The following is a 72089-nucleotide window of genomic DNA, read 5'->3' as shown; positions in this document are numbered from 1 at the left end:
TTCCAATGAGTAATACTGACGTTAACAAAGTAAATATATCTTTGCTCCTAGCAAATACACAGGCTTTCAAATAATGTATTTATATTGAATTTTATTTCCTATAGTGAAAGTAAATATGTTTGGCAGAATAGCAGTGTTGGGCTGTTTTCCTAGTCACAGGTTCAACTCATGACCCTTCTAAAGTCACTTCTCTGAATGCCTCCTTCTTTGTGAGTTTGTGTCAATAACTCAAATTGGTCCACTCTGAAGTCTAGCACTACTAAGGAGCAAATCATGGAATGACAGATGTCATTCATCAACTTGATATTCCTACTCAACCATATTTACTGAAGAAAGGCAGTTCTGAAAACTTCTTGTAAATGGAGAGCTTTCCTTAGGTAAAAACAATAGAGGTGATCCTTGAGAATTCTAGGACTACATTTTTTTATGTAAGGCCATATCACATTTTTTCTTATTTATTTTTATCTTATTCTTATTTCACTCTTTTTGAGGAAGTTTATGAGGACAGATATATCCACAGGCATTCAATGAGTTGTCACTTCTCAGATGCCTGGCTAGCAGGCTGAGAACCAAAATCCCTAAGTGACTGGCAAGTTCCATGGTTGTGTTGATGTCTTGTGATACCTCTCTAGATGTTGTCGCCTTGAATCCATATAGTACTAGTAAATATAAGAACTGGACTGGCAAATTTTTTTCCAAAGTCTTTCCTCTAAGTGCATTAATACTGGAAGTATTCTATACCTCTACAAAATATATGTTGACTAATAGGTACAAAATAGAATGAATAGCAACCACATTAAAATAAATTTCACCAAAATTTTTGAAAAATATTGAGAAATATAATACTGTGTATATTCTGTATTTATTTAAAAAAAAACACCTAATCCTATCTCAAGTGCTGAAAATGAGGAATTATCCATGGGAGTGAGTTATGACTTCAAAAAGGCAAGAGGGAAACAGGTAATATTTTCTTTTCTCGATCTAGGCATTGATTTCTTTAAGTAAATACCATTGGAAAGTTAAGTTTTACAATTAGGTTCAGAGTAGGGAGTTACTAAACAATTCATCATGCAATTAGGTATTTTGGGTACCTAATTTTTTCTTGTCACCAAGATGACATTTATTAAATATGTAATTCAGCAATGCTTATTTTTAGCAAGAAATATCATTTGCAAAGTTTTCAAATTCTTTTTAAGTTTTCAAATTCTTAAGCGTCAAGTAACTAATTTAGGTACAACAAGTTTCAGCAACTTAATTTTGTACAAAGATGGTGTATTGGGGGTTAATGCAAATGCTGTGGTACAAGATAGAGTATACAAGTCAGGAAATATCAAACAAAGAAAAGCAATCAGGTTTCCATTGTAGTCACTCATATTTGAGAGACTGTTACTTGCCAAAACCTTCTCTTAGTTTTCATTACTTCAGTTGTCCTAATGATTTCTATTCAGCAGTTGAATAGTTAGGTTCTTAATGCGAAAATTATAAACATAGGATTTCATGTTTGAAAAGAAACAAGAGTAAATTACTAAGTTACATCAATTACAATTAATTCCAGATTTATAAAAGAAAAACTAGAATTCTAGGAGGCCATGGTTTTTATAAGTAATGAATAAGAATGATTTTTGTGTATTTAGCTACATTTTTCCTATTATAAAAAATGTCACGCAAGGCATTTTTAATGCTCCCTATTTAACACACTGTAATAGAGATGCATTTAACATCAATTTTCTATTCTTTACCATAGATGTCATTTCAAAAGTATATGACAGATTATTTCTCATACATAAAAAAGTAAATGATCATTTACTCTTAGTAGAAAGCCAGTAGATTTTTTTAAAGACATTACTGCAGAAATGATGGAGTCTTAGCAAAGCCAACCTATATTTGCTCCACCTCTCTTAGGAAAAGGAGCTTTGCAATTTTATTTGCTCAAGCCAATGGTATTGAGCATATACAGCTTTTTATTTCTCCATGCCTTTCTCAGGAAAATGAAATCACTGAATATTAAAGTACACTGCTGGAATCTTCATCAGAATCTTGTCCTGTGCTCTATTTTGTAGGATTGCTTAGCTTTTGATTCTTCATTCCCAAGCTTTTATTCAGAAACTTTGATATCTTTCTGCTTCACCAACTGGGGTCCCTCCCTGTTTCCCACCGGATACAAAATGTCCAGAACTTGACTTTATACCAGAAAACAGGTAGTAAACACGTTCAATCTGCTTAAGACACTCCACACCAGGATCTCCTCTCTAGAATTGTGGTATGAGGATCTTCCTGGACATTCTCCCCAGTGAGACAATAATAGCAAAATTTATAATACGTACACATTTGAAATCTGAAAAGTATTAGGGCATACGGTGAATGGAGAAACATTTATTTAAGAAAATCTACTAAATTTTGGTAAGAATAGCAAAGAGGCATAGCATTTCAGCCATGACCCACCCATCTTGACCCATGTTCACTCTCCCTGAGCAGTCCTGGATTTTAACTTTTATAACTCATTTTTATATCTTATCAGACAAAAGTAAAAGGATATTATAGGTATAATTTATGTGTCATCTGGGATTATAGACAATGATCGTATCTTAAAATTGATTCAAATTGCCTGATGCTCATTCATCAGAAATCTTGCTTGAAGGAATACTCCATTTGGTTGGCACCTACCACGAGTTAGAGAAAAAAAAAATAACAAGAAATCTTATCTCTAAGAGATGTGGAGATTGAAATAAAGAAAATAAGAAGTACACAGTTACATAACCGTATGCATCCATTATATTTGAGCAAATCAAAAATTGCTGGAATAGAAATTATAGGTTCCAACATGTTTCCACTGTTTTTTCATTCATTCACAAATAACTATATAAGATCCATGAGGTTCTAAGAACTAAAAGAACATTTTTAATTGCCAAGGTATATCCAACATTAAGCAAAATATTTATCTAAGAGACTGTACACAATTAGCATTGAGGACTTTGAAAACTGCATCACCTAACCAAATCATATACTTCTAAGAGTGAATCTCAGTGTGACAATGGGAAATTTATCAAAGACAAAGTGATTTCTATTATACCTGCAATTTTAAATACGTAATATTCCAGGGTTTTAATCTCAGTTTTTAGTCATAAGTATACACTGTGCATAGAGCTAGTCATCCCCATGTCAGAGACCATTTTCTTCTACAGAAGGAATAATTAGCTGTATTTATTATTTGTCTTAAAAAATATTCAATTTAGGTTACTGATACCTCTGTATTCTATGACAAAACAAAGTTCTCTTGTCAAAACAAGCAGGTGGCAAAACAGATTGCAGATAAATTAATACAAACTCTAACTATGAAAATAAAACATGATAAAAATTCTGTATTAAGTCAATAAAACTGAAGAGAGCAGTACAAATATTTTTCTATGAAACCTCATTACAGCTCTAACAACTTACTTGTTTTCAGAGTTTCTTTGCTATATCCATCCCACAGCATTGGGTCCAGGGAATTTTATTTGTGTGTCTGGAATTTTAACATTAATGATTAAACTAACTTAAATCAAGTTATCTCCTCAATGCATTGGAAAATTATGAGTTTAAGGTGTGTTCTCACAAAAAATAAATCAGGATAAATACTGTTAATTCCCTAAAATATTGACTGAATAATTTCTGAGTTTGGAATGAAATCAAGAGCGATAGTTGTGGGATCAGAAGCCCTGCAATGTAATAGATTCTAAAAATAAACTATTTGGGAAATGAATTAAATGCAAAGTTAAGTAAGCTACTGTATGAAAATGCTAGGGTGAGCTATTTACATGGGTTCTATGTGAATTACCAATAGCCAGGCTTATTCCTTTATTCTTCTTCTAAATCACCACTCCTTTGTGCTAATGAAGAAATTATTTTCCCATTTTGTGGCTTTCTTATCTACAGTGTTAAAGCCAATCCATTCTCACTTATCCCTACAGCACCCATGTATAAAGGGACCAAAGTCACTTTCTATTTAATCTAGCCTGCTGTAAATATAAACCCTTGCTTGACAAGCAACCTAGACTCTGCTATCTCTTGCAAACACTATAAACGCCCCCCTTCTTAGAAGCTTGCAAAAATCAGAAGAGAAACATGTGACAAATTGCATGTTTGCAGGAAGACAAGGTTCAATTGTAATACATGTAAAACCTACCACACCTAACAGCCTACTGGCAGGAAACCCAGACTAGAGGGAACGCTGCCTTGGGTGCCAGGTTTAGCAGGTCATAAAAATATTAAGTTATGAAAATAACAAAAACATTTTTTTGAATTAAGGTTTTACAATACTATCAGGATGTTCAGTACTTGTTTTAATTCTACAGGAAGGAATCACTTGCCCTGATTTCTACAAATATTAATAAAATTTAACACCAATTGCTTACAATCCCATTTTATGTAGTTTAATGGTAAGTAATCCTTTTGGTAGAGGTAATGTACACATCCAAACAGTAAAATGGTTGAACTTTGAAGTGGCATATATTTTCTTTTATATTTATACCTTAGTAAGCAAGGCTAGCCCATGTCTGGTGAGTTGCTTTCCCTTCAATATGTTTTACCTCATAAAGAAAGGAGTAAGGGGGAGGGTAAGAAATAGAACTCTTAAGAGCAAAGCTTCAACTCAGGCACAAACTACTAAGACTCTGGTTGCAAAACACATACAAAGTAATTATTCTTCTCAGTAACTCCAAAGCACAGCTTCAGAGGTTCTAGATAAAAATTCATCATCCATGATAGGATCTTAAAGTAAAATATATGTGTGATCTTTGTTTCCTACATGAATTTAAGTTTTTCACTTTTCAGATTAAATTCTTATATTCATTATTAACATATCTAAAAACATCCCAGTTGAACTCAGCTACTTTATAATAAAAGGGCTATTGAAAAAATTATACTTAAAAAAAAAAGAAAAAAATATACTTAATATGCCTTCTGAATAGCTTTGTATAGGTTTTATATTTAATGTTAACTATAGAAGTATAATATAGATTGAAATTTTGAATTTCCTATTGTGATCCTTCTCATTGCTTTAGAAGAAAAAAATAAATTGGGGATGCTGTGATAGAACAACTATTGTGTGGAATTTAATATGGCATATGGATCCCTTAAGATGGGAACTAGCAATAGTCTTATTTCAACAATTTAAGGAGCATGGATTTTCCCTAATTCTTGAGGCTTATGATTTATCTTAAAATTAACTCTTATTTATGAAAATAGTTCCATCTTCCTGTTTCGAGAACTGTAAAAATTAATTATATCCTACACACATGTATGTGCTTGTGTGTAAAGAGAGGTAGGAGAAACACTGTATCACTCATTACACTGTTTTCAATTATCTTTTTTTTAAGATTTATTATTTATTTATTTATTTATTTATTTATTTATTTATTTATTTATTTATTAGAGAGAGAGAGAGAGATGCAGAGACACAGGAGGAGGGAGAAGCAGGCTCCACACCAGGAGCCCGACATGGAATTCGATCCCGGGACTCCAGGATCACGCCCCGGGCCAAAGGCAGGCGCTAAACTGCTGAGGCACCCAGGGATCCCCTATTTTCAATTATCTTAAAGAGAATTCTTCCTTCTATAACTGGTGCTAAATAGGTGTTTGATGTATTGTGTCTACCATCATTTCACACCCAGATATATAACATGCATATGATACACAGGAGTTCACTCAACTAACACTGGACTACCGACCACTGGACTCCATGATAGTTCCTAAATGCAGCAGACATGCTTCCCCAGGGCTGTTGAACTTGCTTGGCCATTCTTAGATGCTTTTCACCAGGTACCTTGCTTTTTACTTTTATCTCTGATGATTACCTCTGGATGAAATGTCATCAGTGAGACTGTGTTAAACATTTTAGCACCCCTCATCAATCCCCTCATTTGCTTCTTTCTCTGTTTTATCTTTCTCCAAAGCACTTCCATCACAGGTTTAATTTTGCATTTATTTTTAATTTATTCACTTCTGTCCACCTTCTACTAGAATACTAGTGTGTAAGCTTCATGAAGGCAAAAAAATTTTTTAATAAAATACTGATCTTCCTCAACTTACAATGGGATTACATCTGGATAAGTCCATCATAAGTTAAAAATATTGTTAAGTTGATAATGCTTTTAATATACCTACTGAATATCGTAGCTTGGCCTAGCCTATCTCAAACATTGTCAAGACCATTACACTAGCCTATACTTATTCATCTAACACTAAACCTATTTTATATTAAAGTGTTGAATATCTCATGTAATTGACTGAATACTGAAAGTGAAAAAGCTAAATGGGCATAAGTGTATCTGTTGTTTACCGTGTGATATTGGGGCTGATTGGGAGCTGCAACTCTCTGCCACTGTCCACCATAGTGAGAATGGAACCATGTATTACTAACCTGGAAAAAGATCAACATTCAAAGCATGATTTCTATGAATGCATATTACTTTCACATCATCATAAAATTGAAATGCTATATGTCAAACAATCAATCAGGGACCACCTGTATCTTCAGAGCTGACATTAGAGTTTGACACGTTCTATAACTATGCTTGAATAAATTATATTCATCTCAATCAGTATTATTTTATACTCAGCTGATAATGTGAAGAACTGTAACTCTCCCAACAGTCCTTACATTTGACACAAATCTTTGTTTATACTTTTAAATCATTTACTCTTTATCCCAACTATAGCTAATCCCCTTCTTTGTTAACTTATTTCAACAGTAATACTTTCCACTGAGCATTTTCGCCTTTGTATTATGTAATGTCCCACCTGCAATCATCTGCAATCATTTCTATCATGTTTTTCTTCAATGCTGTCCTTTTCAACATAAAAAATTCATACTCTATTGTTGTCACAGATAATTTGCTACTTTTCTTCCTGACATTTTAGCTATATATCAACTTTTCTGCTAATTTTCATTTGCATCTCTTTTTTTGTAATCATATATAGTTGCGGTGTGAGAAGAAAAAGTGACAACTACACAGCTCAAGTGAAATCTTAGGAAAGCAGCAACTTGAATTTACATTACCATTTGACTATATGTATATCACACTAGAGAACATTGGTTTCTCAAATTTTCATTTGTATCTCAATGATACAATCAATTTGGTTTGTAAGGAGCCAGTCTGGAAAGCTACATGTGTATTTATTTCTTAATGTTTAAGTGTATTGTGTTCAAAGTCAAGCTGAGCAAAACTCAATGAATTCATTGATCTTTTCCAATTCCTTTCTGTCCTATTACAATCTGATCAATAAACCCTTTTCTTATTTTAACTCTGAAATCCCCTCAAAAGAGCAGCACATAATTTTTGGAATAGTTTCAATCAGGTCTTACAGACCTTTTGAATTCTTCAATTTTATTTTCCTTAGCTTCTGGGGTTTAGGTATAAGTTTGAATGACATTGAGGAAGACTGACAAGCTGGGCCACTTTCCATTAGATATATACACTGTTTTAGAAAGAGTTATTCTGATGCCATGGTCTTTTTTATTCTAAATTTCTCTATTATTCACATCTATGTAATTATTTGTCAAAAGTTATTGAGTTAGAACCAAGAGTCTACAGATTTGCTGAAAGAGCAATATACCAGTAGCTTTCTTTCCTATACCATCAAACAGTGGCCTTTAGCTTTGTGGATGCTAATTCCAAATATTACCACATATCCAAGATTATTCTAGTTGAATTACCCTCTCATCTACAAAAAGCAGTAACTCATTCTGGACCATATTTGTTACAATCACTTCTTGTGCTATCTTAATTTTAATCCTCCAACTTTTGAAAGAGAATCACTCTGACTCTTAGAGATTTGTTTTATGACTAAAAAAATTATGACTATGGTTATTTGTTCACCTCCCTTGCAAGTATTTCAAGGACTTCATGAAGGTAAAGTAATATGCTATAGGCTGTAGGGATATAGATAACTATAATACAGAATCTGTGCTTACAAAGAGCTTATGGAATAGACAGGAAGACAATTTATAAAGTAAAAAGGCAACAATGAAAGGTAGGGTATGCAAATGTCTAATAACTGGTACTATTAAATGCTTTAGGAGTTCATAGAGAGGTATCACTACATGATTGAGTTGCTTAAAATAATTTTTTAAAAAAATTTTTGAGTTACCCAAGAGGCCAAAGTTAGAAGAACATCCACATGAGAGAGGATAGCCAGGCATTAGTGTAAGAACCATGGTAAGGAAATGGTTCTTGAAGAATTACTTTGGAATAGGCAGAAAGGAAATACATGAACATTATAGGAGGAATGGGGAAAGCATGGTAAGAATATTATTCATACTTAATGTAGAGTGTAAGAGAGAGACTACTTTAGCCAGAATTTCTATTGAGATATCTTGGGAAATAAAATTGGGAAGATAGATATACCAACCTGTTTCTAGATTCTCATAGATCCCATTCTTTTATACTATCTGCAGTTTCCCTAAAACACAAATTAAGCCCTTTGTGACAATCAATCATAAGTCCACACTTAGAGTACTTTCTCAAAATACTTTTCTCAAAATGGTATTCATGGTCATCTATGAAACACTCAAGGAGGACATATGTGTGAAGGAGCAGCCAGGCAAATCAAAGCCCACTACGGTAAGGAAGGCATCCACATCAAAGATCAGACATCGGATGTAAGAGCTTAGGTCAGGTGAAGAGGACGTCCAGACAGGAGAGCAGCCCAGGAGAGGGTGTTACAGCATGAAGTGGGGTTGGTAACCATGATAGAAGATTGGTTATATGGATAGGAATTCAAACAAGTAAATATATTAAGATAAGTGGAAAATTCACATTGCCAGAGAAGGGAGTTACAATTACTGAAATAGAGAAACAAATGCAATATTTGCTATTACTATTGGTGGGAACTCATGGTTTTCCATCAATTGATATAAATACAGATGTAAAGGATAGATGTGTATAATATATGAACATAAATATATTCACTACTTATGTCCATTAAGAGGACCTGGAAGGTGTTATGGCAAATATGCAGATATTGGTATCTATATATTATTTTCTACCTCTTTCCATTTCTGAAGAAGTGGCTGATTCCATGACTGGGTAGCATAAGATACAAAAGAAGAGCTTGCATCTCATTTAGTCAGAAAGCAAGGAAGTGCTTGAAAGCCTAAAAATTGATGACAATGTGCCAAAAGTTTTGGAGCTAGCTTAAAGGGGCTTCCCTTGTCCAAATCTGGGACAATTTAATAATCTATATAAAGAATGGTAGGATATCATAATCTACTGAATATAATAGGAAACCAAGTATCCACAGTATAATTAAAATAATGTAAAGGAATACTTATAGAGCTTCAAATAAAATGACAAAATTAATAAGTTGACAGAGGAGAAGCCTGGTACATAACATCTTGATCAATCAATTCAAACGGACATCATCAATAATGGACCAAGTCAAAATTAGGTGCCACCTGGTCAGAAGCAATAACATCATGAAGCCCTTTCTGTGATATTCCCATCAAGTATGCATAACCTGGATCTAATTTTGAGGAACATCAAATAAACCCAAATCAAAAGACATGTTGTAAAATATCAGGCCTATAATCTTTAGAAGTATTAAAATCATGAGAATCAAGAAAACACTGAATAACTGTTCAAGAAAGAAGGAACTTAAAGACATGTGGCAAGTAAAGTCAATACAGGATTATGAACTAGGTCCTTTCCTTACAAAGAATGCTTTTGGAGAATCTGGGGAAACTTCAAATGGAATAGGAGTATCATCCTTAGGTGGTAGTTACATGTCTTTATTAATTTCCTTACTTTCATGCTTTGTATTGTGATTATGTAGGATAATATCTGTGTGTATAGAGTACATAATAATGTATTTGAGGGTGACAGGGTATCATATGGGAACATGACTCTAAGATGGCTCAGGTAAAATAAATCTTTTTTTTTTAATTAGAGTTCAATTTGCCAACATATAGCATATCACCCAGTGCTCATCCTGTCAAGTGCCTCCCTCAGTGCCATCACCCAGTCACACAAAACCCCCGACCACCTCCCTTTCCACTACCCCTTGTTCGTTTCCCAGAGTTAGGAGTCTCTCATGTTCTGTCTCCCTCACTGATATTTTCACTCATCCTCTCTCCTTTCCCCTTTATTTCCTTTCACTATTTTTTATATTCCTCAAATGAATGAGACCATATAACGTTTGTCCTTCTCTGCTTGACTTATTTCACTCAGCATAATACCCTCCAGGTCCATCCACGTCGAAGCAAATGGTGGGTATTTGTCGTTTCTAATGGCTGAGTAATATTCCATTGTATACATAAACCACATCTTCTTTATCCATTCATCTTTCGATGGACACCGAGGCTCCTTCCACAGTTTGGCTATCGTGGACATTGCGGCTAGAAACATCGGGGTGCAGGTGTCTCGGTCTTTCACTGTATCTGTATCTTTGGGGTAAATCCCCAGCAGTGCAATTGCTGGGTCGTAGGGCAGGTCTATTTTTAACTCTTTGAGGAACCTCCACACAGTTTTCCAGAGTGGCTGCACCAGTTCACATTCCCACCAACAGTGCAGGAGGGTTCCCCTTTCTCCACATCCTCTCCAACATTTGTGGTTTCCTGCCTTGTTAATTTTCCCCATTCTCACTGGTGTGAGGTGGTATCTCATTGTGGTTTTGATTTGTATTTCCCTGATGGCAAGTGATGCAGAGCATTTTCTCATGTGCCTGTTGGCCATGTCTGTGTCTTCCTCTGTGAAATTTCTATTCATGTCTTCTGCCCATTTCATGATTGGATTGTTTGTTTCTTTCTGTTGAGTTTAATAATTTCTTTATAGATCTTGGATACTAGCCCTTTATCTTATAGGTCATTTGCAAATATCTTCTCCCATTCTGTAGATTGTCTTTTTGTTTTGTTGACTGTTTCTTTTGCTGTGCAGAAGTTTTTTATCCTGATTAAGTCCCAATAGTTCATTTTTGCTTTTGTTTCCTTTGCCTTCATAGATGTATCTTCCAAGAAGTTGCTGTGGCTGAGTTCAAAAAGGGTGTTGCCTGTGTTCTCCTGTAGGATTTTGATGGAATCTTGTCTCACATTTAGATCTTTCATCCATTTTGAGTTTATCTTTGTGTATGGTGCAAGAGAGTGGTCTAGTTTCATTCTTCTGCATGTGGATGTCCAAGTTTCCCAGCACTATTTATTGAAGACACTGTCCCCCCACCCCCGTGGATAGTCTTTCCTGCTTTGTTGAATATTAGCTGACCATAAAGTTGAGGGACCATTTCTGGATTCTCTATTCTTTCCATTGATCTATGTGTCTGTTTTTTGTGCAAGTACCACACTGTCTTGATGATCACAGCTTTCCAATACAGCTTGAAATCTGGCATTGTGATGCCCCCAGCTATGGTGTTCTTCTTCAATATTTCGTTGGCTACTCGGGGTCTTTTCTGATTCCACACAAATCTTAAGATGATTTGTTCCAACTCCCTGAAGAAAGTCCAAGGCATTTGGATAGGGATTGCATTAAATGTGTAAATTGTCCTGGGTAGCATAGACATTTTCCCAATATTAATTCTTCCAAGCCATGAGCATGGAATATTTTTCCATCTCTTTGTGTTTTCCTCAATTTCTTTCAGAAGTGTTCTGTAGTTTTTAGGGTGTAGATCCTTTACCTCTTTGGTTAGGTTTCATCCTAGGTATCTTATGCTTTTTGGTGCAATTGTAAATGGGATTGACTCCTTAATTTCTCTTTGTTCCGTCTCATTGTTAGTGTATAGAAATGCCACTGATTTCTTGGCATTGATTTTGTATCCTGCCACACTGCCGAAATGCTGTATGAGTTCTAGCAATCTTGGGGTGGAGGCTTTTGGGTTTTCTATGTAGTGTATCATGTTATCTGCGAAGAGGGAGAGTTTGACTTCTTCAAAAGGCCAAATTTGAATGCCTTTTATTTCTTTTTGTTGCTTGATTGCTGAGGCTAGGACTTCCAATACTATGTTGAATAGCAGTGGTGAGAGTGGACATCCCTGTCTTGTTCCTGATCTTAGGGGAAAGGCTCCCAGTGCTTCCCTAGTGAGAATGATATTTGCTGTGGGCTTTTCGTAGATGGCTTTTAAGATGTCGAGAAAAGTTCCCTGTATCCCTACACTCTGAGGAGTTTTGATCAGGAATGGATGCTGTATTTTGTCAAATGCTTTCTCTGCATCTAATGAGAAGATCATATGGTTCTTGGTTTTTCTCATACCCTAAAAACTATAGGACACTTCTGAAAGAAATTGAAGAAGACACAAAGAGATGGAAAAATATTCCATGCTCATGGATTGGCACAATTACTATTGTGAAAATGTCAATGTTACCCAGGGCAATTTGCACGTTTAATGCAATCCCTATCAAAATACCATGGACTTTCTTCAGAGAGTGAGAACAAATTATTTTAAGATTTGTGTGGAATCAGAAAAGACCCCGAATAGCCAGGGGAATTTTAAAAAAGAAAACCAGAGCTGGGGGCATCACAATGCCAGATTTCAGTTTGTACTACAAAGCTGTGGTCATCAAGACAGTGTGGTACTGGCACAAAAACAGACACATAGATCAATGGAACAGAATAGAGAACCCAGAAGTGGACCCTGAACTTTATGGTCAACTAATATTTGATAAAGGAGGAAAGACTATCATTGGAAGAAAGACAGTCTCTTCAATAAATGGTGCTGGGAAAATTGGACATCCACATGCAGAAGAATGAAACTAGACCACTCTCTTGCACCATACACAAAGATAAACTCAAAATGGATGAAAGATCTAAATGTGAGACAAGATTCCATCAAAATCCTAGAGGAGAACACAGGCAACACCATTTTTGAACTCGGCCACAGTAACTTCTTGCAAGATACATCCATGAAGGCAAAAGAAACAAAAGCAAAAATGAACTATTGGGACTTCATCAAGATAAGAAGCTTTTGCACAGCAAAGGATACAGTCAACAAAACTCAAAGACAACCTACAGAATGGGAGAAGATATTTGCAAATAACATATCAGATAAAGGGCTAGTTTCCAAGATCTATAAAGAACTTATTCAACTCAACACCAAAGAAACAAACAATCCAATCATGAAATGGGCAAAAGACATGAAGAGAAATCTCACAGAGGAAGACATAGACATGGCCAACAGGCACATGAGAAAACGCTCTGCATCCCTTGCCATCAGGGAAATACAAATCAAAACCACAATGAAATACCACCTCACACCAGTGAGAATGGGGAACATTAACAAGGCAGGAAACAACAAATGTTGGAGAGGATGTGGAGAAAGGGGAACCCTCTTACACTGTTGGTGGGAATGTGAACTGGTGCAGCCACTCTGGAAAACTGTGTGGAGGTTCCTCAAAGAATTAAAAATAGACCTGCCCTACCACCCAGCAATTGCACTGTTGGGGATTTACCCCAAAGATACAGATGCAATGAAACGCCGGAACACCTGCACCCCGATGTTTCTAGCAGCAATGTCCACAATAGCCAAACTGTGGAAGGAGCCTCGGTGTCCATCGAAGATGAATGGATAAAGAAGATGTGGTCTATGTATACAATGGAATATTACTCAGCCATTAGAAACGACAAATACCCACCATTTGCTTCAACGTGGATGGAACTGGAGGGTATTATGCTGAGTGAAGTAAGTCAATCGGAGAAGGACAAACAGTGTATGTTCTCATTCATTTGGGGAATATGAATAATAGTGAACGGATTATAAGGGAAGGGAGAAGAAATGTGTGGGAAATATCAGAAAGGGAGACAGAACATAAAGACTCCTAACTCTGGGAAACGAACTAGGGGTGGTGGAGGGGGAGGAGGGCGGGGGGTGGGGGTGAATGGGTGACGGGCACTGAGGGGGACACTTGACGGGATGAGCACTGGGTGTTATTCTGTATGTTGGTAAATTGAACACCAATAAAAATTAATTTATTTTTTTTTAATATAAATATTTAATAAATTTCTTTAACCAATTTAACAGAATTACTTAAACAGAAAGACAGGTATTTCTGTTTATAGTACAGAGTAAATGACATTTTTCTGAAGAATTTTTCATGTTTTTAAATTTTTTTTTTTTATAAATTAATTTTTATTGGTGTTCAATTTACCAACATACAGAATAACACCCAGTGCTCATCCTGTCAAGTGTCCCCCTCCGTGCCCGTCACCCATTCACCCCACCCCCCGCCCTCCTCCCCTTCCACCACCCCTAGTTCATTTCCCAGAGTTAGAAGTCTTTATGTTCTGTGTCCCTTTCTGATATCTCCCACACATTTCTTCTCCCTTCCCTTATATTCCCCTTCACTATTATTCATATTCCCCAAATGAGTGAGAACATATAATGTTTGTCCTTCTCCGATTGACTTACTTCACTCAGCATAATACCCTCCAGTTCCATCCACGTTGAAGCAAATGGTGGGTATTTGTCGTTTCTAATGGCTGAGTAATATTCCATTGTATACATAAACCACATCTTCTTTATCCATTCATCTTTCGATGGGCACCGAGGCTCCTTCCACAGTTTGGCTATTGTGGACATGGCTGCTAGAAACATCTAAAAATAAAAAATAAAAAAATAAAATGTCAGGGTGTTGAATGGTTTTTATTGGTTTTAGAAGGGGATCTCTCTATCTCCTGGATCTGAAAGCCTGTTTCCCTCCCCAATTTAGGTAAGTTCTCAGCTATGATTTGTTCAAATACACTTTCTGTTCCTCTGTCCCTTTCGGCGCCCTCTGGAATCCCAATTAACCGTAGATTTTTCCTTCTGAGGCTGTCATTTATTTCCCTTAACTTTTCCTCATGATCTTTTGTTTTTTTCTCTCTTTTCCTCAGCTTCCTTCCTTGCCATCAACTTGTCTTCTATGTCACTCAGTTGTTCTTCTACCTCATTAACCCTCATTGTTAGGACCTCCAGTTTGGATGTATCTCATTTAATTGATCTTTAATTTCTGCCTGATTAGATCTAAATTCTGCAGTCATGAAGTCTCTTGGATCCTTTATGCTTTTTTCCAGAGCCATCTATAGCTTATAATTGTGCTTCTGAATTGGCTTTCTGACATCGAATTGTAATCCAAATTATGTAACTCTGTGGGAGAGAGGACTATTTCTGACTCTTTCCTTTGTGGTGAGTTTTTCTTTCTAGTCGTTTTGCTTAGTGCAGAGTGGCAAAAATAAGTTGTACTGGAAAAAGGAAGGAAAAAAAAGAGAGAGAGAAAAGGGGGTTCAAACAAAGAACCAAAACCAAAACCAAAACCAAAAACCAAACCAAACAAAACAACAACAAAAAAGGAGGGGTATCCTCTGATTCTGCATACTGTATAATCCCTGCATCCCTCGACTTCCCCTGGATCTCCCCAGTGCTGCTTTGTCAAGAACTTGCTCTTCCACTGTCCTTCCTGCTGGTCTTCTGGGGGAGGCGCCTGCTGTGCTGTTTCTCAGGTGTGTGCACCTGGGGGAGCTGCCCCGCCCCCTGTCAGGTGCACTGCTCAGTGGGAGCTGCTCATCCCATGAGGCCCCTGTTCCCTGTGGTCCCCCCCTGTCGCAGGCACACAGGTGACACCAGGAGGAACAACAGCAGTGGCGGAGGCCAGCCCTCCAGCCCTTGATTCAGCTCCCTCAGTGACTACCGCAGCTCCCAGCCTGCAGGAGCCTGGATGCTCCGGGGGCGGGGGGCGCCGATCTGCACAGCTCAGGGGACCCTGGCGGCAGGAGCGTCCTTGCTGTCCTGTGTCCTCTCCGCCTCCGCCTGTCCCCAGGGGAGCTCAGGATCTTGGGCTGCGTCCCTCGGCTCCCTGGGACCCGGGGCCTGCGCCATGGGAATCGCTCCCGGGGCCGCGCAGCTCCCTGGTGCGGAACCGCTGCCTGAGCGGTGGCCCCGGGTCAGCTCCAGCCTTTACTGAGCTCGGCCCGCTCTCCCCCGGGGGCACCTCCTCTGTTAGTGCCCCTGGAACCTGGAGGCTCCCCTGCCCCTCCTGCGATCCCGCCCGAGCTCCCTGCGGGCCCCTTTCCGCCCGGGAAGGTTGGTGCGGCTCCTGCTCCTCCAGGCGGGGCTCTCCTGTCCTGGGGGCTCTCCCCGCTAGGCCTTACCCTGGCTCCTCGCGGGGCCCCTCCCCTTGGATGCTTATTTATTTATTTTTTTCCGTCTTCCTACCTTGATAGTAGCACAAACTCTTCTCACCGTAGCATTCCAGCTGTTCTCTCTAAATCTCAGGAGGAATTCCTGGGTTTTCAGGATGATTTGAAGATTATCTAGGAAATTTGGTGGGGACAGGTGATTTGGGGACCCTACTCTTCTGCCGTCTTGCCCCGCCCTCAAAATAAATCTTTGTATGTGCAGATTTTCTGTAAATTTGATATTGTTTCAATAAGTGAATTTTGGAGAACTTTGCACTATAAAATAAAAAAGGAAATACAGCTTTCAATTTGAAAACCCTACATATAAGAAGCATTGTTTAAAAAAACAAATACCTCAGGATTTTGGAGTTGATTTCATTATAAAAAATATTCATTTTTGTAACCAAAGATTTTAATAGTTGGCACAAGAAGCAGGCAGGAGGGGAAGCAAAAGGCAATAGTAGGTAAGGAAGAAATAGTGCACATTAAAGCAGTAGACGGAAGATACCTCTCCTCTTCCAGGATGTATACATTGGTTAATCTTGAAAGTTAAGTCCCAGGATAACAGGGATTATTGTATCTAGTGATATATCTGAATAGAATCATTTAACCGTAGACCTGAAGGAACGTTTGGGTCTTTGTTTTTGTTTTGTTTTTGCACATTTACTTTAGAAAAAAACTTGGCATATTTTTGTTCTTTACAATTTGGGAGCTACATAAATAGAATTTTTATTGTTGAATTAGAATTAGTTACAACTGTTTCTTAGGCTACTTGTGAATTGCTTAGACTAGATAAATTAATAATAAGTTAATTTTTATGGATTATTTTACAGAAGTCTAATAGGATTAGATATATAGGACAATTTATATCTCATTTATTTCAGTTTATTGTAGAAGGGAAGAGGAGTTTGACTAGGAAATTATGTGCAAATCATTAATTAACATTACTTTTCTTTGATAAAATTGTAAGAAGAGTTGTGTTTCACAAAATATATGAAGTCAGATAATGAATGTTATATTGCTATTGACTATCACAAATCTAAAGTCCACTGGCTTATTGACTTACTACCTCTTCATAAATCATATTCTACTACTAATCAAGTTTGAATGAGCCTTCTCATTTAATTCACTAAGCTGTCATGGTTCTATGTGAAGGAAATCTGGAAAATACCATGCGAACCAATAAATGGAGAAACTAAAGTTCAAGAAATTAATGACTTTTTCTTGTCTTTGTAGCTTTGCTGCCAATACAGTTCAGTTGTCTGGATTTAAGTAATGATTCTCTACTGCATATAACATGACATTTCTTTCTATCCCCCATAAGCGTTTCTATTGACATACAAAAATCCATTCCTTGTATTTATTGAGTTCTTACAGTGAGCAAAATACTCTGTGATGGACTACATAATATAAAATCCATAAGACATAGATCATACTCTAAATACCTTAAGAGAAAAACAAAGCAGTTTGTGAATTTCTGCTGAGTACATTATTTTCAGATGACAGAATTTACAAAAGCCACATGGAGTATAAACTGGAACTTGAAGAAAAAATAGGATGTTAAAATGTAGAGTTGAGAGAGAATGTTATCCTAAAGTTGGAAATAAGGTTAAGAAAATTAAATTGCAAAATAAATAAATAAATAAATAAATAAATAATAATGAATGAATGAATGAATGAATGAATAAATAAATAAATTAAATAAATAAATAAATAAAAGCCACATAAGGGAACAGTTTTGTTCTTTAGTTTGTTTAGAAGGGCACATGAGGGCAGCCCCGGTGGCGCAGCGGTTTAGCACCGCCTGCAGCCCGGGGTGTGATCCTGGAGACCCGGGATTGAGTCCCACGTCGGGCTCCCTGCATGGAGCCTGCTTCTCTCTCTGCCTGTGTCTCTGCCTCTCTTTCGCTCTCTCTGAATAAATAAATAAATATTAAAAAAAAGAAGGGCACATGAGAGGGGGCTCCCTAGGTGGCTTAGTGGTTTAGCGCCTGCCTTCGGTCCAGGGTGTGATCCTGGAGTCCCGGGATCAAGTCCCACATCGGGCTTCCTGCATGGAGCCTGCATCTCCCTCTGCCTTTATCTCTGCCTCTCTCTCTCTCAGCCTGCATCTCCCTCTGCCTTTATCTCTGCCTCTCTCTCTCTCTCTCTCTCTCTCTCTGTCTCTCATAAATAAATAAAATCTTAAAAAAAAGAAAATAAAATAAAAAGAGAAGGGCACATGAGAGACTAGTAGAAACTGTACAGAAAGTTGTATTTTGATCAGAGGTTGGAGGCTGTTAATTACTAAATTAGGATGTTGGAATTTATGCTAACGACTTTGAAAACCTATTGGTGTGACACAGTTTATGTCCAATTTCAGAAGGATCAGTTAGCCCTTATAAAATACGTGGGAAAAATTAATAGTAATAGACCAAATAGATCATTGCAAACATATCCCAACTGTTCTTTTTTTTTATCCCAACTGTTCTAAGTGTGAAATACTAGGGTGATTTAAGTTATAAATATTTTTATTAAGCAGGATGGACCGACTAAAACATACCACAAAGACAGGATAAACAGGATGTGGCAACTGCTTGGATGTGGAACACAAATGTGATAGATAGGTAGGAATTTATAGAGCCTTTGTACCTGAATGACTAGGAGAATGGTGATACCATTAAAGGAAATTGTGTTTAAAGCAGAAAGGTATTAGGAGAGAAGACAGTGAATTTTGAATGTTACTTGATTTGCTAGTCCCTAGAATATGATGTTCTGATTGTCCTTATATAGCAATAATTTTGTATAGCAATCCCCCAACTCCAAATATGCAAAGGGATGAGTTTCAAGCTGATTTCCCATAAGATATGGATTGCCCTAGACCAATCAAAACCTCTCATTAAGTAAAACTCATGACAAAGATTGATAAGATGACTAGCTGAATTCATACACTCTCATTTGAGGACAGAGGAAAAAATATTTTTATCTATAAGTTACTCTAATGTATACTAGTAATGTTTTAGATATTATACAAAAAATATTTTAGAAAAAATAACTTCCTAGGGTTTAAACATTTTCTACTACCAATATTACTTTTGCATTGGACTTTCATTATCAGGAGGTTTAGAACAAAATTTTTTATATTGCCTATGATTTTTAATAATATAAAGGTCAGTATAAGTTTTACCTTTGGATCATACTTATATTTTCACCCTTAATTGGAAAATATATAAATACATATTAGTATTTTAGCATCCAATTAAAGATTATTCTGTCAACCCACCAAATGAAAAATTAAATCATTTCATTCCTTTCATTCCCAAGGCTATGTTTTCTCAGATATTGAAATTCAGTTCACTCTTACTGCTATTTTTTTCTGAAAACCACTTTTTCTCTGACCAATTATTATTTATAGAAGGAAAATCACATGCTTTCAAACAATATGAATAAAATATTTGATTCTTCTTCCAAAATCCAAATATTTTCTTGATTTAAAAGTATATTAACATATCAGAACATATTAGAACAACAAACTTTTGTGTTCACAATTTCCTTGCTACTGTAGGGTTTACAAAAAATTATGCACGGATTTGTCTCTATGCTACTACATATAAACACAATATATAACTGAAAATGTTATCCTATAGAACATTAATCATTGAAATGTAGCTTATTCAAATGATGGGTCTGCCAATTATTAGCCCCTTGGCCTCCAGAAAGTTTCCCAATATCTTCGCATTTAATTATCCCCATTCCAAAAATAAAGGTAAGAATAGTAACTCCTTTATGGATTTGTTAGATTAGATGATGTAATATATACTGTGGTGTTAGAATTATGGTAAGTATGCAATTAATGTCAATGATTATGTCTGGTTTTGTTATTATTACATGCTATGTGAATGCCTTATCCTGAGCATCTCCCTAAATTATCTTTCTATCAACATCCACAGGATATTATGACCTGAATCTTAAATAATTATCAAATGTGTCCTCTCTTCTCTCATCAGGGGTGCTAGTGCCCTTGTGTAGGCTATGATCTCCCACATGTGTTATGGTAACAGTCTTCTAACTCTGTCTTGCAATTTTCTAAACCAAAAACATAGTCTTAGGTCTCCATGCCTTTGCCCTAGAAGCATGTTGAGACATCATCATTTCAACTCCACTGTAGAGACCTATGTTGATTCTGCCCAACTCATAGAAATACAAAAATGGAAAAGACAGAACTTAATGCTCTTATACATAAAATGTTAGAATTTTCAGAGAAAACTTCAGAAATTTTTGAGTTAAAATGTGCCCTTGTGAAATTCTATTAGTGTTTTTATTTAAAGACACAATTCTAAATATTATCAGAATCACAATGTTAGAATAAAAACCTCCACTGGATCAAAATGATAATATCAAAACCATCTAAGCATATCACCTACCCCTATATTTATTTAATGCACTAGATACTTCTCCACTGGACAAACTTCTGTTTGTTCACCAAGGGTCAACTTTAATATCACTTTCTTTATAGTCCTTTTTTGCTAACCTCATATTTATATTTATATGACTATGCCCTCCCTTTTTGTCCTTGCCTCAATTTACCATAAATGTATTAAATGTCATATTTGTAACTAAGTTTTACATGTTTGAATAGAAATAATAAGCTTTTGTATTTTTTTCATTTTAGATAATACTCGGCATAGTATAGATGTTTAAGAAAATGAAAACTAATTGATAAACTAATTGATAAACAAGAAAAGATCTTTTCCCACAGTGGAAGAATCAGAGAAGGCAGATTTTAAATCCTAACAGTTTATATGTATTAGGAAACTACAGAAACTGTAAATCATAAACACAGAAATTAGAAAAAAATCTATGCATTATTTTCACGAAGAATTCTACTGATGTTCATTTGTGGATTCTGCTTTTGTGAATTAGCCTATTCACTAAATCTTATTTGTAACCTCAAAGTCAATACTCCCAACATGCACTTGAGCAGAAGAGCGAAAAATCTGGGGAACCAGCATACAAATTCTCAGCAGAGGTAAAACAAGACAATGCTCTGCCCTCTTGTTTCAAGTCTCTTAATGTAAGCAAGCATCCTTTCGCAGTTTATTTAGTGCCACATTTCACATTTTTGTAGGGATGTTTTTGTGGTTTCACTGTTTAAAATGGTCCCCATGCATAGTGCTGATGTGCACTCTAGCATTCCTAAGTACAAGAAGGTTGTGATGTGCCTCACAGAGAAAATTTATGTGTTAGCTTTCTTCAGACCTGAGTGCTATTATTGGAGTTCAGTGCTGCTGAATCAACCATATTTATATATGATACACATACAGCTAAATAATTATATACATATAATTACGTATATACATATTACATATGTATTAAATAAGATGTCTTTAAGCAGAAACACATGAAACAAGGTTAAATACTAATAATTCAATGAAAATGTTGTAACCAGAGGCTCACAGGAAATGAACTCTGTTTCCTCTAGAACCAATAGCTCAATATTCACTAATTCAATGTTCATGGTGACTTTATAGGACTGGAAACAGTGATAACTGCAATTTGGTATGGAAGCCCAAGACTTAAGGAAAGAAGAAAAAGCATTACCACAACTAAAGAACTAAATAACTCTTTTTTTAATTTTTTTTTTCATTTTTATTTATTTATGATAGTCACAGAGAGAGAGAGAGAGGCAGAGACACAGGCAGAGGGAGAAGCAGGCTCCATGGCACCGGGAACCCGATGTGGGATTCGATCCCGGATCTCCAGGATCGCGCCCTGGGCCAAAGGCAGGCGCCAAACCGCTGCGCCACCCAGGGATCCCCTAAAGAACTAAATAACTCTTCACCAACAGCTTGGTGCTTCTGATTTTGAAGGATAAGGAATGGGAAGCCTCTCTGGGTTGAAAAAATACAAAAACATAATTTTAACTCAGGAAGAAGCAAAACAATAAAGTCCCCTTTTTTTGACATTTTTAGAGCCAATCAATATACATGCTTTTTGGTCCTAAAGTGATGTGAATATTTGTTCCTTCCTACTGAAACAAATACAGTATTTTATAAAAGATGCTTTCAGACTGGCTTCACCTTCTCATGTCTACACTCCTTATGGAAAGAGGAAAAATATTACAAATGTTTTTATAATAGCTGTGCTGGATGGAAATGGCAGCACTTGGCAGTGAGAAGGAGATCTAATGATAGTTTGGAGAGCTCAAGTGTTTTTGTGCAAAGGGGAATGAGATGGATGAGGTGATATGGAGCAGAAAAAGGAAACTAAATGATAAATACATCTTTTTAAAAATCATGTATTTATTTTAACCTGCTGGGGTGTTTATTATCAGAATCTAACCCATGTGGGAAGGGGAAATACCCAACTCCAGCTGGCTTTAGCCTTCCACATTGGGAAAAAGGGAAATACTCAATCCCTCACTCAACCTCACCATGCATTCCAACCTGGAGGTGAGGGGTACCTGAGAAACACGTGTGAAGTTCATAGTTCAGAGGCACAAAGTCACTGAAAAACTAACCTAACCCTAAAAGACAATCACCCCTCCTTCCACCACCACATCACTAAAGACCTATCCACAGCAGTTCCTTTTGAGCCTGTACATTTTTGGCTAACATGAAAATATTTACAAAGCATAGTAAAAGGCAAGAGACAAGCATCAGAACCAGACACAGAAGGGTTGTTGGAACTATCAGACTGGGGAATTTTAAAAAAATATTTTATTTATTCATGCGAGACACAGAGAGAGTCAGAGACACAGGCAGAGGGAGAAGCAGGCTCCCTACAGGGAACCCGATGCAGGACTCAATCCCGGGACCCCGGGATCACAACCTGAGCCAAAGGCAGAGGCTCAGCTACTGAGCCATCCAGGTGCCCCCCAGACTGGAAATTTAAACAACTATGATTAATATGTTAGAGTAACAGGTAAATAAGCACACAAGAATAGATGGGCAATGTAAGCAGAGAGTTGGAAATCCTAAGAAAGAACCAAAAAGATATGCTAGATACCAAAACCACTAAGAATATTTTTTAAAAAAATGTCTTTAATGGGCAAATTAGTAGACTAGAAACAACTGAGGAATGTGTCTCTGAGCTAGAGGATATCTCAATAAAAAACTTAAAAACCAAAAGGCAAAGAAAAACGACTGAAAAAACAGGACTTAATATCCAAGGACTATGGAACAACTATAAAAGTTGTAACATACGCATAATGGGAATGCTAGAAAAAGAAATATTTGAATCAATAATGATTAAGAATTTCCACAAATTAATGTCAGACACCAAACCACAGATCCTGGAGGCTTAGAGAACCCCAAGCAGCATAAAAGGCAAAAAGGTACACTTAGGCAAATCACTTTCAAACTGTAGAAAATCAAAGATAAGTAAATAATCCTGAAAGAAGTCAGAAGAGAAAAAAGCCACATTATCTATAGATAAATAAAAGATTTTATCTGACTTCTCAGAAACCATGCAAGCAAGACAGTAGAGTGAAATATTTAAGGTATTGAGAGGAAAAACACCAACTTAGAATTCTGTACCCTACCAAATTATCCTTTAGCAGTGAAAGAGAAATAAAGACTTCCTCAGACAAACAAGAATTGAGGGTCTTTGTGGGTGATAGACCTGCCTTTGCAAGACTTATTAAAAGAGGTTTCTTAGAACAAAAATAATGTAGGTCAGAGACTCAGATCTAATAAAGTAGAAAAGCATATTACAGAATAGTTGAAGTTAAAAAGGGGCCCGTGGGTGGCTCAGTCAAATATCTGACTCTTCGATATCAGCTTAAATCAGAATATCAGGGATTTTGGGATTGAGCCTCAGGGTGGGCTCCATGATCAGCACAGAGCCTGTTTGTCCCTTTTCATCCCACCCTCTGCTTATCCCCTCATTTTCTCACTTTAAAAATGAAAAAAAGAATTGAAGGTAAAGTGATTTTATTTTTTTTTTTACTCTAACAGCAAGAATTCCTTATTTTGACATGTAAGTTTTTTCAACTGGATATCTTTGCCTTCAATTTGATTATTTTACAATTTCCACGTGCTTGCTAAAATTTCTCATTTCTTTCTCCATATTTTTTACCTTTATCTTAGTAATTCAAATTCATTTTAATAATAATTTCAACATCTGGGCCATCTCTAAATTTGCTTCTAATTGATGGTGTTCTCTTGAGAACAGATCATGTTTTCTTGCTTTTTCATATCCTCTGTAATCTTTGATTATATGACTGGAGATTTAATTAAATGAACAGTAGACACTGAATAACATTTACCTCTGGAAAGTAGAACTCCTCTTTTTCTGCCAAGCTGCAGATAGATTGCTGAATCAGTCTCCACAGCGTCTCTGGGCAGCTATAATTTGACTAACTTTACCGGCAGCTTCATATGTTTTGTGGGCTGGATCATTATTTTCCTTTCAGGGGAGCCTGAAATCTGAGCAATGGTGAGATTCCAGAAAGGCTCCTTTGTTTCACAGCTGAGTAACATGTTTTTGTGTGTGTGAAACAATCTCTCCAAGTTTAAGTCATGGGGAGTACTCTGCTTTCGAGTATTGCACCTTGGGAAATTTCTTTCAGCTGTTACCCTTCCCATAACTTCCACTGACTGGAAGCCACTACTCTGGCGGGAATATTGGAATGGCTAGGAATTGCTTATCTTAGCTTTCCTGCTGTGCCTTCATTTAGTCTTTGGTAGTTGAAGTTTCAGAGTGCCTGTGGGAAGGGTTTTATCTGGGCGTTTGTCCTCCCTTCACCAGAAGAGACCATGGAATAAAAAGAAAATGTAGTCTGTCTTATGGGTGTCTCTCAGTATTTCTTTTCTTCTTGTCTTGGGGAAAAAGAGCTTGCACTTAGGTCAGGCTCCACATGCCTCATGGGAGACCTTTGTCAGCTCTCTTTTCTTGGTGCCTTTTGATATACCACTCCATCCAAATTACAGGAATATCCATGAGTAAGTGTTTAGTGATTGTAGACTAGTTCTCTTGGAGGAGCTCCTGATTCTCAATCTGGGACATAAACTCACAGGAGACTAGAAGGGTTTTGTTTGCTTTAAATGTTGGCTCTTTTCTACTCCCTCTATGCCCCTCCTCTACTGGAACTAATGAATTCCTCTTCCTTTTGCAATTCTAGCAGGTTTAAGAGCCTTGTCTTTGGGACAAGTTTGCCATTTTCTAGAGTTTAATTCATATAGGACTCTTGGTCTTCAGCTCTGAGGTCTTTTAAAACCATGTGTTGTAGTTTATCAACCTTTTGTTGATTGTTAGGATGGGACAAATGGTTACATAGAAGTTTCCATTTTCAAATTTAAAATGAAAAGGAGTAAAATAAATAAAATAAAATAAAATAAAATAAAATAGAAAATAAAAAGGAGTTAAAGTTTTAAGTATCAAAATATTCACTTTTTTTAGAATGCATTATGAGATAGATTGTAACATTTTGAAAGGAGGGCTTGAAGTACTAGAGCCTTACTTCATGTAATTTCCTAAGGATCTACTCTAATAATTGTTTTTATCTGGTATTTATTTTCCCATTGCTATGGATCAGAGTTCTGCTTCTCTGTCCTAGCTCCCTCCACTGCATACTTTGAATTTCTAATGTGAAACTAGAATCATGACAGGTATAACCTCTAGGTTTCCCTCAGCTTGCTAATTTGTAGCATGTTTGTCACATGCAAGACTAATGCCTGCTCCTTGAACATTAACTCAGGCTCATAACCTTGTTGTGAAAGCTTACAATTGACTCTGAAACTTGTATCAGACAAAAATAGTGCCTGCAGGGCACTGCAGGGCCAAGACTGGAGATCATAGTGACAGTTTTTTCCTCTTCCACGTAAGGTGACCTCCAGCTGTTAGCAATGGGGTACAGGTAATGGAGAAATAATTGAATCTTAGAACCCAGCATTCTCATTTACCAATAGCCAACAACATAGATGTTTCATTATTTGGGAGCATTTACTAAAGACTCTGAGGCAGCATCCCTTTCTCCTACATATTTGGTTGTACCCAGAGACTCTAGTTTCCAGGCTTCTACTGGAGTGGGGAGAAGGAAATGAATGCCTCTCCAATTCATACATATTCTACTGCTGGATGACAACCTAAAATTTCCAGCAGCATTATGCAATGCAATATAATATCCACCTGCAATATTCAGAGTCTGACAGATGACGGGGACAGTGACCCATGATAGTACACATTGACTTATTTCTACAGAGCTATTCTGGAATTATTCTGGAAGCTACTCTAACACTCTGTAGATACCATCCTGTGAAGCATTCTAAGAAACCTATGTAATGTCCTGGCCAAATCTGAATATTCCAGCATTCTGAATTGGTTGATCTTACATTTATGATACAGTTATGGCTAGCAATTCATCTTCCAGGATTATGCATATCCCTGGAGCTGGTGGTATATATGCATCACCCAGGGATACCTAAAGGAAGAACTTCCCTTTAAATTTAATAAAACTCTTACCATAGAAACCCATTCTACAATGATAATACTCTATAATTTCTTCCTCTAAAATGCTTAATCCACTGGACACCTTTGTCCTTACTCTATGTTGAATCCTAACCATAGTCACAGAGGCATGTACTACATGTTTCAGTTAAACTTCAGGATCAGAGCATTCCCCTACACTTAAGGCAGTGATTAAATAGAGGACAATATTCTGATCCTAGTTCTTTATGACATTTTAATGTACTTTGATTAAAAGAGATCTTGCAGATATAGGCAATGATCAATGAGACCAATTGTGTTGAACTGCACAGAAAAAAAATATTAACTCAATGATGCCAAATATTTTTTTATATTTTTTTAATTTTTTATTTATTTATGATAGTCACACAGAGAGAGGGAGAGAGAGAGAGAGAGGCAGAGACATGGGCAGAGGGAGAAGCAGGCTCCATGCACTGGGAGCCCGATGCGGGATTCGATCCCGGGTCTCCAGGATCGCGCCCTGGGCCAAAAGCAGGCGCTAAACCACAGCGCCACCCAGGGATCCCCAATGATGCCAAATATCACATGTATGCACCTTTGCTTTATACTGGGATTTTTCTGGTTGTTAACCCATAACCAATCATCTCCTAAAGACCTAGGAAACTGCTCTACTTCACATTTTTATTAATCTGATTTTTTTTTGAGGTAGGCTCCACACCCAGTGTGGAACCCAACATATGGCTTGAACTCACGACCCTGAGATCAGGAGTCAGATGCTTAACTGACTGAGCTACCCAGGTACCCCTATGTTAATTTCCTGAAGGCTCCCATATCATTGGCCAGTCCTATTCCAAGAATTCTGAAGGAAATGTGATATATTTTGGAAATAATTTAAGACATAGAAGCAGGAAGATTGTACCAATTTTTCACGTGTTCAGTGCTCTTGGTTCTTGCCAAATATTCCCTTCCCTGCTAAACATGAGGATGAGGCAAGCTGCAAACAATATATTATCCCTTCTCTATCTTGCCATGTTATTTACATTGCTAACCAATGTCCCAATCGCTCTATGAGGCATATGTCTATAAAGTTAGGTCTCAACTGTAGCATGAAACTTCATCATTACAAAGGAATGTGATGACAAATATCTGGTAGTATTTAGAATCACTATTGTCTTCCAACCTGAGTAATATACTAAGTCAATATCACCAAGCCTGCCTTCATTGTACTTGAAGTGATTTTTCAGAAGCTTCTTTGTCCCTCAAGTAAATATTTTATAAGCCCAACCATACCATGATTCCAGTTTAGGCTTAAACTGGGTCTTCTATTACATGTTTATTATAAACTCCTTCATCTAATAATTATTTATGCAATTATTTTATCCTTCTTGAGGATAGGAGCCTTATGAGACATCTTCATTCATCATCATATATCAAGTTTAAAGGCAATTTGTTGTACACAGTAGATAGTAATATAAAAGTAGGAGAGAGAAAAAGTGAGCAGGAAGGAAAGAGAAAAGAAAGAAAATAGAAAACAGATGGGTAAGAGGTAAGAGACAGAACCCAAAGTTTAATAGCTTCAAAAACTTCCATCATGAGAATTAAGATAAAAACAACAACAACAACAACAACAACCTAACTGGTAATGTTTACAACACAGCTAAGAAAATAATGGAACATTTATAGCAAAGTAAAAACTTGCCACTTGTACAACTAAATGTCATCATAAGAAGAAAACAATAGAACTTAGGAATTAACGCAACAGAGAAATCTTTATTTTTTTAAGATGTTATTCATTCGAGAGAGAGAGAGAGAGAGAGACGCAGTCTCCATGCAGGGAACCTGATGTGGGACTCATCCTGGGACTCCAAGATCATGCTCTGGGCCGAAGGCAGGCACTAAACTGCTGAGCCACCCAAGGATCCCCCAACAGAGAAATCTTTAAAGAGAGAATCAATGAGACCAAAAATGCCATGGCCTATTAGATTCACAACATCCACTGAGAAATAAGTGAACAAAATCCTGACTCCCAATTCCTCATGTCATCAGTCTGTTAACATTTAATTATTTAAACCATAAAAAAATACTGTTTTATCTAACAGTTATTAAAGCTAAAAGACAGACAAATGGGAGCATTTGTATGGGTCTGTTATGCATCAACTTTAACATTTCTTAACTTTGTGCATCATTTATAAAACTGATTCCTCTAGCATGTAGATATAGAGTGAAATCAACAATTAAGGGAGAACCTGGGTGGCTCAGTCAGTTAAGCATCTGCCTTTGGTTCAGGTCATGATCCCAGCGTCCCGAGATCGAGCCCCACATCAGGTTTCCTGCTCCATGGTGAGTCTGCTTCTCCCTCTCCCTCTCCCTCTGTGATCTATCTTAAAAACAAAAACACTATATACTCTACTCCTACCCACATCCAAAATTATATTTTCCTTGGGCACATTTTATCCCTTTGGCAACAAAAATGGTTAGGGGTTATTCCTGTCAGAATACTACTTTTTCATACTTCACAAAAATGCCTCTTAGCTCTCTAGGTCAGTCTCTATATCCTTATTAAAATGTAGATTCTCTCTCCCTATTTCATATATAGTGAATAAAAATCTCTAATACTTAGAACAGGGAATCTTTATTAAAATGATTTCTGAATGATTTGAATGCAGATATTCTGGCTCTTGTCCTCAGACGGACATTTAGGATCACTCTTCAGAGCTCCATATTGCCCATGTCAGTCACGATCCAAAAAGCTGATTGCTTGGATCTCACTTCTAATGTATTTAGGCATCATCACTGTCTACCCTATTTTCAGTTCCCAGTGTGTTCACATTTTGGCTGGGCCCACCAATGCCCAAACTCCATACTCACCTGATTCCATTTTTAATTTCTAAATACAGAAATATGTTTAAGGGATATGATGTGACTAGAGACCATGTTACAATAATTAGATTTTTTTAAATTACACAGTTCTTTTGCAATATGTGAGGACTTGGTTCTTTATTCCAAGTACTCCAAATGCATAAAGTAGCAAATCTGAGGTCTATTTAATGATACCTTTGAAAGACTAATAATGAGTTGATTTGCCACAACTACTGGCAAGTGTAATTTCTCTTGTAGTTTAGCCTCAATAGATGGAATTGAGCTCCAGTATGACTCCAGTATGACTGACATACTGCTAATCCAGAAGCTGGTACTCAGACTGTACTGAACTCCCACATAGTGGAATCAGCATGGCCCGAGGAAAGTGCAAATTCAAAACAGGTCAGGATTGTATTGTCTCAACCTACCTGCAGTACTGTGTGAAATGACTTTTTCTTCTCTTAGAAGCTATTCCTAGAATATGTGCATCCAACAGTCCATTCAGGCTGGCATAATTAGAAAAGGAAGAAAGTAGATGCTTCTGTTTTATAATTATTATATGCTAAGACAATGATAATTATCACAATGAATCATTGCCAGGTTTGGTCTTCTGGCCAAAGTTTTAAGTAGTTCAGTGCATTTTGAAGAGGTCTAAAATTCTTAGGCTTGTATTATTAACTACAAAACTCAGAGCTTAATGTCTGCTGCTTTAAAGAGGAAAGACCATTCAAATTCATAAATTTTTAGTTGAAAACGAGCATTATTATTGCATTAAAAGTAAAATGTCATTAATGCATTCAAATCTTTATCAGTTAGAAAGGCCAGATAGAAGATAAATCAAAATAGGAGCTCAACATAGAAAATAAGTATTTTTTCTAAACTAGAAGTCTCAAGATATTAAAGAACTACCATAATACCATTTAGAAATAGGAGCAATATGTACAATAGTTGAGTATATCAAGTGTAGGATATTATATGATTAGAGAATGCAGAGTGAACATTCTGAATGTTCAGAGAGACTGAACAGAAAGACACACATCCAGTTTTTCAGGTAAAATCTTCTAGGTGATGTAGAAATACAATTGTTTGGTCAAGCAAGTGTTTTAAAGAAATTGCATTTAGTGTGGCACTAACTGGAGTTAACACTCTGTCATTTGAATAAGTAGATTAAAATGTAAGAAGATAGCCTGTATATAGATGAGTGTGTAAAAGGCTTCCTTTTTTGCTACAAAACATTAAGAGGTCACATAACCACAGGAAATACTGTTGTAAGGATTCAACAATGACTTTTAAATTAGAAATATATTTTTAAACAGCATGATTAGAGAATAGAATATGAAAATACAAGAACCTATTTGATGCAACCCAGTGATTTGGAACTTTGAGAATATATTAAGAAGAAATCGCTTCCAAAGCACGCACTTCAAAATCAGAGCAGTGAATACAATAAAGTTTTGTTTCACACTCACCAACAATGTAATTCATGTGAGGGCAGATGCCCTCATACACAATAATTTGGAGACCCAGGCTCCCCAATCTTACATCTTCATCCTTCATTAGGACCATGAAGTCTATGAAGTCTATTGCTCAACCAACAAATGGGGTGAGATAATCTTAGAGGTGGTGTATATGGGCTAGTCCTAGAAGAGGAGTACATCACTTTTACCCAAATTCTGTGACACACCCAAGTAATGGAAAACAGAGAAATATGTTCTAGTAATGTGATCAGGAAGAAAAAAGAATTTGAAGAAAAAATAGAAAGTTAAATTAAAAGTTTCTTTGGGGGTACCTGGGTGGCTCAGCAGTTGAGTGCCTCCCTTTGGCTCAGGACGTGATCCTGGAGTCCCAGGATCGAGTCCCACATCAGGCTCCCTGCATGGAGCCTACCTCTCTGCCTCTTTCTGTATCTCCCAGAAATAAGTAAATAAAATCTTTTTTAAAAAGCTTCTTTTTTAAGCATCTTTATGGAATTACGAGTTTTGGGAATTAATTCAACAAGTTATACATTGGAAATCACATGACCCAAATACAAATTACTTCATACATACATGATTTAGTTCCAATATGTAGTTTGCACACTGTTTTCAGATCAATGGTTTGCAAAGAATATTTTTTCCTTGAAATATTCCAATTCCAGTAATTCTTACTCTTTCAATGCATGAAAGGTTAACAAATTCTAAGAAGTCAATATAATATAGTGTCTTAATGGCATGCAAGAGTTCTGCAATGGATTTTGGGTTAAGAAAAATGTATCTTTTTGTAGTTAGCACAATTCCTTTTAAATATATAAATATGTTTAAGGGATATGATGTGACTAGAGACCATGTTACAATAAATCTACAATAATTAGATTTCGTAAACAAGTTATTCTAAGTTTCAGTTTTCTGCAATTGGTTATAATATTATATTTAGCATATTAGTAGTAGCTAACAATTGGTTACTGTGATAAAATTCAGAAGCAATCTTTTTGGATAATGTTTTAAAAATCCTTACAATAGGATTTTTTTTCCCTAATCCAAACACAGGAAAAAAAGGCAAAGTACTGTGGTAGGTCTTAGCTTTATTTAAAGATGGTTGGGTTACTATTTCTTGGACATTTTAAAGTTTGAAAAGTCAAAAAAGGAATAAGGACAAAAAACCCTGAAGTACCAGGAAGTTGGGGAAAATATAAAATGAATAATGATCTTATGGATAAGTTTGTTTTGTGGTCTTATTCCAGTTATCAGAGGAAAGGTGTTTTTGTTTCTATTAGTATTTTGTGTGACATTGAATAAAGTAGTCCACAAGAGGTCCAGGCCCATGTGTGAGTTGCTCAGGCTTAGTAACTGGGAAAATGACCTTCCTTCTGGGAGCTTCATTTTCCTTACATATAAAATACTGTAACAGCATTAAGTTCACAGGTTGAGTAGAAGAGGTTGAATATAGAACTTATAAATGGATGAACTAGTATCTAGAATCAAGTTAGAATCACGGGGCACAACAATCCTACTACATGAGAATATGTCTGTGGCTCACCTTTTCTGTTTCTTTCAAGTGAATGAAATACATTTTGCCCTATTTATTTTAGGAGCATAAGATTAAATGATTATAAGGGATTCTACAGAGGTAGGAATACTAACAACTCTAGGATGTTATTAATGGCAAAGCATCATTATATTTCCTCAGATGAAATCTAAGGGGTGATCGCATGTGGGGTTCCTGCAAGAACCCTGGTAGGTTATAGAATGAGACCCGGGTATTCTTTATGAAATCCTCTGTACCTGAACAGAATTCCTGTGCCACACTGAACACTACTTGCAACTCGTCAAGTTTCAACTAGTCTTCTCTAGTCCAGCAGGGGGTTAACCAAATTTCAATTCCAGCTTACTTCACAACATAAAGAAATGTTGTTTTAGAGATCAGATGACTTTTAGCTAGAATAAGTACAGCAGCAAAGCAATGAATGTTGTTGTCTGGGAAATAAAGAAATGCGAGAGGTAATCAATTTCTTCCAATCTGCTTTTGCTCACCCACTTGATTTGAAACCGCATATTGCTTCTCCCAGAATTAACAGTTAAGGCATCTCTTACAACTCAACAGGCATTACAGTGTACACTCAATTTTGAGTATATTGAAAACCACATCATAAAAGATCTTCCGAGGCATCTATATTTAAAATAACAGCATTTTCTAATTAAGCCAGCAAATTTAAACTCATAGAAATAAAGAAATTTCTGAAGAATTAGCTCTCTGGTATAAGCTATGGTTAACTATGTGCATATTTATTCATCTATTTTACACAATATGCTCATTTGTTTCAAAAGTAGATAGTCCAGTTTCGGTGTTCATCGTAAGCTCAATTTGGTTTTACTTCCTTACTGTGCTTTCTTGGCATCTGCTTTTATGGAAATATAGCTGGCCATTAACACAGCTTTGCATGCCTTACAACTGCATGGTTTTTCATGCAAAATAGACATTTGTAAAATAATTACAGATGGGGAAGTATGCCCCATGGAATTTTTTCTTCAATACGAAATTATCCTGTTCTGATCATTTTTACATCCACTTCATTATAAGGGGAGAACACAGGGAAAATAAAATATTTCTGTTATGATAGCAATCTTCAAAGTATTTTTTCTTACAAAGTGGGAAGTGATGGATTATATATATATATATATATATATATATATATATATATATATAAGGGATGATTTTGAAAATATCTAATAATTTATTTCCAATCCCCCTCCCTATTCTCTAGAACAACTTCTCTCAACCACATCTGAAGCTCCTGGCAAGATTCCAGATGTTATAGTCATGGTGGACTTGGAAGCTCAAATCCAGAAGAGGAAGATTTGCCATCAAGAGTTGTTTAGTCACCACTGTATCCAGCTTCCCTTCCATCTTTCAGTAAGATAACCCTGAGCTGGATATCCTTTATATAATAAATAATAATAATAATTCCAGGTCCTTTCTCATACCCTTCTCCACCTTCCCATATGCCCCAGGAAATTGATGTTTATGGGCTGCATCAACTGGAATCCCCTGCCTTCTAACTCCCTGTAAGGTCTAACCATTGGGAAGCACTAACAGATGATTTCTGAGAAGAGAGAGGTTGAGGATGTAACTGGCTGACTCCATCATTGCTAAGGCTTCAGTTGGCCATATTGGTACCCTTCTAATGAAGTCCATACCTCCTCCTATGAAGTGCTTTCCTAAAACTTTTATTCTTCACCATTTCTGGTAATTCTTCCTCTCTATCAATTCAAGCCAAATGGTGGCAATGTCTTCAAGTTGGAATTAGCTCCAGGATATCATCCTTTCTTAGTTTCCTTTGCTAATATATTATATGTAGTCCCTTCATTATATTGTCTAATCATCTTTGTTGAGAGTGCCATCTATCTCCTGAACAATACAGACCCCTACTCATACTGTGTTCTGTGGAAATAGAAGCATAAGAGGAGTGAGATTTTAGTTACAGAATGATAGACCGATACCACTGGAAAGGAGTTTCACACACATATTCATGATGAAAATAGACAAATATAAAGTATTCTGCCCAAGTCACAGAACAAATTAGCTGAGGAGATGAGACTATAGCCAAAGTCTTCCAAGTACAAGCTGTTTTTCTTTAAAAAGAAACATCTGTATTTGATCTTAACATCTGTATTTGATCATCCAGAATCCAAACATGAGATGAGTCAACAAGGTTATAAATTTTGATTTCCTTATGTTGTTTTAAATGTGTTTTTTGAGGAAGATTCATATGAACAGTGATAAAAGAAACAAGATAGAAGAAAGACTATAACATTTGAGGAATATATGGTAGGGACATTGATAATTTTAAAATTTCAATCACTAGGAATATTCATGTTAGCATCGTCAATTTTTCTCCAGTTTATGCTTAGAACAGATCCTGAGTGTGGAGTAAATTCTGTATCTAATTCACTTAATGCACAGCTGCCAATATCACATTAAAAAGGCTCATTATTTCATGAATTGGCTCAAGAGGGGCTTCAAGTCTATTGCGATGATGAAAAAAAAAACATTTATATTAGATGATTGGCCTTCCTAGGATAGACATAAAACTCCTGAAACTAAGAAAAATTTCACTTTTCTCACCTGTAACCTATTTTTTTATATCTGATAGAAGTTTCCACACATTCCAGAACTAGCTTCTAAGAACCTTTTATTACTCCTCATAATAAGATACTTCTAAAAATAGAGAATTAAGATACAATTACTTTGTGCCTTCCCATGGGGCAAGGCAGTAAGGGGAAAATGAAAATAAATTATTTCATAATCTGATCAGAGAAAGTGGTCCTTTAATTTACAACCATATTTGTGCATGCAGAACTCAGTAATTCAACAAATCCAGGAAGGACACCTTATAGAGCGTATAAAGCAATTCATTGAGTAGTCCTCAATAACTTATGTTTTACTTTCAAAGCTTTTCCTGATGGACAAAAATAGAAACAACATAACACACTGTGATATTATCATTCTAATGGAATAATTCAATTGCTAAATGTCGTTTGGTCTAAATTCCACAGGCATCTGTCATACATAGACAAATACCTAGAATTTCACTTGGAGTATCACAGAAAACATCTCTGCCCTAGAATACAAATCAGAGGATGATTAAAAAAAAGTGTTGCCTGATTTTATATTCAAAGAGGGTGCACAGTAAAATAACCAACACATACGGCAGTAATGAATAACATGAGGCCATGGGCCTCACAAAAGCTCTATAGCTTTGAATCTGGCTTTTGGTATAATTTCAAACACAGCCTACATACACAAATACATCAAAAAAAGATTAATAGGAAAAATATACAGTCAGTCCATCAGTATGAAACAGCTACCAAAGATAATAACGAGACAGGGAGGAAAGAATGACCTGGCACATTTCTTCTAACAAAATGAGGATCACTGTAATGGTCATCGGCAGTAGTTGGCCAAGTGTGATGTAGCCCTCACATGCATTAGGCTAGCCTTCAGGTTCCAGGATACCCCTGAGCATCAGGTATTGGTCCTGAAACCAGAAAGTGGTGGCAACAGACCCAAATGATGTTTTCCTAAAATTGTACGATTTGACTATTACTTCTCAGCATAGAAAAGCAATGTGGAAATATGAAAAATAGTTAAGATTATATGAGATTAGAAGTTCTTATTTATCTCTGTACTTCCAGTATCCCTAATGGTGCTATTAAATGCTGTACTTATAGTCAAGTCATTAAATGTTAGATTGCATTGACTTAACTAATTAGAGCCTATCCCTTCACTGTTAGGCATCTGTTGTACAAATTTAAACAAGTTGTTTCAACTCAGAGCTTCAGTTTCAACATCTGATGACTGAGATTTATAATAGTACCACCTCCTGGATTTTTTTTCCCCTCCAAGAACGAGATAATGTACATGAATGTACTTTTTTGACTTTAACAGATTGAAGACTGAATTCTTGTGTTTGTGTGGCTATTTTATCTTTTTTAAAAAGGTTTTATTTATTTATTTATTTATTTATTTATTTATTTGAGCAAGAGGGAGGAAGAAGGAGAGGAAGAGGGAGAAGCTGGCTCCCTGCTGAGCAGACAGCCCGATATGGGGCTCAATCCCAGGACCCTGAGATCATGACCTGAGCCAAAGGCAGATGCCTAACGAACTGAACCATCCAGGTGTCCTTCTGTGGTTCTTTTAATATTTTAGGGGTTAAAAAAGAGTGCTAATTTTGTCATTGGCATTCCTCTGATTCATATACAGTTAGATTTACGTAACAATTGCTAGGTTTTATTTTTCTCAAGAGATTCAATGGTAATTTCAATGAAAAATGACTTGCAAACCCTTTTATTTTTAACACACGTGGCCTTACTAAAGAAGATTGCTCATCAGTTTTCCAAGATGATGATGAGAGAGTTCCACAGTAAAGACACGAATGAAGCCGTGAAACTTGGCATTTCAGGACACGTCCAAATGGAAGCTATTCCCCATGAGGGAGTTCCTACTGACAGGAGAACCCATTGAACCTTAGCAATGAGAAAATGACTGAACATATTTGTTCTTACAGAAAGCTCTGAGTATCTTTGACAGCCACTCTGGGCAGAGACAAAAAGGAAGTGGTTTATATAGCACAAATCAGTGTAGTCCCAGCAGCTTAAGGGACTTAAAAAATAAAGTTCTTTCTTAATAACAAATTTCTAGAGATGCTGTAAGCAAATTTTTCCCTGTGAGAGAATGAGGGCCTTTCTCTTCACCACTGGAAAACGTTATAGCATCTTGTATTAGTGATAATAGAAATAACTATGTCAATTGGCAAACAGATGAGAAGTGAAGGCAGAGGGGACAAAAAAAAAACAACACTTGAGTACTGTTTGGTACTACTGAGACAAGAACAATGGTAAGAGTTACTTAAAATACATGTACCTTTACATTTCCAACAGATATGAATCTTTAAATCTTTGGGGTCTGGGAACAAGAAACGAGAATTTCTAAATCATATGTTATCCACAAACCACTTGTAGTATTCTTCATACTCTTTACTCGTTATGATAATAAAATGCTTAAAAAATAAAATAAAATTCTTACTTCTTTAAAAATATTATTGTACCATTTATAAAACTTTTAGCCTTATAACAAATATTCAAAAACTGCAAAATACTAGCAAATGTTATTGGACAGTTTTCCAACAACATTTGGATCTCCTATCAAGATTAGAAGTACTATTTCTAAAATGTATTACTTCTTGAAACACCGTTATAAGACTTGTATAAACTTAACCATGCGTATAAGATTATTAATATCTAGTGGCAGGAATGACTCACTATCAGCAGAACACTGGACCTCTATGAACAACTGCACAACACAGAAGCAGCTGTGATCAGACTTGACTGAGTAAGTTGTGACTCATGGTCTCCTAAGTGTTTCTGTGCTGGTTCTCTGAAATGTCAGCTTTAACCTTTGACTTGAACATCAACATTTCCTGTACTTGCTTTAAGCTTGACATAAGTGGTTGCCTTCAAATCAGGAATATCCCTAGGTTGACTATCAGGCTTTAATTATCTCTAGAGAATTACAATAATTTTTCCCATAAACCTAATTTCTCAATTTATTTTTAAGTTTTTTGATGCAGAAAAACAAACTTCTGGAGAATCACAGGGAAGACGTTTCTCCATGGAAATCCCATGCAAGACAAATAGTCTTTCCCAGGTGAATAAATGGCATGACAGGCAATATCTAAAGTTGTAATCTAAGCATAAACTCTTGATTTCTTAATTTCCCTACTCTTATACTGAGTCTTAATCTTACTTTAAATATATCCCAAACAAATCATTATCTCTCCAGCTATAAGCCTACCACTGCCACATCTCCTTGCCATGACACAATAGTCTTAGGTGGACTTCTTGCTTCCATTTCTGATTCACTAAAATCAATTCTCCACAGACTGGCAGGGTCAACAATTCAAAACATAATTTAGATCTTGTTATTTAGCATGCTTAACTATCAGTTTCCTATCACAATTGAAGTCCAAAATTCATAGCTTGCCTCCTAAATTCCTAATAGTCTAATTTTCCTATTCCATTCTATACTGTCCTCAGCCTAAATTCCAGATGCACTGGCTTGATTTCTGTACTTTAACCTTTCACTCTATTTGGTTTCTCCTTAAATGGCTTCTGCCCCCATACAATGGCATATGACTCAGGAATCAGCTCAAAAGTCATCTCTAAGTGAGTTCCACGTGCATTCCACCCATAGTAACATACCACATACTCGGAATGATGCTATCATGTTTAAATCCTCTGTATAGTATGGATCACCATGTTTTCTCTCATTGCCCTTTGCCTCTCCTTTTCTTCTTTTTTCTCCTTTCTTTCTTCTCCTTTTACTAAAACAAACTGTAATAAAGCAAATGCTCTCCATTTTTAAAGCCGTGCATGGCACATAGTAAGCTTTTGATAGACTTTCACTGGATGAATGACTGAAGGAAGAAATGAAGGGGCACCTTAGGTCATACATTTATCATGAGATTTAGGGTCATCTGGGTGGTACAGTCAGTTAAGTATCAGACTCTTGGTTTTGGCTCAAGTTGTGATCTCTGGGTTGTGAGATTGAGCCCCGCATTGGGCTCCATGCTCATTGCAGCCTCTCCTTCAGTTTCTCTTTCCCTCAGTTCCTCGCCCTGCCCCCTGTGTGCTGCCTCTAAAACAAATAAGTCTTGTTAAAAAAATAAAAAAAATAAGATGAGCTTTGGTTTGCTCATTTCTAACACAGTAATACTGCTTTTCCTCAGAGTTGTTGTGATATTATGTAGGATTAGTTCGTAAAAATACTTATATAAACCAGCATGAAAATGGAAGATTTTAAAACTATAATGAATTTTAAGAAGCTATCAACATAGTAGAGCTACATTTAAAATATAAACCAAAAATCTAAGAAAAGTAATCACATATTTTTAAAAGTTTTACTACTTTAAGGGGTAAAATATTGGGAATTGCCAGTTATTTACCCTAATTTAGAGATCTAGCCTTCAGTAAATAGAAGGAAAAGCAAGAGAATTACTTTGCATTGAGTACTTAAAGCAGACCCAAAATGATATTAAGATTTCTACATACTTTACATCACTGAGGTGGGTATTGTTATTTCAACTTATAATTAAGCCCCAGAAATGTTAGGTCTGTATGTCACCAAACCAGTGTTTTTCCTGCAACATCACTTTGCTCTCATCAGTGGCTAGGAAAATGTTCAAAACAGAAGCTAACAGTTTTGTTGGAGTTTGTATTTTTAGACACCAGTTCTGCCTATACCTTTTTCAGAGAACTCCACCTCCAACACCTGCTAAGTGGTTGTCAGATCATAAGACTCCATATCACTTCAGCACCCCTCCTCAGGTAGGCATACCTGACCTAGGAAAAATCTTCTGTGGCCTGGCTTTAAAAAAGTATGATGAGTCAATTAGATTGCTTTCTTGGGAACTAGAAATAGGAAATCAGTAGCAAGAAGCAACTGTCAGTTTTCTAGGGATTTTGAAACAAGTCCAGTCTGGGGAAAAGATAGAAAATTCATGAAACAGTCAAGAATGAGGTTGGTGCCCTAGCAAGCCAAAGCTACCCACAAGTGGAGACTATTAAAGAATAAAAATAATAAATTAGGAAAAAAGACAAAAGAGCAAGGAGCCCACATGCTGAGATTAAAGAGAACATGTAGTTCCTAAGAAATGACAAGAGAACCTTTGATTTCCTACTACTCAGTTTCAGTCCCTGCAAGACTGTCTCGTAGCTTTCGATACAATTGCCTGCTATCTTTATAGGAAAATATTTCCTCTTCTTTCTTGTGGAGCTAGCGCAGTCTTTCTTGAAACTAAAATGACCTTAAATAGAGCAGATTATTTGCCTGAAAAAGCCCATCCATGTTTGTGTGTTTATGTGTACGTTTCTAGAAAGTCTGTTTCACCTCAATGTAGGAGTTTGTTTTATTTTTAGATATGCTTTTATCTGCTACCTCTGTTGGAGAAAGGAGAATCAATCTTGCTTGTAGGAGCTCATACTTTTAGGAAAGGGAGCAGTTCAAAAATAGAAGACAATGGAAATTATCGTTTATTTACTACCTCCCCCAGTTTCAGTCTTATAACCTGAAAACTCAGCTTTACATAATGAGAGCTATATCCGACACATAGCTAAACTGAAGTTTAGTTTTGCAGGAACAAGCAATTAATACAATGATAGCAAGTGAGGATCCCTTAAATAGCTTACAGGTGGCATTTTACACCATCACAGCATTCAATTAGTGCAATTTTTTATTGCAACTACCATTGTTTCATTGACTTAAACTACGCAGTTTTTTCAAAATGAAAGCTGCGCAAATCAACATGCATTTGTAATTTATAGCCCTGATAGCTGAACTTAAGTTTGAGTAGAAAGCACTTCATGTCATAGAAACATGACAAGACTATGGCTGATATTAAACAGAAGTATATTATATCAGAAAAAGGCTGCTAACGGGACGCCCGGGTGGCTCAGTGCTTGAGTGCCTGCCTTCAGCCCAGGGCATGATCCTGGAGTCCTGGGATCAAGTCCTGCATTGGGCTCCCTGCATGGAGCTTGCCTGTGTCTCTGCCTCTCTCTGTGTGTCTCTCAAGAATAAATAAGTAAACTCTTAAGAAAAAAAAGTCTGCTAACTATATGCCAGGACTTTAAAGGAATAAGATTAATGTCCTTATATAATTTAATAAACCCAACTTAATTATGTTAGAGTCACACTACTATAACTGCAGACTGAATTGTAAAGTTATTCTAGTTTTAATAAGAAGTGAAGATAGGTTTTCTAAACGTATGGATGTTTTCAGGCATGGATATAGAGATGGCAGTTGGGGTTCTGGATATGAGTAGGAGGAATAAAGTATGCAATATAAGTGCTCAAGCAGGAGGCGAAAAAATTGTGAAACATTCGCTCAGCCACTACACAAGGGTGAAGTTATTTCAATAGGTTATTCTTCGAGACAATCAATAGTCAATCATTTGCCAAGGGTAGAACCTCAGTTCTCATTAGGACTTTCTATAAATACAGAAATGGTTATGTTCCCACTAACCATTTACTCTGGCAGTTCTACGATTCCTCTGTTCTGTTGTCACTTATCGTCCCATTAATTTATTCTTAAACCTTGATAATATCCTGCAGGTCACCATCTAGAGGCCACTGTCAACACTAATGCTAATCCCCTTTATAATCCATACTTTTTGGCTGATGGTCCCCTGAAGCAATTGCAGAAGCACTGAATTATGTTCTCTTTGTCATCACAGTCAGGATGGCCTCACCATTTGCCACTAGATCTCCTGCGTCAACTTTTCTCTTTAGTCAGGGTTAAGTATTTTCATTATTTTGTGATGTGGCAAGGGAAAGGGAAGAGTCAGCCCCTTGGGAGCTATTTCTGAGAATAATCTGCCCTACTAGCTTTTTCCTCATCATGTGTAGCAATGTTCTCTTAGGAGAGCCATTGCCTCTTCTTACACTTTGACTTTTTTTTTCATGAATCCATTAAGTTTATCTGCATATGATGATATTCCTTCTGCTGAGTAACTTCTAGATCTTTGCCCATGGGGATCTCAGATTCCATACAAATAATGGACATATGATAAAGAGACTCCTAAGAATACCAGAATTTTAAAGATGCTTCCTGCCTACAGCTAGTAAATGACATGTGGAATGGAGAGGAATATTAAAATAAGATTGAATGTTGCTTAATTACACATAATCTCCTCCCTAAGGATCAACTTTTCATGTAGGCAAGACACTAGAACCTAGGTAGAAATTTCTGGTTATAAAACACATTGGTAGTTTCATATCTCCATGTAAAATACTGCTGGCTCCTTTCCAATGGAGGTGATAAAACGCAAAGTGGAGTATATGAGGCTTTAAGGTCAAGAAAGAACTGGTTTCGTGTGGACTTGTTTATTGAGAAGTGAAGACAGGAGTTAGATTTCTTCTACCTGCATCTTTATCAGAAACTGTATTTATGCCAATCAGAATTTTCAGCTCTGGTACTGAACCTGAGTATGCAGCAGCTTAGCAAGTACTTCTACTTAGTAATTTATGGCAAAAAAAAATGTCCTTCATAATGTGGATCTTGGCATTGACTAGTTGTATGTACATAAGTTAAGAACCTACTAAGAGTATTAACTAAGTTTAGTGGTAAAATATTATCTTCTAGTATACAAAATATAGAGATATAAATTTAATATTTAACACTAGAATCTTGAATCAGTGATTTAAGATGTCTTTACTTTCCTAAAATACTGCCTTTCTTAGACTTTATAAAAATGTATTCTCTTCTTTCCTAATATATTTCCCTTTTGAGTTCCTTTATATCAATATTATCACCACTACTTCATCAACCTCAATTTTATGTATCCATGTTATATTTGAATGTGCTTCCTTTATATTCCTATTCAGTAAGGTACAAGTCATATTTAGAAGTCAATTAAAAACTGTTTAACTTTCTTTATCCCTACCCTCCTTTTAATCATAACTCATTATTTCAAATTTAGTGTGTCTGTACCATATGCTGATTCTTTCTCCTGATATGCTGTACCAGAGGCTGGTATTGCCTATAGCATATGTACAATGCTTTATATTTAGCAGATCCTCCAAGAAAATTTAGCTGTCCTTACCACCTCCATTTTTTTCTCTTCCTTTTCTCCCATAAATGTAGATTCTGTGCATTACTGTTAGACTGTGTCTACTGTGTTATAACATTCCTTACTACACAACTTTCAGTAGTTCCCTCTTGCCCATAGAGGTCACTTTCTCTGCTGTATCTTTCAGTCTTGCCAAAGTCAGGTCCTACCATACCAACTGAAATTCATTTTCTGCAGCTTCCCAGCAAAAACTGTGCATTAGCCAAGCCAGTCCTAACAATCCTTTCAAAATGGCAGGCTTATGCCAGACTCCATTCCTCTATTTTGCCAAGAAAAGCTTGCTTTCTTCAAGTTTATCACTTACGTCCAGTTTTCCAAATATCTTTTATAACAGTTCCAGTTTGCTCTTTGGGGCATTGCATGTAATCACATGCTACTTTCTAATAGTTTTATCCTTTCCTTTCTTCAATAGAAATTTCTTAAAGGCAGGGAACAGGCTGTATACTCTGTTCCAGAAACTTACGGCTGGAAACAACCCTGAAAGAGCAACTAGATTGTTCCTTCCATTAGACAACTAGTAAATCTCAGATAGTAGCTACATTTGTAGTGAGCATAACATATGAAATTATTGAGTCATGATGTTGTACACCTAGAACTAATGTATCATTGTGTCAACAATGCTTCAAGAAAAAATAAAGATAAAACGGATAAATGTGAGGCTCAATGTAGTCTAATTAACTTAAAATGCCATGGAGCCTTTAGCAACAGAGTTAATAATAATACCCAATTTAGCCTCCATAATGCTCCCCATTCAGTGGAGAGTCTGCTTGTCCCTCTGTCCCTCTCATAGTCTTAAAAAAAGGAGCATATGCCGTATATGTGTGCTGATATGTGTACCATATCCCCCAACCAACTATTCACAAATGACAAGGTATACATGTAAGCATTCATGCCCTTGAAATTTATTTCTTGACAATATTAACAAAATACCCTAGCCTAATTACACATCACCCTTCCTAATACTAGCAGTTTATGTTCATTAGGTAGGTTCCCAGTGCTTTACTTATTTCATATCATTTTAACTTCATCTCCTTGATTTGCATTTAACAGGTTCTCTGTAGACAGGAAAGGATATGTATTTTCCCAGTGAAATAGCCTTTAAAGTGGACCAATTTCAAAATATCCTGCTGTGACAAGAAACAAAAATTAAGGTGAAAGTATATAGCTTATTTACAAATAAACTGTTTTCTAAGGAGAATGGAAACTCATCTTTTCTGAGCAAAAGGATGTGCATATGGAATCGAATTTTAAAAGTGGAGAGAAAGCTATGAAGCAAAAGAGTGCAGAAAGAAGAGATTACTAAAAAGCAAGACTGTAAAACAAAAATGAAGATTTGGGGAATGGCTAAGTGCTGTGTGTTGTAATGCCCCTTCCTTCCTGAATCAATCCCCAAAATCTTTAAGAAGTTAATCTTCTAAAACATTACATTTTGAAAATGCAACAAAAAGTGCCAATGCACTGGTTCAAGATGAGTGGAGATAGAAAGACGTAGGATCTCAGACACATGTGTATTCCCCTGGAATAGCACCATTCTGAGCTACCTTTTATGTTTAAGTATTTATTGCTTTTAATATTGATAAAACCATAGTTTAATTAGGTTTACAAATGTTAAGTATTTTAAGAGCATCTTATGGAATAATCCTACATATACACCCAAGATATTTCAATGATTAAAGAAAAAAAATTTCATTTGGTTAAAATAGGAATAAAATTGACATTTTATGAATAAAACTGAACTGTTCTAAAATAAAAACTGAGTTTAACAGTGTTTTCAGAGTTTTGACAAGTCATCAGATGGTACATTCGTTGATGAGAACAATTTAGACATTGCCGAAACATTTAAAAATGTTACAGATGGAAATCTTTAGCTCAGTTAATTGCAATATATTGCTTACCTAATACGTACAAAATATGAAAACACTTATGGATTCCAAGTTTCTGCATGTTTAATTATTAATAGTTCTGAGTGGCTTATGTATAACTTTAATGAAAATGAAATCCTTACCTCTTTCCAGATCCCAGAAGTGTTTGCAGTAACATTTTCTTCAAAAAATATACATGCTTCCCTCCTGCACTGTTGGTGGGAATGTGAACTGGTGCAGCCACTCTGGAAAACTGTGTGGAGGTTCCTCAAAGAGCTAAAAATAGACCTGCCCTATGACCCAGCAATTGCACTGCTGGGGATTTACTCCAAAGATACAGATGCAGTGAAACAGCAGGACACCTGCACCCCGATGTTTCTAGCAGCAATGTCCACAATAGCCAAACTGTGGAAGGAGCCTCGGTGTCCTTCGGAAGATGAATGGATAAAGAAGATGTGGTCTATGTATACAATGGAATATTACTCAGCCATTAGAAATGACAAATACCCACCATTTGCTTCGACGTGGATGGACCTGGAGGGTATTATGCTGAGTGAAGTAAGTCAATCGGAGAAGGACAAACAGTGTATGTTCTCATTCATTTGGGGAATATAAAAAATAGTGAAATGGAATAAAGGGGAAAGGAGAAAAAATGAGTGGGAAATATCAGAAAGGGAGACAGAACATGAAAGACCCCTAATTCTGAGAAACAAACTAGGGGTGGTGGAAGGGGAGGTGGGCGGGGCCTGGGGGTGACTGGGTGACGGGCACTGAGGTGGGCACTTGACGGGATGAGCACTGGGTGTTATTCTATATGTTGGCAAATTGAACACCAATAAAAAATAAATTTATAAAAAAATAAAAAATAAATAAAAAAAAGAAAATATACATCCTTACTCTTTAAACTTATTAGTACTTACAGCCTCAGATAAACCAATGCCACAAAGTGTTTGTTCTGTAAAATATTCTTTCAATTTAGTTGATTTGGAACAATTTAGTTCTCAAAAGTCTGAATTTTCTTTAGAGTTACCAAGCCAAGTGTTAGGTTTTAATCGCTGCTTTAACCAACTGCCACAAAATTAGTGGTTTAAAGCCACTCAAATTTGTTATCTTAAAGTTTTGGAGGTCAGAAATCCAAAATGCATCTTGCTAGACTTAAAAAAAAAAATCAAGATGTCAAAGGACTGTAATCCTTTGAAGGCTCTCAGAGAATCTGTTCCGGGACTTTCTCAACTTCTAGAGTCTGCCTGCATTCCTTGATTTGTGGCCCAATTTACCATCTTCAATCTTTGACTCTTCTGCCTCCCTTGTCCACATATAAGGAAATGGTGTTTACATTGGGCCCAATAAAATAATCTGGGATGATCTCATCTCCAGATAAATCAGCCCTAATTCCACCTGCAACCTTAATTCCCCTCTGCCATGTCAGCTAACATATTTATGGATTTTAGGGGTTAAAACGTGGATATCTTTGGGGACCACCACCAGCTACTAAGAAAGTTGAATTTGCTTCATTTTATAATCTCTAGGTTTTTCAAGCTTTTGTAGTTAATTTTTAGATTAATATTGTACCATAAATTCTACCCCTAGAGTCCTATAGGACAAGTTTTGCTTGAACAGAATTGATCTATTCTTGTGTTAAAAATTCCCTGGTATCTCAAATTTGGGGATATACAAGATGATGTGCCAAATCATAAATACATTGTTTGCACTGCAACTTTGTGAAGATTGGCCAAGTCCTTACTATAAGTTTCCATGGCAAATGAATGCCCAGAAATGGAGAGATCTTTTCCTACTTCCCTGCATCACTCTTGACAACACAAATTATGCTGTAAATGTCAGAATCTGCTTTCTACAATTCAGTTTTAAAAGTTTCCCCTCCATTGTACTGAAATTTAACAACCACTGAGCCAAACAATAAATCTAAGCCTTATAGGCAAAAGTAGCTTTCAAAATAATGGAATTTTAAGATTGGCTTAATAAACCACTATATTGTAGAAAGTTTTTATGATATTTGTTATAATACCGTATTTCATATTTGGCATTTACAACTTACAACTAGAAGAACAAATTTAAGTTTCAGTCCACATTGAATTTGTATAGTTCAATTATGTTTAAAATTAGACATTATTCTCTAAGCATGTGTCTTTATAAGATTTAGAAGGAATGTAATTTGGAGTGAATTACTATTATAGAATAACTTTGTAATAAGTATATTTTAGTTGAATATTCTGAATGTTCTATAAATAGCCTTCGGGGAATAACTGGTTAAAAGTATTTTTTGTAAACACTGATTTAACTGAGGTGGGTGTACAGGGCCCTAAGGGGGATCACAAGCTTATCCCTGTGGTTTTCTAGTTAGTTTAATCCTATAGTAAGATATTATTTAACCTAAAATTTAGGAGATTTAATAGATGAAGATGCCTAAGAGGACACTAATAACAGTTGTTGATTCCTAGTATTTTGTAGACCTGGAAATATATGAACTAAATTCAGGTCTGGATTCATACTCCAAACTGTCACATCTGTTTTCTCATCTGTAACTACACTGGGGTGAACTGTACAGGTTGAATTTCATGCAAATTTGATACAGCAAATGTATTCTCTTATTTTTTTACAATAATGTAAACTAGAGAAAGTGTTAAAAAAACATAGTATGTAATAGGTGTAACATAAGAAATAGGGGTTCATCAGCTGTTATCAGCAGGGCTTCCAGTCAATAGTAGAGTTCTTTGGGAGTCAAAGGTATACATAGATTTTTCAACTATATGGGGGGTAGAGTACTCGAATCCCCTGATTGTTCAATGGTCACCTCTATCAAGAATGTGATTCATTTAAGATTCCTTGAGGATTAATGGTAAATATGGGTGCTTAGCATCACACATATATTTTACTTAACTCAATGAATGATAGCATTTTTTTCAAATAAAGAATCCCACCACTATATTCTGTTAGTCTGCAGAAAGCTAGTAACAAATAGTAACTTACAAGGATAAAGAGTATGTCTGGACTCTCATACCTATATAAGAGAGAAACTAGTCCTGAACTTGTTTTGCCCTTATAAACAAATGGGGGAGAAAAATCACATACAGTCCTGCCTGGAGTTTATTATTAATGGACTGTTGATTCAAGAATTTTTATCCATTATTTTTCAAATATTTTTTCTCCCCCCTTTATATCCCTTCTAGGTTGTTAATTACTCACTTGCTTAATCCTAGGCCAAGAACCATGGAGAAGGAGTTTATATCAATCTTTACTGTGAGGATTTGTTTTTAAAAATCATGATTCACTTTAATGTTATTAATGAATTTTAATATAACATTTCAATTAAGGGTGTGCATTTGCTTTCAATTTTCTGTGACTTAAGCTTTAAAATTCCTACTGATTTTTGTGCCTGATCACTTGAGCTTGATCAGAATTATTTCAAATAGAGCATATTTCTCAGATCCCATTGTATATTTCTCAGTTCCTATTTTATTCTTTGGGGTTTTATATCTAGGATCTTTACACCCTTAACTACAGAAACATTTTACAGCCTCTCTCTGCTAATTCCAACATCTGTGTCAATTGTCTTCTCACTTTATCCCTCTTGATTATGGATTTTCCTGCTTACACATGGTAATGTGTTATATTCTGGACCTCATAATTCTTGTTCAGATTCTGAATTTTTATTTTCCTTTGAAGGTTCAATGTTGTCCAGCAGGCAGTTAAATTATTGGTGTTTTGCTTGATCAAGTGGAGACTTTTGTATTCTGCTGAGAGGCATTTATTTTGGTTTTACATCTAGTTCTGGGAAAAATCTCTTTTCTGGAGTATGGTCTTTATTCCTGAAATGGAATCCGTCTGGGATTTTGCTGAAAGCCTGAGTGTTAAAATATACCCTCTAAATTTGACAACTTGAACATCCCAGAATGTGGAAACTTTTGAATAATCTACTCTTTTCCTTTGCCTTCCAGATGTTCTTTTTCTGTATCCTTCAGAGCCATGCAACTATTTTATTCAAGTCTTTTATCATGGCCAATATCTACAAAAAAGCCTACAGCAGCTTAATTTGCCACCACCAAAAACTGGAACTAATATGGTTACCAATAGATGAATGAATGACCACTGTATGGTACAACCACACAACAGAATATTATTCAGTAAATAAGTGAGCAATTGAGCTATGAAAATACAGGGATGAATTTTAAGTGAATATTGCTATGTGAAAGATATCCATTCATAAAGGCTGAATACTGTATGATTCCAACAATATGGAATTCTAGAAAAGGAAGAACTCAAGTTATGGTAGAAAGATCAGTAGTTTACGAGAGAGTTTGACAGGGGAAGGTGAGAGAAGATTTAATAGTTGAAATAGAGAAGATTGTGTAGGGTGGTGAAGCTGTGCTTTATGAGAGTGTAATGAAGCATATAACAATGCATAGGTCACAATCCATAGCACTTTACTGCACAGAGACTGAATCTTAAGATATGAAAACTTAGTCATTTAGGAGGTCAGGGAATCCCAGGACAGTATGCAGAATGTAATAAAATCATCAAACTGTGTTACAAATTCATAGAAGGACTTCATTGAAAAGGGCATAAGTAATGTTGGAAATGTATATAACTACAGACAAAAGCAATTGTGTGTAAGTATCATACTCTAGTTGATAAAGTGGTTTCCCACCAGGGTACAGATAAGCAATTGATACTCTATACTTGTATACTGGAACTGAACAAGTAAATGTTCAGTAGATGGCAGGTCCCAGATTTCTCAATAATGGAGAGGGAGGTTACAGATAGGCAAGGAAGAAGAACCTATAATGATCCATTTGGTAATGGATCAGAGTTGTGGACATATGAGCTCATGTTTGGTCTAATATAAGATGGTTACATATAGAAGTATTTGTAGATATATATTTGTATACATATACATTTGTACATATACATATCTACTTGTTTGTCATCTAAGGGAGCCTATAAGCAACTACATCCCTGTAACAATAAACACATTTAGGATAGGGTTCTTGGTTTCTAATATTATTCAAGTTTTAAAAACCAAGGTTCCTAGAAAAGTCCAACAAGTTCCTAAAAAAAGCTTAGAGCATTTTTTTAGTGCCAGAGAGTGAGAAAAATGCTAAAACAAAACAAAATATAAAAAGATACATAATGAGCATATGTCAAAGACACAACAGCTAATTGAAAGAGAGCTTCAAATGGTGAGAGCTAGAATCATTTGAGCAGATAGGATTATACTTCAAAGTATAAAATTAACGAGTCTTTTCATTCATCTCTCATTATGGACAAATGGAGAGAACAGAAATCTATGCAGAAAAATTCTGAATATTCTATATGTAGCATTCCATCTTCAAAGTGGTGAAGTAGAACTCCTGACTTTAGTATGAACTGCATATACTTCCTTGGAAAGAGTATGATATGGAATGAGAGGAAGGAGGTACATTTACAATGAACAAACCTGGCATACTTCAAGTCAGGTGATCAGGGTTAACAATAAGTCATACTCTCAAATGATGGGATACAAACAACATTTTATCTTTGAGGTCTTCCTCCTCCAAATCCAGAACACCAGTTTAATCATCATAGGGGAGGGATTAGAAACCAAAATGAGTAACATTTTATAAAACATTTGGCCAATAATCCTCAAAACTGGAGGTCATTAAAAAAAAAAAAGTCTTAGAAACTGTCAGAACACAGAGGTGCCAAAGGAGAAAAGACTACTAAATGTATTGTGTGATACCCTAGATGGGCTTCCAGAACCAAAAATTAAGTTAATATCCAGAATTGCTTACTTTTAACCTAAGGCTTATACATCAGTTTACCTATTATAACAAATATACCATACTATAGTAAGATGTTAATTAGGGAAACAGAATATGGGGCAGGGAGATGAGAGCTGTGTATTAGCTTTATAACTTTTCTATTACCCTAAAGTGTTCTAAAATAAAATTCTTTACATGTAGATTAATAAAGAAGACCTTTTGTCTTTTATTTTTTATTTTTTTTACCTTTTGTCTTTTAAAAATGGATATTTAATACTAAAACTAACACATTTAGTTGCCAAAGTATAGAACAGCCTTAATGCTTTATCCCTCTTATAGAATGGATATTTCTATATATTAATATGTAAATTTAAGAGGAGTATCGCTTAATTTTTTTAATTTTTTTTTATTTATTTATGATAGTCACAGAGAGAGAGAGAGAGGCAGAGTCACAGGCAGAGGGAGAAGCAGGCTCCAAGCACCGGGAGCCCGATGTGGGATTCGATCCCGGGTCTCCAGGATCGCGCCCTGGGCCAAAGGCAGGCGCCAAACCGCTGCACCACCCAGGGATCCCTTTTTTTTCTAATTTTTTTTATTAGTATCGCTTAATTTTATTAAATGTTTCACATCTGCTCTATGCAACAGTAGACATCTCTGGGAACCATGCATCAGAACTAAAAGAAAAGCAAGGAAATCTATGTTTGGCACTACCAAAACTAATGCTCTCTTATACATGAATGTATTACAGTCATGCTAGCAGAAAAAAGTTTGCAAGTTAATTTGCCCTTATGCAAATAATTCCTGTGCTTACATCCTCCTCATACTCCATCCTTCTTCAATATTGGCAGCAGCATAAGGCACAGAACTTTACAGCATTTGGTCACTTCCCTCCTTCTTGGGACTTGAGTCCATAGGTGAGGAGAAGCATTGATTTCCTTTGGGCTTAAAAGGTATTCATCATAAGAGTGGATCTTTATAGTTAGGGGTTGTATGGTACTTGCATGGAGTGTCAGACTTAATGACAGAGTTTTTTTCTTTTAACATCTCAATTTTTTTTTTAATTTGCGATATGGAAGATCCTCTTAAGCTGTGCTATTCAAAATCTGTTCTGTACCTTAATTCCAGGGCATAAACTTTTGGCAACTAGGTACTAAGAAGTAAGTACTGAAATTGAGAAAAAGCACATAGGAAATTTTATTGCACTCTGAAATGGCCATTTTATGAAAATATTTATCTACAAAGATTAAAAACAGGACTTTAATACTTGATCACAAATGGTGAGGAACAGTGATCCTGAGCATAGGGCCTAGGGTAGGGGATCCCCTTTCCCAAAGTCTAAATGTGACGCTCAAGGTAGGGAGCATGGGGAGGGGGGAGAGAAGAAAAAGGTATCACAGAAGAAGAAAGATCACCTTTGACCTTTCCACATTCTTTAAGATGGAGTCAACTTCTACTTTCAAAGAGCTAAAGATTTTAGATTCCTTTCTTTCCCATGAGCCTTTATTATCTAACCTTACAAATCATTCACAAAACTTAACAATTAACTGTGGGAAACATACAGGGAACTAGAAACATTTCATCTTGTGAACTTTAAAGAAGGAAAATACAAAGTTGAACTGTGTAATTACAAGATTAGTCATGCTTATTTTCCATGGATTGATTTTTGGATTACTGCATAAGGATAATGATGATGCCTGAAGAAATGTACTGATGTCTTTTCATATATTGTGAATTGGAACTATAAAGGAAAACTGATTTTTTTTTTAGGCCTGTGATGTGTTAGGAATTATGGTTTCTCACTTTGGAGAATTTATCTCAGCTTTTTGAATCCACAGGTAAACTTCCACTATCCTCCTATACTACAAACATCAGTCTTAGTTTTGAAATGTGGCATATTCATTTTAACTCAATTTGTCTTCTCATATAAATATATTTGCACATAGAATCTCAATTTGTGATTCCATGTTACTGCCTTGCAGGTATGAAGGTAGCTACTCCCCACCTCTACCTGTGGATTACTACCTCTGTTATGATAGGTTTTCACTTCTCAGTCCACATTATGCCCAGGATAAGGTGCTTGATTTGTGTCTTAATTTGGGTTGCTTTAACATAGACTGAGTGGTTTGGACTATAAGCATCTTGAGGCAGAGCAGAGGCTGTGCCCTTGGGAATCCAATGGGTTGCCTAACCCTACAGCTTCTGTTGGAAGTCTAGACACTAACCCCAATGATCTGAGTCACCTTTGGGGTCCTTCTTCCCTTAAAGGATAACACACATCCACAGCCTTCCTTCATTCCATCTTGCTTTTGGTTTCCTTTAGCCACAGCTGACTGCATTTCTGCTGGTATAATCCCATCTCTGTTCCTGGATTCTGTTGAGATTGCTGAATAAAATCAGTGGTATGCACCCACACTAATCTTATCAAAAAGTCATTCTATTACACCCTTAGTGTTTTCTTCCAAATATGCTTTCTTATTTTTACTAGTAATAGGCTGAGAATTTTCCAAGTCTTTAAGTTATGGCTTCTTTTTACTTAATTTCATATTTAATTTCTCTCCTTGCATTTTACTAAGCAGTCAGGAGGACCCCAAGTCTCAAAACTTTGCTTAGAAACCATATTAGCTAAATCTATAGTTTCATTGCTCACAAGTTCTACCATCTTTGAGACACAGAAACATGAACTTCATTCTGCCACCTTCTTTGCCACTTTATAAAGGATTGCCTTTTCTCCATTGTCCAGTAACATGTTCCTTGATTCTGAGATCTCATCAGAATGGCTTTTACTATATTTCTCCAATGTTCTATATGTGATAATTTGTGTTCTGTAAGATGGAACCGTTTTCTATAGATCCATTACCACAATCACTCTTAAAATACCCTTAATTGCTTTTTCTAACATGCACCTCAAAACTCTTCTAGCTTCTAATTATGACCCAGTTTCAAAGCCACTTCCAAATTTTTAGATATTTGTTATACCAGTATTCTACTTCTTGGTACCAAATCCAGTCGTTCTATACAGACTAATTTAAGATACCACAGACTGGGAGATTTAAATATTCTCATGAATCTGAAGGCTGGGAAGCTCAAGATCAAGGTGTTGGCAGAATCAATGTCTGGTGAAAGCCTACTTCTGGTTTTCCGTGGTTGTCTTCCCATTTATCCATAATGATGAGGAGCAGAGAGAAGCAGCAAGCACTCTTCTATCTCTTTTTTTTATGGGCATTAACCCCATCAGGAGGGGTCCACACTCATAACCTAATTACCTGCTATGTCCTTACCTCCTAATACCAACACACTATAAGTTAGGTTTTAATGTATACATTTTTGGGGGAACACAAACATTTAATCTACAGTTGTCAGTATACAAAAACAGAGCTAAATATTATTTTAGGCTAACTGTTCAAAACAGCTGAACTAATTGCTACATCTGGTGATGAAGCAATACAATACACATTTCAAATCCCTCAACAAAGTGAAAGTTCTCATACTCATGCATATTTTAAGATAATCTTGCTCATTTTTTTCCTATGCATTTTTTTTTGGTACTCAGCCTTACATTAGTAGTGGTAAAGATTTGGCTACAGAGCTCTTATCAGGGATGATTGTAAATTGAAGTCTAAATACTGATAGCATCACTTAGTGTGATGACTATCATCCTTATAATTAGTAGGAATCAAAATTCAAGGGAAAACTGGGTGATATTATGATATTTCACTAGAATTCTTGGCCATTTTGTGAAGGAATTACAGACAATATCAAGAGAACTCTACATAAAATTGTATACAGTTATATACAAACACTTTCCTCACCCTTTATCTTCCACATGGTAAGACTCACCTGAGGGCCCTAATGATGGATAGAACCAAAGTAGGGATTCTTTTTTTTGGGGGGGGGCAGAACTTCTGCTCTAATAGGTTTATGCTCTAGCCTGTTGTCTTTACATATAGGGATGGGAATGAGGAGAACTACATTGTCAAAGACTAACTTTTATTACCACTAGAAGATGAGTTTCTTCCAGAAACCTTTAAATATGCCTCTTCTTCCAAGGCTGTTGGACCTATTTAGTAGTTCAGACAGGAGAATACAATTTAAAAAGGATGAAGCAGTCACCCCTTACAAATGTTGCCAATGGTGACCACTGAAGTAAACTCTATAGAGGTGAACATGATAAAGCATTTTTAGGGGTGAGGTGATAAGGTATACCTAACTGGAAAATACCAAAGGAAGAGTGAGAGGAATAGAATTAGAGACAGAGCTACCAACAACTCAAGCTGTATTTTTTGTCAAATGGGGCAACTCCAATAAAGGAATCTGGAATTAATGCAGGCTTGTTAGATTGTTCTAACAAAAGACTTAAGCATATATTTGGTCTCATATACTAAAGCTGAAGTATTTTTGGCCAGGTTTTTGAAGTTGTTCATAGATTACTAATTAACTAAAAATTCAGCCAGAATCATTCAACACAATATCGTATAGAAGTTGCTTAATTTATTCATTCATTCTTTTATTTCTTCATTTGAAGAGCAGGGATGAAATTAGCTTTTGCTTTATATCTTGTTTCTCGTTTCCATTATCGGTGGCTGTTCCAAAGTATAGTGTCACAGTCATCTTTTGCTTTTCCTAGCCAAGAGAGACCAAAAATAGTGAAAGAAAAAACAAGAATTTAAATACTCAGTATTACTTTCTCTATCACCAATACAGTTAGAATCTAGTTTCTCTGAACTTCAGGTTAGGGAGAAGCCTGAGCTAAGATGTTTTTTTTTTTTTTTTAAGATTTTATTTGTGTGTGTGTGAGAGAGAGAGGGAACACATACAAGTGGGGGAAGGGCAGATAGAAAGGGTCAAGCAGACTTCCTGTTGAGCCGGGAGCCCAATGCAAGGCTGGATCCCAAGACCTGAGCCAAAGTCAGATGCTTAACCAACTGAGCCACTCAGGCGCCCCAATAACGTTTCTGTTGACAGATACCTGAAGGGTGAAGCTGAAGAGTTTGCAGACAGAGGAAGGGACAGGAACTTGATAACTAAGCTAAGCTTTGAAAGTGAGCTCTGGGAGGAATACAATGGGAGGAGACCTAAAGAGTGGATTTTTCTTTTCCTATTTCTCCATCCTGCATAGATGAACAGAGGAATAAGGAATGAGTCAGTACCATTTGTATTTTATAAAAGAGGGTTTGGTCAAAGGAATGGGAGTCTCCCAAAATATTTTAAATTTTTCACTTACACAAAAGCCTAATTCCAATCTAATTTTCACTGTTAGTGATGAAGCATTTCATGAAACATTTAGAAGACATGGTCTCTGTTTTCCCAGAGGATATATAATTCAGTCAGGACTAACATCAAACAATGAAGAGATATTTCTATCATTTTTTGCTTTAGTTATAAAAGTAAAAAGCCAACCTCAGCTGTTCAAAAATACCCAAGTGCTGAAGGGAATTGTTAGAGGGATGGCAGCAGCTGAGTTGGGCTTAGTCTGGGAAGGCTCTGTGTTGCTAATTCCCTCACTGATTCCTTTCCTTGCAACAACCTTGAGTTTCCTGCCTCCTGTTTGAAATTTAGCCTTATTGTTTTCATTCTTCTTTTTTAAAGTACACATTATTTGTGGGAGCAAAATGTATATAGAGTTGTTAGGCAACTTTAGAACAATTTCCAGATATTGAGAAAAAGTTATCTAAATTTGTTAGATATTTTAGTTATATGGTCTTATTTTCCTGATTCAGTGGCGTTAGTCCAATTTACTGGTTACCCTTTTCATATTATTTCTCTTTAAAATTGGATAAGGCCAAAAAATAAAAATAAATAGGATAGGGCCTATTTGAATGTCAGTGTTACAGGGTGGGAAGTAAGTACTTGAGCAGGGACAGTGAATAAGTAGGAAAGATCAAGTACCAGATCTACAATTTAGGTTTTGCCATGGCAACAATGATGGCAGGTCCCTGGGTAAAAGAAACCCAGAGATCATCAAGATGAGTGGAAAATTAGAACTGCAAAGGAGAGAAAGGAGGAATGGAAAATACTTTGTAAGGGTTTACAACAAAGTGTTAAGAAGTAGTCAGTCTCCTTTTTATCCAAGACCCTAAGAGGCCTAGGATGCTCCATCCATTGGTATATTTATTCAACAAAAAACACTCCATTCTGTGTGCTACACACTGTGCTAAAATATAGTACATTAATGTATGTTTTTCTTTCAAAGTGGCACTTACTGTGAAATACTTACTGTTACTTAGTAACAATATCAAATTTTCCATTTGCTATCACTGCTATTTGTCAAGAGAAAGATGCTTCTAAATTGCTTTACTGTATATTTTCTATTAGTTGTTTTCCCTACTGGTATTAATTTACCCAATCTACTTTGTTAGCACCTTCATTTATTCACAAATTTATGTCTATTTATTGTTGTTATCTATGTATCACCTAGTGGAGATTCAACTGTGATCAAAATAGACATAGTCTTTACATTATCTTTATAATTACTACCTATTCCCACCATCCGTTTACAATATGGTAGACAAGACATTTAAAATGTAGTCACCTGAATAAGTAACAAACACCACCTAGAGATCAAGGCTGTGTGTCATAAGTCTCTCTTCTCATTGTAACTATCACTATTTACACTGCAAGAATGGTGGCAGTGGTGTGTGTGTGTGTGTGTGTGTGTGTGTGTGTGTGTGTGTGCAGGCTAGGTGGGGCTTGGGGAAATCAAAGTTTTTTTGAGCTTGAGAAATATACATTATCTACAATAGAGATACCCCTCTCAAGAAACACTGGTGGGAAATTGGTAGGTATCAAGTGCCAGAACAGTACTTCCTGAATGTCTTGAAATCTGCCTTAGGCATTTTCTGACTATCCCCAAATGACACCATTCTGATAGGACTTCATCTCCAAGTCAAATTTACTTAAGATATTCACTTCTATATTTATGCTTTTCAATCAGTATGCATTGAGTGCCTACTCTGTACAACTGTCTGTCAACCTATGCTAGGTGTTTGGAAAGAGAACAATAAGTAGTGCAGACTGAGCCCGCTCACTCTGGAACTTACATTCTTATTGTAAGGGGAAGGCAAGGCAGGCATTAAGTTACTAATAATTACTTATATAAACCATAGTAAATGACACAAATGAAGATGCAGAGGGTCAATAGATTATAATGGGGAAAATGGATCTGGTTTGGAAAGAAGGCTAACAAAAGTATTTGAGAAAGGACATCTAGGTAGAGATCATAATTTAGCTAGGTAAAGAGATAGGAACTAAAGACTCAAGCTTTGAGGGAGAAAGGAACAAGTGACATGAACAGAAACCCATTTACTATAAATTCAGATGGAGGATGAAGGTCACCTTTATATTTTCTTTTGAAGCAAACTAAAAAGGACTCTAATGACGCAAGATAGGGAGTTTGTGTTCCTATCCTGGCTTCCAACTACTTTTGTCACAGCCACATGATAGCCCAGATCTTTGCCTGAAAAGATTTTTCAGGAAAGCCTTTCCAGTTATCAATTCACTATCATTAAAAGACTTGCAAAAGTAGTCTGGCTTAGGGACTTTTAAGCCCAGCTGCTCCACTGTTTCTGTGCAATCTTGGGTATGGGAATCAGTGTGTGGTCAAGACTCTGGACTCTGGGGTTGCAGTTTCCCCTAGATAGATCACAGATCTCCCCTAGGATCTTATGAGGAAGCCAACGAGGGGAACCTTTTATTAATACAGCTTCCTAAGAGCCATCAATTTCTCACCCTTAAAGGGAACTGCTCTTCTTACCTTTTGTAAGCTACTCAACTCAGGCTACTGGAAAAAAGCAAGTGGTTTGCAACTTTTGTTTTTGGTACTTCCAAAGCAATGGGATAAAAGTCTTGAGTATCTGGTAAATTTGAGGAAACATTAAAGAAGAACAAACCAAGATGTAACATCTCAAATTGCAATACACATAGCATGGTTAGGAAAAAAAAAATCAAATATTCCACAGTGACCAAAGAGGAAAGATTTATGAGAATTTTATTTATCTAGGAATAAAATCATACATGATCTTGAGACTACCTTAAAAAAATGCCTGTAGTTCTAGGAACTCATGTTAATATTAGCATCTGTTAATCTTCATATACAATTATATCTATGAAGTAATGACAAAATTTATGACACAAATATATACATAGCTGTGTTTGACTTGATTTTCTGAAGTTAGAGTAATAGGTGTATAGATTATATTAATATTCATAATAAAATTAAAGTTACTTTAATAATGTTTTGATTAAAAATAAAAAAATAATTTTTAATAAAAAAGTCTAATTAGGGGGCCATCCAGCCTTTAGAACTATATAATAGTCACAGAAAACATACACAGTTAACCTGTTATGGGAGATGCTACACTCCCTTCACTTCCTGGAGTGTGCTTCTATGTTTCTCATCAGTTACTCCTCATGGAGCAAAAAAAGTGGGAAAGATCTGAATTGTCACACTATCATTTTTATCAATATGAAAGTTCAAAATTCAGAGTATTATGAGGCAATTGACAAATAAGGACTTTCTTATTTTTAAGGCATTTTTTTGAGACAGAGAGGGAGAGAGAGAGAGAGAGAGAGAGAGAGAGAGAGAGAGAGAGAGGCAGAGACACAGGCAGAGGGAGAAGCAGGTTCCATGCGGGGTGCCTGACGTGGGACTCGATCCCGGATCTCCAGGATCACATTCTGGGCTGCAGGCGGCACCAAACCGCTGTGCCACCAGGGCTGCCCTTTTAAGGCTTTTCAAAAATATCTATTTTTATCATGACAAAGAACATGGGAGGAAAATGGCATAGAGAATATGGCAAATCAAACGCAGGACTTGATGCAAAACACCGGAGGTGGGAAGGATAAGTCTTGTTCTGAAATATTTTAGTATCATACAGATGTACATCAGGACTTAGTCTGACAGAGAAACAGGAGGATGTTCTAAAAAAAGGAAAGAAAGATTTGAAGGCATTAGAGAAGTAGATAGCTTAAATCTGAAGCTATGTGGCTTGGCTCTGATGCATGTGAATCAGAGATTGAGTCACTGAGCAATAAAAGCATTATGGATGATTGGCTAGGAGGGGAATTATGTTAATGTTAGTGAGAGGGAGAGCCAGCCAAGGAGGCAGAATCTTGACATTCATAAGGCTCAGTCACCTAGGCAGTATCTGCTGGCTACTTACAAATGTTGGCAGTGACAAATTGATGTTCATTCAGTATTTTCACAACAGGTATTTTAATTCTATTTCTGGTTTATGGCAGGCACTAAGTCCTGAGGTTAGAATTGTAGACCAAGAACAGATTTGTTAACTGTCAAAGTGTTACTAACTATAATGTGATATTTTTGCTCCTAATGCTATTTTTATGATAAAGAAGCCCCTGGATTGTTTTCATTAAATTCATTTAATTAAATTTCAACCATGTTTTGATTGATTATTTAGTAAATACTTTTCAGGGTTAAGGAGTTCCAGCACAATTCTAGTCTCCAAGTTTCCTTTAACAGAACATTTGATGTATGTTTATAATGATATCTAAGGCCAAAAAGGAAAGATTCTTTCACATGATAATAATAGGGAGTATAATGTTTGAAAGTTATGGGGACAATATTATGCTAACACAAGGCATATCCTTGTATGAAGTTCAATTCCATTGTCTAATAAAAACTTAGTGTAAAGACATTTTCAGGAGGAACACTAGCCTAAAAGAGGGTCTTAAAAGAGGAGGAAGGAAAAAATATAAGGGATGAGGGGCTACAGAAATTTCTTTTAGAGCACTGCCTTGTAAGCTGCCCTCTAGCATAATACAAAACAGTGACTTGGGAAAAGCTAAGACTCTCAATTCACACTCCCCTCATCACTACAATGATAACTCTCCTACATCTACCATCTGTTCTGGCAAATATTTTTGATTGACAAAGAAATAATCTCGGAAGTTATAATCCCCTTCCTGTATCATCTTCCAGATTCTAAGAATAGGACCATACTAGAGAAGCATTTGACCTCTGACTTTTGATCAAGACTTGGAAGTTCCATGAGCTAGCACAGCTGCAGCATCCCAGAAAACATCCCCATATATCCCTGTTGCAAGATATTAAGATTGAATTCCTTATTTAGGCAACACAGAAAATAACAGAAATAACCAATGAGTACCACCTATGTTTTCTAGAAGTGCTGTATCTCACTAATCTCTTCCCCTGATTTTTTTTCCTGTTACATAACCCTCTCATCTTATGGGAAAAAATGTTTAAAAAAATAATTTAATATCTCCAAATGAACATTTTGGTGAAAATCTAATCTTAACATTTAAAAAGCTGTTTGAACAAAGAGGTTCCATGATACAAGCTATGTATAGACCTTAAGTATCCGTACTTGACCATAGACCAGGTGATTTTTGTTGGTATTACAGAAGCATTATTTAAGTCAACTATCATACCATGGAAGTTTTGTATGTAATAAAGGAGCATGATTTGGCCTATGAATAAACAGGCCCTAATTTTCAGTAAAAGGTATTAAAAAAGTAACATTCATGTATCAGTGATTTGGTACTCACATATTATCACAGAATACGATATAAGATGATTACCTTCCAAAGCGATGCCATGAAACTAAGTCAACTCAATATAAATGACTATACACATATGTTACAACATCAACTCCAGATGTTAGGACTTCTGTAATGTGCTTTAGTGGTATATTTATGTATTCCTTTTGTTACCATCACCACACCTGTAATTATAGTGAAAAATGGCTATAACAAAATAACCAGTGCTCAAAGCCTGCCATATAAGATATATTTGCTTTTTGTGAGTTAAATGAAATGGAGGGGTATGCAGTTAGCTAAGTGTGAATTCTAGGGGTCCTACTTTATTATTTGCTACTATATGTAAGTATTAGTGCAGGGTATGATTCTAGATGTTGTGGCTTACTAGGACTTCTAAAGTCTGCACTGCTATCCTAGAAGTCCTCTGGTTAATTAGCACTCCTTATGTGCATCAGATATGATATAGAATCTGGACTGGAAATGGGAAAGCAAGATACCTACTATCAGCCTTCTCTCCTTTTTAAGTTATTATTATTTTTAGTGTGCTATTTTTCCCCACAGAGCCTTATCTTCCCACAAAATCTTCTCATCTCTTAATATCTCAAGATCACTATTGGCTTTTATACACTGACCACTTAATACTCCTTTTTGCCTTTTTATTAAGAATCTTAAATATAAATATGCATGAGTAATTATGATATACTACATACTTTGTTTACTTTGGGATGCAGACTATAATGCATTTTTGTTCTACAATAGGTTATGATGGGGAGGATTCACTGCTAAAAGCAAAAGTCCTAAAATGTAGAGGAGGAACTTGAATGGCATCCCTAGGACTCAGGTTAGGAATAGGAGATAGCTAAGGAACTGGCCTGCACTGGAAAGAAAATGCCTTGGAGATGGAATAAGCAGCTTCTGATGGTTTCTTAGTTCTCTAAGGTTTCATTGTTGCCTATAATGTCCCTACTCTCCTTTATTCTTAGTCTAGGCTTTGATGCCACTACACATGGCTTAGGGCTAGTGAGTGCTTTCCCCTCACATTTGGGGCAGATGCCAAGGAAGACAGAGGGGAATACACCTAAAACAACTGACATTTGGAGTGTCAACATGAATGCATGTAAACAGAGGTGGGGAAATCTGGCTATACTCTAGAAAAGTGTCTAGAATCCAATTCCTCTCAATTATGAGTTCGCATTTGGGATATGAAACATGATCTTTAGGAATGAAATAAATAGAATTGGGCCAGAGTTGTCTGAAAGGATGACCAGACGCAAGAGTCCTCCTGAGGGAGGTAAGGGGACCAAGGTCATCTGCCCTATCCCTTGCCTCCACTATTTGCTCTGTCTCTGTGGATACCAGAATCCCCTCTATCTAGACCAGATCATGAGCACATGAGATCTAAAGGACTAAACAAATAGTAACACCCACCCAAGAAAAATGAGACTAGAAATGACAAGGTTCCAAGCAGCACCAGTGGGAACCCTGGGATATTTGGAGTAGGCATTGGTTTTTTAAAACTTATCCAAGTTATTATTTAGAAACAAAATAGAAGATATTACAATGGTTCGTTTTGCTTTAAGGAATTTGTGGGGCAATTCATCATAAACTGATGGTCTGCTTCCATGAAGTAAATGTTTCAAGTATCATAAAACTCTCACTATGTAAAATAGGAATTTAAGCCCAACTGTTCTTACATTAACTAAAGCTAGAAGTAGTAACAATGAATATTGTTCATTGTTACTGATGTTATTTTTTATTTTTTCCCTTTCCTTGACTAGTGAGATTTCAGAGAATGTGTGAAGAAGGTGGAAACTAAGTATGAAATGCTCCTACCTTTGAGGAGTTGAAAGAACTCAACAAATGTTAAGTCAGTTCTCAATATCCATGAATGATGATAGAAAAGTGGGATCATTAGCCTGATTTATAGAAGAAACTAAAGCTTACTCATTGGCTTTTCTAAAGGTCAACGACCATAAATAAGCTTATCACCATGGAGATTCAGGGAGCAGATAATTCCCTTCAATGTGATTCCAATCTCAAGCTATTCTTACAATTCATGTTTGAAGTAAAAGAACGTGATTCTCCTGTGCCCATAGGGAATTTAAAAAAATATAAGCACTGGGCTCCATGCGTGGAGCCTGCTTCTCCCTCTGCCTGTGTCTCTGCCTCTCTTTCTCTCTGTGTGTCTCATGAATAAATAAATAAAATCTTAAAAAAAAAAAAAGGGACACCTAGGTGGCTCAGCGGTTGAGCATCTGCCTTTGGCTCAGGACTTGATCCTGGAGTCCCGGGATCAAGTCCCACATCAGGCTCCCTGCATGGAGCCTGCTTCTTCCTCTGCCCATGTCTCTACCTCTCTCTCTCTGTGTCTCATGAAAAATTAAATAAAATCTTTAAAAAAATATATAACCGCTTATATCTGTTCCTAAATCAGCTGAGATGAAATACACAGCTGATGGTCAGATTTGATTGTTGTTGGTCATATCTTAGCATCAATATGCTTAATTAATATGGGAGTAGAAGTAGCGTACAGAAATATGATTAAAAATCACAAGGATCATATACATATATATATATGTGCAAGGCATGTGCAGTTGATGGCTAGAGTCAGTTGGAGAAATTATATACACACACAAAGGCACTTGTGATATTCTGCAGGTTGCTGACCTAAGACACTTAGCTTAATACAGTCATTAAATTTGCAACTCTTCACTTCTGCACTAGACAATTTATATAACCACATGGTAACTTCCTAAAGAGAAATAAAGGAAGAATATATCTTTTAAGAATTTGCTTGACAGTCTAATGAGTTATTGACTCTAGATATTAAGGCATACACAAAGTCAAAAAAGGTGTTAATACAGTTTGTTCTAGGACTTTGCAAACTAGTCTCAACAGAATTACCAATGGAATATATCATAGTCCACTGACAAAGTAGTTTAGAGGGAAAGAATGATCATATGTGTTAGGTCATTGACAAAAAGCATAATCATAAGCAATGATATAAAGTTTTATTTAATACACAATGCCTCAAAAGAAGTTCTACTTCTGGTAATGACAGGTAGGTTATGTCATATTATCGTCCTGAAGATCTTATGAACTCCAACCAAATATACATATGATGTTATGTTTATTTGAATATAAAAATACGTGTTCATGTTTTAGGGAGTAATGAAAGCAGTCAGGCTGACCGAAGGTATGTCACCCTTGAAGGAGTGGCACTGGAGAGAACAACAATGTTCATATGTCTTCCTAAGATGATGTGTAACAATCCTCACTTTCCGGTGTTCATGCCATTGTATAATTCCCTCCCCATGAATGTGGGCTAGACCTTGTGACAACCCATTGTAACAAACAGAATAAGGCAAAAGTAACTCGATTCTGAGAGAGGATCACAAAAAAGACTAGTTTCCTTCTTGCTCATGTTCACTTACAGCCTTCACCCTGCAGGAAGCAAGCTGCCATACTGTAACCTTAGGGGAGGCTATGTGGCAAGGCATGGAGAGGTCCAGCCAAATAAAGAGAGCTTAAGGTTGCCAGAATCCATGTGTGTGTGAGCCTGGAAGTGATCCTGAGAGATTTGCCAACATCTACATGAGAAAGCTTGGGAGAGATTTACTGCAATTAAGCCTCAAGAGGACCATAGCCTGTGAGAGCCCAGAGACAGAGGACCCAGCTAAGATGCATCTGGATTTCTACCCTTCCAACTGTAAGATAATAAGTATATGTTTTAAGCCCTTAGTTTTAGAGTTATTTATTATGCACTAATGAATATGCATATGCAATGAAAAATAGGATTTTATTCAACAAAGATCCCTCAAAAGATATTTAGCTTCTGGAAATTACGGAAGAGCTTTTTTACTGACGGTCCCACGGATATTAATTATAAATGCTAGTTAAATTTTAATTTAAAAAACTTATTAAATTTTGGAGACTGAAGTAGGCAGACTGGCAGATATTTGATTCTCTGAAAGAAAGGAACCCTTGAATAAGGGTAAAATAAGGCTCTTCCTCTAAGAGCCCTCTACAGGCCACTTGGAAGAGTGGCTCTAGAACTCAGAAGTGATCTAACTAGCATGAAGTGACTGAGGATGGAGATCATGGCTGTCAGAGTGGTTGTAAATCGAGGAAGGAAACTCTAGCTAGGAGGGGCTCACAGAGAGAAGCGAGTCCCCAAATGCTCACAGAGAGAAGCGAGTCCCCAAACTCTCCTCAAATTCTTGGCGGATTCATGAACGGCATGCGAATGAGACGAAGAATAGCAGAGATTTCAGCTGCTGTGTACAGAAAGGAATATCCTTTAGGGTTTAATTTTTACTAAGAGGATATTAATAAATACTTTGTATTTTACATCAGAAGCATAGCAGGTTTTTAAGTAAACATTATATTCAAGGAGTGAGGGTTTACTCTAAGAGTAGAAAAAAATGAGACCTATCTGTAGTAACCAAGTTTTAAACTGACATTCACTAGCCCAGGTGATTTTTCCAAGATAAATCAAGTACCTGATAGAAAAAACAAAACAAAATAAAAACAAAAACACTCTTTAGGGAATTTGGGAGAGATCGACACTAGGTTTTATATAAGGTATCACTGAAAATTCTTAAAATGCAAGAACAAAAAGATGATAAGTTTTGGTAATTAAAAATACAAAGACACAGAAAAATATTAATCATTATTTAGGTCATATCAGTCAGGAAAAATGGACCTCAGGATGACTCAACATTTAGAATTAGCAGGAAAGAACTTTGAAAGGGAGAAATTAGAAATGTTCATAACCTACAAGTAAAGATAGCTGCAATGAGTGGACAAGTGAAGAGATTACTTAAAAAAATGGATTATAGTAAATATCCAAAGTTAGAAACAAACTGAGATTTTTTTTAACAGCAGATTAGATATGGAAGAGAAAGTTAGTGATACTGAAGACTGATGAACAGATATTACCCATTCTAAAAAGAGTAGAAAAAAAAAAGAGATTAAGATAGCCTCCAGGACCTAGAGGAACATATTAAGCAATTTAACATACCACATTAAACTGGAATAACAGGAAGAGAGCTAGAAGGAACAGAATGTGTAAGACAGTAATGATGAAAATATAATCTTATAACCTTATTAAACCTTAAGGTTTAACCTTATTAAACCTTAAGAAGGTCAATACAAAGAAAAGCACACATAAATGCAAACCAACTAAAAATAAAAACTTAATAGCCAAAGAGGGGGAAAAAAAAAGCAAACCAAAAATCTAAAAAAACACCTAGAATTCTATATCCTGAACATTCTGAAAAGACAAATACTCTTCAGATAAATTAAAACTAATAAAGCTACAGTAATCAATAAATTAAAATCAATAAAGCTATAGTACTTCAGTACTGGCGTAATAAATATATAAATAAAGTAGAATTCAGGAATAAACCAACATATATGATCCATTGATCTTCCACAACATTGCTAAGGTCAGTTATTGGAGAAGCAATATTTTTTAACAAGTATTTCTAGAATATTTGAGTATCCACATATTTATAAAATGAATGAACAACTCTTATGTAGCACCATACAAAAAAAATTAAGTTGAAATCGATCAGAACCATAAGTGTGTTAAAATGACAGATCAAGAAAGCAGATTTTTCAATCTTGCTTTAGGCAAAAGTGTACTAGACTCATAAACACTAACCTTAAATAGAAATCTGACTTCAAACTCTCCAGTATTCAACAGACAATATTACAAAAGTGAAAAGACAAGCCAGAGAATAGATCTGTAATACACAGATCTTGTATCCAGAATGTTTTTATAGGTTAACAATTTTTTTTAATGAAAATGATTTGAAAAGTAACAAAGTTATATCGATGGCAGATAAGAACTAAAAACTAGCATTCTTATACAATATTAGTTATCAGGGAAATGCAAATTAAAAATACGGAGTGAAAACATTGCTGGAATAGCTAAAATTTAAAAGATAGTCAAATTAATCCGTACGGGCAGGAAATTGCAGCTGTTTTGATGGAAATGCAAAACGGTATTGCTACTTCTGAAACAATTTGTTTTATATGAAACTAAACATATTACCATAAAATTTAGCTCTCCTATCAGGTATTTACCCAAGGAAAATGAAACCACAGGTCTACACAATGACCTGTACATGGATTTTTTATAACAACTTTATAATAGCCCAGAAGAAGAAACAATCCACACAGCCCAAACAGATACATTAAACAACAGTGAGAAGATATTCATCTGATCCCCTACTGAGATTAGACAGGATTTACATGGGGGGGGGGGGAGGAAATTGTCAATGGGAATGCTCTTTGTCATCTTATTTGGTGTGATGGTTACATGACAGAAATAGTTACAATTCATTGAACTAGATGAACTGAGCTGAAGTCAGATGCTTGACTGAGCCACCCAGACACCCTGAACTAGATTTTTTAGTGAGTAAATTTTACTACATAAATGACACTTAGACATGCCCAATATCATTTGTATATCTAGAATGTGGTTAGTTCTCCCTCCCATGGATTAATATATTTAAGTACTAAATATTTAGTTATGTATATATTCTTTTGCCTCTTAAATGTTGGCAGAATTGTCAAGACACTGCATTTTTTTGCCAAAATCAGAGTAAAATTTTCCTCAGACTTAGGAGAGAATGCAAACTGTTGTTTGTCTAGAAAATTATGAGCAGTTTCTTTATTAGTAAACATCTGCTACATGACACTGATTAGAACAGAAATATGAAATTGATTAGAAATCTGCCTTAAAATGTTTTCTATAAAAGGATTCACAGTGTATAAAAGGAAATAAGCTGATAAAGAAACTGTTTTAATAGTATTTTTAAAACTGAAAATACATAAATATATTCAGAGGTCAAATGAGAAAAATACGCTATTTAAGGTTTTAACAACACTTCAAAGTTTCAAATTATGAGTAGGCTAATTTTTAAAATACAGGTCATATAGCTATTAAAAAAACCCAGCTCATGTTTGGATACCTTAGATAACACGGTATTTCGGAAACAGCAATCAAGAAGCTCAGCTTGACAGCAGAGAATGAAAAGATGTATGTGAGCTATAAAAAGAAGGGGCAGGAAAACAAAGTTCATAAGACAGAAAATCAAAATACAGCACACTTTGAAGACTCAGAAAGTTAAAAGAGGCAAATAGTCATGTCTGAAAAAAAAATGAACTAACAAAGACCAATGGTTTGAAGTTGCAACAAGGGCTGCTTGTTTTGAAGATAAATAGGCATGGAGAGGAGGTAAGAGGAGACAGGGCAAAGTACACAGATGAAGGATAATGCCTGAAGAGGTAACATGTTTGTTACCAAAGTAGTTCATACACTATAAAACCAAAAGTGTATTAAATCATTTAATAGCTTGCTATGAATTATGGAAGAGACCCATTACCGCGCTATGTTGTTATATAAAACTGCATGTTCCAGAACAGCTATCCAGTCATCTTCAACCTTCCTCAGGGATTTCTTTATCAATTTAGAATTCTCTCATGTGAACTAAATATGAAGTGTCTGAAGAAGAAAAAAATTTTCTATTTTTCAAAATAGTGCAATACATCTTAGCCACTTAGATGTATTGATTAATCACTTGATCTAGTAAATGTTAAAAAAAAAAAAAGCTTGTGACAGATCAAAATTTGGATGAATAATATCCCCTCCAAAAGGAATATCCTTAAGGAATTAAAGGTAATTGCTGAATTATAAGAAAGGTTTTGAAACCAATTTTTATTTTTAAAATTTAAGACATACTTAACAAGACTAAATATATTTTTAAAATAAGGACTGACATAGTTTGTTGACTAGTAATAAATAGAAACTTATACAAAGGAAATAGAAACAGATGACATATTGATTATGTGTTAGTAGCATTAGAAATAGTGATTTGGCTGAAATCAGTAGCAAGTTTCTAATAGGTATTAGATAAGGAAAGAGATACAAAGAAAAATCAATTCATATGATCAAAACTTCAGTTGGTAAGTGACCACCATGACCTATTCAGGATTTCTGAATTTTATAACACAGATAAGAATTTGAAGTATATTGTAATTGAATTACAATTTGTTGTAATTCAGTTGTGTTTTCTAAACAAATCAAAATAGCTAGGATATATTTAAGTATAATTTCCTTAGTAAGAGTGTGAAACTTACTACCAATGTTGGTTGAAATTTGCACTAAACTTGTTATGCTATTTGACATTTTGTAGGAAAACAGTTCATTGGTAGATAGGGTTTTTCCTCTGAATATCTTTTGTGCAAAATCATTTACATTTATAAAACAGAAAAAGTTTTCCATGTACGACCCTATATTGGTTTGTTATACTTCAGAACATGTTAAAACAAAAGTTACTAGGCCCAAGAAATGGGATCCTGATAATTCTATTTGATAGTTTTAAATGTATGTATAGATGGGTTGTGAAAAGGAGCAAATACAACTTTAATTATTTCTCTTTTCCATGTGTACGCTGATGCACACACTTTTTTGCCTTCACACACACATACCAATATTTTGTGTTTTATGGAAACTTAATCATAAATGGAATGGTTGGCATTTCAACAAGGCTATTTTGAGGTTTTTGATGTTGTTTTAAATTATCCTAGAGCAATGTATGTACTTACGAATTACTCTTCAAGTTGGAGGTCAATCGCAGGTATAAGAGGCATGGTTCCTTGCAAATTTTAATTTGCCACATTAGATGGAGATTAGTGATACTTTGTTTAAAACCAATCTATTTCAGTTCTTTATTGAACTTTCCCCAATAGGATTTTTCTCCATCTCATCACAGTTAACTACTATGATTGGTTTCAACGTTTCTAAGAGTTCAAAAAAATTTTACAGATGTATATAGAGGTCAAGAAATTTATCTCTAGGATTTTCAGTCCTCAGGACCAGATTCCTAAATATATTTTTGAGGTAAAGGTAAATGGTTTTTCTAAACACTATTCATTTCAGTGGTAGAACCTTATCACAACATTAGAAAGCAGAGTTTTGTTCTCGCTCTAAATTTCATCAATTATAAGCAATGTATAAACAATTATTTCAACCTAATCTTTTGCGTTTTCTTTTTCCCCTTAAAAATTTTTTCTCCTTGTGATCTCATGTGTGGGATTTCCCTGCTTTGAGTAGGTATGCCCCTAAACAATATCCACTGGAGATGTCTGAGTAGAAGGAAGGAGGGCTTTGTTACCTTTGTTCACTGCAAAGGTGAAGTAACAGGAATGAACTTATAGTAACATTTACCCTCTCGTGGGGCAACAGCAGTAACACAAGCTCACTCCGAAATAGAGAACATGAACAGTTGCAGATGGTTTAATGAAATTAAATTTATTTATTTTTATTTTTTTTTTAATTTTTTATTTATTTATGATAGTCACACAGAGAGAGAGAGAGAGAGGCAGAGACACAGGCAGAGGGAGAAGCAGGCTCCATGCACCGGGAGCCTGACGTGGGATTCGATCCGGAGTCTCCAGATCGCGCCCTGGGCCAAAGGCAGGCGCCAAACCGCTGCGCCACCCAGGGATCCCTGAAATTAAATTTATTATTTAAAACCTTATTTAAAACCTTTCCATAAAGAAAACCCTAGGCCCATATGATTTTAAAGGTAAATTCTATAGTTCGGGAAGTCATACTAATTCTATACAAACTCTTCTAGATAATTGAGGAGGAAATATTTTTTTAATCCATGCAAAGACACTAGAATTACTTCAGGAATTTTAAGAAAACTGTAAATTCCTTCATTAACATGGATGCAATTTTTTACTGTAGTTAAGTGTTACATTAGTTTCAGGTGTACAACACAGTGATTCCACAAGTCTACACATTATGCTAGGCTCACCACAAATGTAGTAGCTACCATATCTGCTACAACACTATTACAACACCATTGACTATATTCTCTTCCCTACGCTGTAACTTTTACTCCCATAACTTACCCCATAACTGGAAGTCTGTATCTCCCACTCCCCTTCACCCATATTGTCCATCCACCACCTCCTCCCCTCTGGCAACCATCAGTTTGTTTTATCTATGGGTCTGTGTCTGCTTTTTGCTTTTGTTTATTCACTGGTTTTGTTGTTGGTTTTGTTTGTTTTTCAAGTTCATACATAAATGAAATCATATGGTACTTATCTTTCTCAGTCTGATTTCACTTAGCAGAATACTCCCTAGGTCCATCCTTGTTGTCACTATTTGCATATTTTTTAAAGGTATAACTGAAGTACAACATCATTAGCTTTAAGTGTACAACTTAGTGATTTGAGAATAGATGCAGGGATGTTAAAATATTAGTAGATCAAATCCCAAAGTGTACATAATAATACCTCATGACCCTATTGGGTTTATTCCAGGGATGAAAGTTTGGTTTATTATTTGAAAATTATTCAAATTTACTGCATAATTTAAAAGAAAACTACATAATACTCTCAATGCACATTGAGAAACATCCATTCCTCATAAACAAAAAATAAGTCTGTCAACAAGAAACACAAGAATATTTCCCTAACCTGGTGAAGGACACTTAAACAACAACCACAACAACAACAACAGCAACAACCAAAAAACAATGCAGTTACCCTCACAATTGTGAAAGTTGAATATTTGGCCCCAACATCAGGAGCAAGATAAGGAAATTAATGGTCACTATTTATACTCAACATAGTGCTGTATTTCTAGCCAGTTCAGAATTAAGAAAGAAACCAAGAAAGTAATGGAAGTAAGATTGTCATTACTCACAAAGACCATTATTACATTACCTATGTAAAAAATCTGATAGAATCTACCACAAAGCCACTAGAACTGATGTGAGTTTATGTCAATTGTAGTATTTCAGATTCAGAAGTTAACTGCATTCTTACAGGTAGAGACAAAAAGAGCACCAAGAAAAGCCTGCTCACTCTAGCCAAAGGATTAGGAAA

This window comes from Nyctereutes procyonoides, unplaced genomic scaffold (genome assembly GCF_905146905.1).
Source record: "Nyctereutes procyonoides isolate TBG_1078 unplaced genomic scaffold, NYPRO_anot_genome, whole genome shotgun sequence".
NCBI lineage: Eukaryota > Metazoa > Chordata > Mammalia > Carnivora > Canidae > Nyctereutes > Nyctereutes procyonoides.
This window is presented reverse-complemented; position numbering follows the sequence as displayed.